The sequence below is a fragment of the Somniosus microcephalus genome, chromosome 13, assembly GCF_052327205.1.
Source record: "Somniosus microcephalus isolate GS21.2 chromosome 13, FLI_Smic_1.0, whole genome shotgun sequence".
NCBI lineage: Eukaryota > Metazoa > Chordata > Chondrichthyes > Squaliformes > Somniosidae > Somniosus > Somniosus microcephalus.
The window spans coordinates 43,529,308-43,601,396 of record NC_140999.1 but is presented as its reverse complement, the minus strand read 5'-3'; the positions used below and the strand labels follow the sequence as shown (position 1 = coordinate 43,601,396).

At 48.1% G+C, this 72,089-nt stretch overlaps 1 protein-coding gene across 1 annotated transcript; it reads left to right on the top strand.

Moving 5' to 3' along the window:
• The first annotated feature begins 25,401 nt into the window (after positions 1 to 25,401).
• On the top strand, positions 25,402 to 52,195 carry LOC147108280 (complexin-4-like). The gene is made up of 3 exons (XM_086004847.1): positions 25,402 to 25,676; positions 45,163 to 45,250; positions 48,522 to 52,195. Exons 1-3 carry the CDS (start codon positions 25,507 to 25,509, stop codon positions 48,738 to 48,740), a joined length of 477 nt encoding a protein of 158 aa, XP_085860973.1. The 5' UTR covers positions 25,402 to 25,506; the 3' UTR covers positions 48,741 to 52,195.
• The last annotated feature ends 19,894 nt before the right edge of the window (positions 52,196 to 72,089 follow it).

Genomic DNA, 72,089 nt, shown 5'->3' with positions numbered 1-72,089 from the left:
ACATGGCGTCGAAGCAGCACAGGTCCCTGCACAGTAAGCCATGAAGGTACCGAATATCCCGTAGTAGATCTCCGCGGATAGTTAAAGAGCCTTTCATGGGGGTCACATTAGTAGCCGTTGAAAGCAATGATCTAATGGAATGCAGGGCATCAGGCAGTACCATTTCCCACTGTGTATTCTTAAGGTTCCGGGATGTCAAAGCCAACATAACTGCCTTCCAGATCACCCCATTGTATCGTTCGCACTGTCCATTACCCTGGGGATTATACGGGGTAGTTCTACTAGTAGAAATTCCCCGACTCTGAAGGTATTCCTTCAACTGGGAAGACATAAAAGAACTTCCCTGATCCGAATGGATATACGCAGGCATCCCAAAGATGACAAAAAGTTGAGTCAGACATTTAATAACTGTAGCAGCTGATACATCTGCACAAGGAAAAGCAAAAGGGAACCTTGAAAACTCATCCACAACAGTAAATATATATCGGTTTTGAGTAGTTGAAGGAAGAGGCCCCTTAAAATCGACGCTCAAACGTTCAAAAGGAGAAGTAGCCTTTATAAGATGAGCTCGTTGAGGCTTAAAGAAATTCGGTTTACACCGAGCACAGATAGAACATGATGAAGTCATCCACTTGACGTCTTCAACTGAAAAAGGCAAGTTCTTACTGCGTACAAAGTGTATCATCCTCGTAACCCCAGGATGACATAAGGCATTGTGAAGATTAATAAGCGTATCTCCGTGAATCACAGAACAATAAGCCCTCGACAGTGCATCAGCAGCAACATTATCCTTCCCCGGACGATAAACTATGTCAAAATGGTAACATGCCAACTCAATCCTCCATCTCATTATTTTATCATTTTTGATCTTTCCAAAATGTTTAACATCAAACATAAAGGACACAGATTTTTGATCAGTTACCAACGTGAAATGTCGCCCCGATAAATAATGTCTCCATTTACGCAATGCTTCTACTATTGCGTATGCCTCTTTCTCTATTGAAGAATGTCCTTTTTCACTATTGTTCAAAGTACGTGAGAAAAAGGCCAAAGGTCTTCCATTTTGGTTCAGAGTAGCCCCAATTGCAAAATCCGAAGCATCCGTCTCGATCACAAAGGGAACCTGCTCATCAATAGAATGCACAACTGCTCCTAAAATATCCTTTTTAAAATTCTCAAAACATGTCCTGGCCTCCCATGATAGAGGATATGTCGTAACCCGAATAAGAGGCCGGATCTTCCGTGAAAAATTTGCAATCCAATTAGAATAATAAGAAAACAGTCCAACAACTTGTTGCAAAGCCTTAGAATTAGTAGGACAAGGTAAATCAATCAATGGTCGCAGACGTTCTGGATCTGGTTTAATCTTGTTTCCCGAGATAATATACCCCAATAGATTTACCTCAGTAGTCGAAAAGATACATTTCTCTTTGTTAAAAGTTAAACCAACTTTTTCCGCAGCTTGAAGGAATCTTTTTAAATTAGAATCATGCTCCACCCTTGATTTGCCACACACTGTGATGTCATCTAAGTATGAAAAGGTGTCAGAGAGGGAGTTATCACTTATAAAAGCATCCATTGCCCATTGAAAACAAGCAACACCATTAGTAACACCAAATGGTATTCGGCAAAACTGATACAGCTTTCCACCAGCCTCAAAGGCCGTATATGGTTGATCCTTCTTAACAATAGGAATCTGATGATAAGCACTCTTTAAATCAATAGTGCTAAAAACCTTATACTGAGATACTTTGTTGATAAGCTCATCAATCTTAGGCAAAGGGTACGCATCTAATTGAGTATACCTATTAATAGTTTGGGAATAGTCTATCACCATTCGTTTCTTGTGTCTCTCGTTAGTCGTGACAACTACCTGTGCTCGCCAAGGCGAACAACTAGGTTCAATGATTCCTTCCAATAAGAGACGTTGAACTTCAGAATTAATAAATTCTCCATCCTGACTACTATATCTTCTTGACTTGGTAGCAATTGGCTTACAATCCAACATCAAATTGGAAAAAAGTGATAATGGAGAAATAGATAAAGAGGTTAATCCACAAATAGATAAAGGTGGCTTAGTCCCTCCAAATGAAAGACTAAGAGACTCGTGTAACTGAAGCACATCATGTCCAATCAAAATATCCGCACAGAGATTAGGCAAAACAGATAGGCGTATATCAGTATACGTATTACCTAGAAGAATCATTTTCACAAAGCAACAACCAGCTATTTGTGAAGTAAGGGTCGGCTGAGCCATACACACCTGATACATAACAGACGAAATTTTCAAATGCTTCTCCTTCGCAAACTGAAGACTTATAAAACTCTCAGTACTGCCCTTATCTATAAGGGCCTTCACTTCCAACCCATTAACTTGAGCCGTAACTATAGCTTTGTTTAGGCCATGAGCAAATGCAGCAGAAATTGATGCAATAAACGCCCTATCTAAAGGCTGAATAGTCACAGAGGAGGTAGTGGAGGAGGGCCCTCCCACACCAGGAGAGGAGGAGGTAATTGAACCTGATGATTTGCACACGCGTGCATAATGACCTCTCTTGCCGCATTTACTACACACAGCCTCCCGAGCAGGACACTTCAGACGAGGGTGCCGGATATTCCCACAAAAATAACACTTCTGAATCCTAGAGGCAACAGTCGCCAAAGTAGAAACTGTTTCAGAATCTAGTAAACCACTCCCATTAAGTCCACATAATTCCTTTTCATCCGAAACTGCCGAAACCATAGTCGCAGGCCGATTAAAAAGAGCATAAGAATCCAAACTTCTCTGAGCCACATCCAATGTAGAAGCTTGCCCAAAAGCACTTTTAAGATCCAAAGTCTTATTTTCTAACAACCGCTGACGAATTGATCTAGACAGTAATCCATTAATAAAAGCATCCCGTACCGATTCTTCCTTATATTCTTCAGCCGTCACGGCCTTATAATTACAGTTAACACTAAGGCACCGAAGTGCTTGTAAATAAGTATCCAAAGATTCTCCCACCTGCTGCCTATGGGCAGATAGAAGGTGACGTGCAAATACCTCATTCTTTGGTTTAACAAAAATCTTTTCCAATGTAGAAATAGCCACTTCATAAGTTTTACAGTCCAAAATATATTTATATACATCCGGAGCAATGTAGTTGATCAGCATATTCAGCTTATTTAGAGACTCTTGATCCAACACGCCCTAAAAGTTTTTAAATGTACAATACCAATGTTTCCATTTATCATCCACTCCAGCAGAATTGGGGTCAGCCTTGAATCGTTCTGGTTGAAGATATCGCTCCATTCTAACATAAAGTTAATAAATTGAAATAAAGAATAGATTTGCCTTCCAAAGCTAGGCTTTATTAACTTTAAAATCTGCAGCACATCTTCCCACATCCAGTCCCAACCAAAGCTGGAAAAGAACTGAATTTAAGGTGGCCACAACACATCATGTGATCATCAACTACCAATGAGATTACAACATATATCCCAAGGCAGTTAACAAACAACCAATCACAATACTTTTACTAAACAAGGAATAATCACCACAACGGTCAAAAGATGGGGTCAAGGGGTATTTAAGGTGGGAGTGGGGGCCAGCACCTGTTCTTAACAAATTCCCTTTAGTTACAGTTCAGGAGTATTTTCATCACTGGCTCCCAGTATAAATTGTACATCATGGCTCAATGAGTCCAGTGATCAGAACGCTATAGGCGCGCCCTTGCACACTGCGACCCATCTCCACGTTAACTCACTAGAGGTCAATGCACAGGCAGTGGTATAACTCATGGCTGCTGGCTCCGCCTCACTCTTAACAGGGAGCAGTCTGAAACTGGTACTGTTGTAAATGTTGTCACTATGGATACCAGCTTTCACAGGGGCAGGTCCCACCAGTCCAGTGATGTGATACAAGATGTGGCTTGTGAAGGTGGGATCACAATAGACTCGGAGCAGTTTGTGTTGTATAAATTGGAGCTTGGCCATTCACATGTATCACAAGCTCCCTTGGATCAAGGCTGTGCGTTTGATCACATTTACAATCTTGTCCATTTTATGCTCCACTTATGCTGCCATCAGCAAACCAGGGCTCTCCCCTTTCCCACCGCAATCTGGTTTGCAAATAACGAGCTCTTCCAGCTCGTAGCTTCTGTACCTCTGCCGGAGTCCTGCTTCATCAGCTCACTCGCTCCTCTGACCTCAAGTTGAACTCCTTCATCTCCTCTATTGATGAAACTGTCTCCAAGTAGCTCGATTTATTTCCCCTCAATAGCTCTTAACCATCTCTAAATATATATGCCTCAACCAACATCACTAAAACAGATGATCTAGTCATCATCACATTGCCGTTTGTGGGACCTGGCTGTGCACAAAATTGGCTGCTGCGTTTCCTGCATTTCAAGCAGTACTTCATTGGCTGTAAAACGCTTTGGGACGTTCTGGGGCCGTTAAAGGCGCTATATAAATGCAAGTCTTTCATTTTAAAGTCCAAGTCCATCCAAGAGTTGGACGAGGCTCCCATATCTTCCAACACCTCTCTCCCACTCCTGGACAGGGCCCAGGATAAAGCTGTTCTCACCTCTAGTCTCTAACTTCTCTCCATCACAACCTTTCTTGTCGCAATTTTATGATTTGATGTGTCAGCTGTGGCTCAGTTGGTAGCACACTCACCTTCTGAGTCAGACGGTTGTGGGTTCAAGTCCCACTCCAGAGACTTGAGCACAAAAGTTTAGGCTGACAGAGGGAGTGCTGCACTGTCGGAGGTGCTGTCTTTCAGATGAGACATTAAACTGATGTCCCGTCTGCCCCCTCAGGTGGATGTAAAAGATCCTATGGCCCTATTTTGAAGAAGAGCAAGGGAGTTATCCCTGGTGTCCTGGCCAATATTTATCCTTCAATCAAAAAGAACAGATTATCTGGTCCTTGGAGAATTGGCTAAATACCTGATGGAAAAACATTTGCAGGGATACGGGGAAAGGGCGGGGGAGTGGGACTAGCGGAAGTGCTCCTGCAGAGAGCCAGCACAGGTTCGATGGGCCAAATGGCCTCCTTCTGTGCTGTAACCATTCTATAATTCTATGATCACATTGCTGTTTGTGGGATCTTGCTGTGTGCAAATTGGCTGCCACGTTTCCTACATTAAAACAGTGACTACACTTCAAAAATTACTTAATCAGCTGTAAAGCGCTTTAGGACATCCAGTCGTGAAAAGCGCTATATAAATGCAAGGCTTTCTTTCTTTCTTATTACGACTGTAGTTTGTGGTCCTCTGAACTTCCCTCTCTTGTTCCTTCTAAACTTCAGCTATCCCATCCTACACTCTCTTTCTCCTCCCTGCATCCTATCTTTGAAATTAAGATTCGTGACACCATGTCCTGACCTTGCAACTGATGAACACGCCTCCTCCCTCAGTCTTCAAATGAGAAACTTTTTTTCCCTCACCACCATGCCCCCGCCCCCCCATTACCTCACCCGAAGGTACTGACTCCCAGTTGGGGTGCAGCCACCAGCCGCCCTCCAGTAACTTGCCCAAGTGGCCATTCTTCACATATGAACCTTGACAATGAGTATCCAAAGGCTATACAACTTTAGGGTGCATTACAGCCGAGCCCAATCCGTTCCTTACTTGATAGTGTGGCAAAACCACCAATGATCTTCTGTACAAATGCATAACTGTCTTTAACCCAATGCTACAGCATCTGTGTTTGTTGGCTGAGTGTAAATAAGCTTTCTGCAAAAGCCCTGAAACGTGATGACGTCATCACGTTGGTCACGTGATGCCCCGAACGGTGGGAAACGTGATGACGTCATGACGTCAGAGAGTGGGAGGTTCTAAGCCCAGACCTCGTGTAACAAGCTGCTGAAAAGACCTGTTTGATGTTGCTCCTGCATGTTTTTGTTTTGTTTGCTTGTTTGATTAAATTCAGTTGAATTATTGAACTGACTCGACTTCAGTGCTTCAGTTAGGGATAGATCGATTCCTACACTGGTGACCCCGAAGCTTCGCGGACGAAGTTCGCGGAGGAAAGTTCGAGAACAAGATGGATGTGAACGCAGCGAGTTTGAAGCTCCCTCAATTTTGGGAACAACAGGCAGCCTCCTGGTTCGTGCAAGCGGAGGCTCAGTTCCAACTTCGGAACATCATGCTGGATCAGACCCGTTACCTTTACGTGGTCTCCGCACTGGACAGCTCGACGGCTTCCCGAATCATCAGCCTGCTGGAGAACCCGCCCGTGGATGACAAGTATGAAACGCTTAAGGCGCGCCGTATGCAAATATTCGGTCTCACGAAAGTGGAGCGCGCACGACGTTTGCTCGCACTCCCCGGGTTAGGCGACGCTAAGCCTTCCGAGTTGATGAGCCAAATGCTCACACTCCTCGGGTCTGAGCCACAGTGTTTTCTGTTTCGGGAACTGTTCCTGAGCCAGCTCCCTGAGCAGGTACAAGCAGCCCTCGCCAGGTCGGAGGCTACGGACGGCGTAGCGCTCACGGCCGAAGCCGACACCATTCACGCGGTGATGCAACAGTACTGTGCCACTTCGAAGCATCCTGCCTCGAGGAACCCCGCCTCGGCGCCTCCACAGACTGGCCTCTGTTACTACCACGCCCGGTTCGGACCGAAAGCCAGATACTGCCGACCCCCATGTAGTTTCATGCCACCGGCACCGAGAAAGCAGCAAAACCGTGCGCGAGAACGGAAGAACGACACCGAGGTCGGGTTCGTGTCCACAATGACGGTTGGTGATTCCGGGAATATCGGAGTCGCTCCGACAGGATTGTCCGACCTCCTCTGCGATTGACCTTTGCGATTAAAAACACTTCTGGGGGGGGGCGCATGTGGCAAAACCACCAATGATCTTCTGTACAAATGCATAACTGTCTTTAACCCAATGCTACAGCATCTGTGTTTGTTGGCTGAGTGTAAATAAGCTTTCTGCAAAAGCCCTGAAACAACATGATGACGTCATCACGTTGGTCACGTGATGCCCTGAATGGCGGGAAACGTGATGACGTCAGAGAGTGGGAGGTTCTAAGCCCAGACCTCGTGCAACAAGCTGCTGAAAAGACCTGTTTGCTGTTGCTCCTGCATGTTTTTGTTTTGTTCACTTGTTTGATTAAATTCAGTTGAATTATTGAACTGACTCGACTTCAGTGCTTCAGTTAGGGATAGATCGATTCCTACAATATCACACTTCCAGCAAGAGTTGCCAGAGACCAATCAGGAGGCAGATCCCTGTCTAATCTCCACCCCCTCGTAGCCCAATTGTAGCAACTCTACCACCGCAGCCAGGATCAAGTAATTCAGGTCAGGTATTGGCCCTGGGACTTTACTGTTCTGTGTGGCTAAGCTACTCACCAATTAAACTCTCTCGACCAGCTCCAATATGCTACGTTTAGCAACAAAATGTAACTCCTGCCAGATCGATTAATACAGATGAGAATCTTTACTCTTCTGCTGAACTGGTAAAGAAGATTATTTATGAACTTTAATGTTACAGAAATCTTGGCAAACCATTTACTGCACCTATGCATTAGCTCTTGTTTGCACCAGGGTAAAAGCCAGAGAGAGTTTACCTTATTCATTACATTATTCGTTTCCGCTTTGGGTGCAGTCGGGAAATTGCTCTGGTTCGGTTACGTTAAATTTCATTTGCTTAATCACAAAGGCAAAATCCTCCATAAACCAGCGCAATCGGGCAGCGTAATAGTAGGTAACTGTTTCTTTTTCTTTCTATTAGGACGTATTCCTTGATGTATTTAAGAGTGGTAACCTGGTGCAGTTTTATTAATACAGCTGAAAATGGGTTTATCACGAAAAATAAGCATTTTTAATAAGGTTGCCCCTTGGGTCACAGCGATCATAATATGATAGAATTCTTCATTAGGATGGAGAGTGAAGTAGTTGACTCGGAGACTAGGGTCCTGAATTTAAATAAAGGAAACTGTTAGATCCGTGTATCTTAATGTTGTGTCCTTCAATAATCAGGCAACAGACTGCAGGGAACGATTTAACAGGTGTTTACTGAATTAGGGTTACTCTAGAACTAACTGTACAGATCACTACTCAGGGTTTATATACAGGTGTGGTCACTGCCAGTACTACAGTATACAGGAGCTGTAAAAAGTAGTTCTCTCCCTTAATAAGGTATATATACATTACATACATTAGAATTCCTCCCCTTTTAGATTAACAGTACCATAATACTCATTTAACAATTAACATTTTTAATATACAATGTTATATGAAAATAGTCCATTCATATATTCAGTCTCTGGGGAGGCTTCCTGATTCTTTCTGGATAACGCCTATCCCGAGTGTCTCGCTCTTGGTGCGGAGGCGATTCTAGCACCCTGTCGTCAGTTGATTCATCAGCTTCCAATGCTATTGTTTCTGAGGTAGATGCGACCTGTACGTCGGGTTCCTCACCAGGTACGTATGGCCGAGACATGGGGTTGACTCGTTCCTGTGACTCTAGGATCTGGTCAGCATGGCGTCTCACAATGTTCTCCCCAACATCCACTGTGTACATTAGTGGCCCCTGCCACGTGCATATCGTTCCTGGTTGCCATTTCTCTGTTCGGTAGTCGCGGGCCAAGACTGGTTGCCCTACATTGAAGCTCCTTGTCGGCTTCTCATTGATGTGCTGGAATTGCTTACTCTCAACATCTCTTCGTACATTTGGTCTGAGCAAATCCAGACGAGATCTCAACCTTCGGTTAAAGAACATCATGGCCGGGGCCTGGTTGGTGACTGCATGTGTCGCATTTCTGTAGGCTAACAGGAAATTGTCCACCTTATGCTGCGGTGGAATGTCGTCATCGCACATGGCCTTTACTGCTTTTTTAAAGGTTTGTACGAACCTCTCAGCCAATCCATTTGTGGCTGGATGATACGGGGCGGATGTGTAATGCCTTACCCCATTCCTTTTCATAAATCTTCGAAACTCTTTGGACACAAACTGTGGTCCGTTATCAGAGCAAATCTGCTCTGGCAAGCCGTTCCTGGCAAAAATGGTCCGTAGGACTGCAATAGTTTTCTCCGTGGTGGTGGAGGACATTTTGATCACCTCAGGCCATTTCGAGTGCGCATCCATGGCTATTAAAAACATTGAGTCCATGAATGGACCAGCAAAATCAATATGCACCCGTTGCCATGGAGATGAGGGCCACTCCCATGGGTGTAGAGGGGCATGTGGTGGTGCATTTTGGACCTTCTGGCATCCTGAGCAGCTCTTTGTCAGGTCCTCGATTTGCTGATCGATCCCCGGCCACCACACATAAGCCCTAGCAAGGCTTTTCATTTTCACCCCTCCCAGATGACCTTCGTGAAGCTCATTGAGCACTCTTTGCCTTAACTTGGGTGGAATTACCACTCGGGATCCACACATCAAGGTCCCCTGGCACACTGACAGCTGTTCTCTACTGGATGAGAATGCTGGCAACAGTGAGTCGCCATGTGCTGGCCATCCCTTCACCGTCAAATCATATACCCGAGACAGTGTTGGGTCATTTCGGGTCTCCTTCTCTATACCAGCGTTAGTTACTGGCAAGCATTCAATTATAGTCGAATGAAATATTTCGACAGGATCCACTGCTGGTGCTTCCTCCGCAGTAGGCAGTGGCAGGCGTGATAGCCCATCAGCGTTTCCATGCTGTTTCGTGCCCTTATACTCGATTTCATATTGGTGCGCCCCTAGAAAAAGGGACCATCTTTGTAGCCGTTGCGCAGTCATCACCGGAACGCCCTTCTTTGGATTAAAGATGGAGACAAGTGGTTGGTGGTCAGTCAGCAAGGTGAACTTCTGCCCGTGCAGATAGTGATTGAACTTTTTTACTCCCCACACTAGGCTGAGGGCCTCCCTGTCAATCTGGGCGTAGTTACGCTCGGCTGAGGTTAGTGACCGAGACGCAAAGGCTACTGGCCTCTCCGAGCCGTCCGGGAATTTGTGCGACAGCACCGCTCCAATGCCATAGGGTGATGCATCACACGCCAACCGAATTGGTAGTGCTGGGTTGAAATGAGCCAACACCTCTTTTGATGTGATCAATGCTTTGCTCTTCTGGAAAGCTCGTTTACATTCGTCACTCCACTTCCATGGTACCCCCGTTTGCAGTAGGGTGTTCAGTGGGTGTAGTACGGTAGACAAATTCAGCAAGAACTTATGGTAGTAGTTTACCAGCCCGAGGAACGACCTCAGTTGTGACACATTTTCCGGTGCTGGAGCCTTGACGACTGCCTCAATCTTTTCAGGGGACTTATGTAACCCCTCTTTATCAATAACGTGGCCACAATATGAGATCTGCTTCTGGAAAAACTCGCATTTGTAGCGATTAGCTCGGAGCCCATATTCCTTCAATCTAGTGAGCACCTGCTCCAGGTTGGCGAGGTGTTCACTGTCATTTTCGTCCGTGACCAGGATGTCGTCCAAATAACACTGGGTCCCTGTAATCCCTTGCAGGACTTGTTCCATTGCCCTTTGCCAAATAGCCGGAGCTGATGCTACCCCGAACACCAGCCGGTTGTATTGGTAGAGACCTTTATGAGTGTTGATCGTGAGGTACTGTTTCGAGGCTTCTTCTACCTCCATTTGCAGGTACGCCTGGGCCAGATCAATCTTAGTGAAGCGTTTCCCTCCAGATAGCGAGGCGAAAATATCTTCAATCCGCAGAAGCGGATATTGTACAGTGTGAAGGACTGGGTTCACTGTCACCTTAAAGTCCCCACAGATGCGAACCTTCTTTGGTTCCCCAGGCGTATTACTCAATGACCTCTTCATTACAGGAATGATGGGTGTAGCCCACTCGCTCCAGTCCACTTTGGACAGTACTCCTGAACGTTCCAAACCTTCCAGCTCTGCTTCGACGGCTGGGCGGATCGCATAAGGTACCGGTCTGGCCTTAAAAATCTTTGGGCTTGCATTTTCCTCTATTTTGATCGTCGCTGTTATGCCTTTTAGTGTTCCGAGTCCCTGCTGGCACAATTCTTGTGCGTCAGTTAGCATTTTTGACAGTCGTCCAGGTGTGACATCGTCATCCTTTTTGGCATCTACAGTCAGTGCTTGTATGGAATGCCAATCTAGCTGTATCTTCCGGATCCATTCACGTCCTAGTAGTGGTGGTCCTCCAACTGGCAATACATATAGGTCCATTTTTGGTGTTTTCTTGCCGTTATATATAACGTTCACCCTTATTTTTCCTTTGGGGTACACTTTTTGCCCCGTGTATGTCTTCAAGACAATCTTTGTATCTCTCAAGGGTACATGTGAGAATAGCCACTTGTAGTCCCTTCGGTTTATGACTGTTAGGGCTGATCCTGTGTCCAATTCCATTTTCACTTGGACTCCTGCTATCTTGAGCGTGACCCAGATAGTCTGGTGATCCTCCGTTTTGATCACATTATGTAGTTTCAGACAACCCAGCTCCTTGCTTCCGGAGTCTGTATCACTTTTCTGTTCGTCTGAACTACTCTCCGTCACCTTATGTACCTTCTTGTACTTCTCCTGTGGAGATTTCTTGCTGCTGGTTTTCTTTCCCGACCTGCAGACTCTTGCTATGTGTCCTACTTTTCCACACTGTCTGCACACTTTGTCCTTGAACCAGCAATCATTATGGTCGTGTGTTGTTCTGCTGCAGCGATAGCACTTCACTGTTCCGTATGACATTTCATTTGTGCCATATTCTTGCGGTCTCCGTTGTATCTCTGCAGCACCCCGTGCTGCTGCTTCGTGTGATACTGCAATGCTGAAAGCCTTGTCCAGCGTAAGATCCTTTTCTGATAGAAGCCGTTTCTGGGTTCCTTCACTTTGAAGCCCACACACAAACTTGTCCCTTAAAGTATCTGCTAGTCCCATTCCAAACTGGCAGTGTTTCAATAGCTTGCGCAGTTCCGTTAAATACTCAGCATTACTTTCATCTTTATGCTGGTTCCTTTTGTGAAACTTAAATCTTTCTGCTATCAGCAGCGGTGTGGGGTTTAAGTGGTCCTGTAGGTTTGACACTATGTTTTCAAAATCCTTTTCTACTGGCTTCTCTGGGGTTACTAGGTTTCGTGGTAAGCCATACGTTTTTGCACCCATTGAATTCAACAATACCAGCGCTTTCTTGTCATCTGGCACTTCACTCGCCTTGCAGTATACTTCTATGCGTTCGACATATGTCGTCCAATCTTCGACTTCATTGTCGAACGCTGTGATACTGCCACTCTTCGGCATTTTTGGGTGTGGTTAGACTGGCTTAAAATGGCGTCTCCCGCGCTTTCCTTTCTTCCCCGCTGCGGCTTAAAATGGCGTCTCCCGCGCTGCTGCCAACGCCGCTCTCGGCGGTCCTCGTGGCAAATGGCGACGCCCTGTGGGTTTCGTGCGCTGCTCCTGCGCTGCTGCCAATGCCGCTTTCTGCGGTCCTCGTGGCAATGGCAGCGCCTCGCGTTTTCCTGCGCGCCTCTCTCCCCCGTTGACGCTGCTCGGCCCTTGAACACCGGCTGCGCTCTGCTCTCTCTCATCTCTCTCCCCGTTGACGCTGCTCGGTCCTGAACACCGGCTGCGCCCTGTGCGCTCTGCCCTCTCTCTCTTCCCCGTCGACACTGCTCGGCCTTTTTCTGTGCCGCTCGGTCGGGCTCTAGCCGCCGCTGTCTGGGAAGGGTCTGCGAAGTACCTGTTGCCAGCCCGTTTCGCTGGACCACCGTGACTGGAAAGCCAAGCCTGGCTCTCGACAGCCTCCCCTGCGATGCTCAAATCTCCGCTGGATGACTGGGCGGTTGCCCGTGGTCGACGCCCGTGCTTCTGGACTCGACCTCCTTCCACTGTTCTCCAGGAGCGAATCCCTGGGAGGTAATGCAGAGTTGCAGGTAGGTTCGAATCTGCGTCGTCGCCAATGTTAGATCCGTGTATCTTAATGTTGTGTCCTTCAATAATCAGACAACAGACTGCAGGGAACGATTCAACAGGTGTTTACTGAATGAGGGTTACTCTAGAACTAACTGTACAGATCACTACTCAGGGTTTATATACAGGTGTGGTCACTGCCGGTACTACAGTATACAGGAGCTGTAAAAAGTAGTTCTCTCCCTTAAGGTATACATTACATACATTACAGAAACTACGATGGTATGAGGCGCGAATTGGGTAGGATTGATTGGGGAATGTCACTCAAAGGGTTGACGGTGGATAGGCAATGGCAAACATTCAAAGACCGAATGGATGAACTACAGAAGTTGTTCATCCCAGTTCATCCCAGTTTGGGATAAGAATAAAACAAAAAAGGTGACTCAACCGTGGCTAACAAGGGAAATTAGGGATAGCATAAGATCCAAGGAGAGGGCATATAAATTGGCCAGAAAAAGCAGTAACCCTGAGGATTGGGAGCAGTTCAGGATTCAACAAAGGAGGACAAAGGGATTAATTAAGAAGGGGAAAATAGAACATGAAAGTAAGCTTGCAGGGAACATAAAAACTGACTGTAAGAGCTTTTATAGATATGTGAAGAGAAAAAGATTAGTGAAATCAAGTGTAGGTCCCTTGCAGTCAGAAGCAGAGGAAGTTATAATGGGGAACAAAGAAATGGCAGACCAATTAAATGCATATTTTGGTTCTGTCTTCACAAAGGAAGACACAAATAACCTCCCAGAGATGTTGGAGAACATAAGGTCTGATGAGAGGGAGGAACTGAAAGAAATCAATATTTGTAGGGAAATGGTGTTAGGGAAATTGACGGGATTGAAGGCCGACAAATCCCCAGGGCCTGATAATCTACATCCTAGGGTACTTAAGGAGGTGGCCCTAGAAATAGTAGATGCATTGCTGATCATCTTCCAAAATTCGCTGGAATCTAGAACTGTACCCATGGATTGGAGGGTAGCTAATGTTACCCCACTATTCAAAAAGGGTGGTAGAGAGAAAGCAGGGAATTACAGACCGGTAAGCCTGACATCGGTAGTGGGGAAAATGCTAGAGTCCATTATAAATGATGTAATAGCTGAGCACTTGGAAAACAGTGACAGGATCGGACAAAGTCAACATGGATTTACAAAAGGTAAATCATGCTTGACTAATCTACTGGAATTTTTTGAGGATGTAACTGGGAAAATAGATAAGGGAGAACCAGTGGATGTGGTGTATTTGGACTTTCAAAAGGCTTTCGATAAGGTCCCGCATAAGAGATTAGCGTGTAAAGTTAAGGCACATGGGATTGGGGGCAAGGTATTGACTTGGATAGAGAAATGGTTGGCGGACAGAAAGCAGAGAGTAGGAATTAATGGGTCTTTTTCCAAGTGGCAGGCAGTGACTAGTGGGGTACCACAGGGATCGGTCCTTGGACCCCAGCTATTCACAATATAATGATCTAGATAAGGGAACTAGATGTAATATCTCCAAGTTTGCAGACGACACAAAGCTGGGTGGGCGTGTGTGCTGCGAGGAGGATACCGAGAAACTCCAGGATGATTTGGACAGGTTGGGTGATTGGGCAGAAGCGTGGCAGATGCAATATAACATGGATAAATGTGAGGTTATCCACTTTGGTGGCAAAAACAGAAAGGCAGACTATTATCTGAATGGCAATAGATTGGGAGAAGGGGAAGTACAACGAGACCTGGGTGTCCTTGTGCACCAGTCGCTGAAGGTAAGCATGCAGGTGCAGCAGGCGGTGAAGAAGGCAAATGGTATGTTGGCCTTCATAGCGAAAGGGTTTGAGTACAGGAGTAAGGATGTCCTGCTGTTGTACAGGGCCTTGGTGAGACCACACCTTGAGTACTGTGTGCAGTTTTGGTCACCTTATCTGAGGAAGGATGTTCTTGCCATGGAAGGAGTTCAGCGAAGATTCACAAGGCTGATCCCTGGGATGGCAGGAATGACGTATGAGGAGAGATTGGGTCGATTGGGCTTATACTCGCTGGAGTTTAGAAGAATGAGAGGGGATCTCATCGAAACTTATAAAATTCTGACAGGTCTGGACAAACTAGATGCAGGTAGAATGTTCCTGATGGTCGGAGAGTCCAGAACCAGGGGTCATAGTCTAAGGATAAGGGGTAAGCCATTTAGGACAGAGATGAGGAAGAATTTCTTCATCCGGAGAGTGGTGAACCTGTGGAATTCTCTACCACAGAAGGCGGTTGAGGCCAAGTCTTTAAATATATTCAAGAAGGAGTTAGATATATTTCTTAGAGCTAAAGGGATCAAGGGATATGGGGAGAAAGCAGGGACAGGGTACTGAATTTGGATGATCAGCCATGATCTCATCGAATGGCGGAGCAGGCTCGAGGGGCCGAATGGCCTACTCCTGCTCCTATCTTCTATGTTTCTATGCTCCAGCTGTGAGTAACCGGATTTAAAATCACTGAAAATGACGTAAAAAAAACCTGTACTGAACCATTTCATAGTTTCATTGGTGTACACTAGTCAGTTTCTTAGTAAATTAAATATCTTTTGATATGAAAAAACTTTTAAACCTTGCCTGTGTGCCTAAGAAAATGAGCGCAATTTGAAGAGTCTCGCCGAACCAGCACAAGGAATCTCGCAATTTCAAACTGGGGGCGCGGCCAGTTTTATGGGCGGGCCCAGATTCAGGAAAATTTGAATCTTGAACCAACATTAAAAGATCGTGGAAAACACGAGCGTGAGTGGTTTTGGGTGTAACTCACCTACGTTTAAAATTCCCTGGTCTTCTGCGATAGTTCGGCTGATTCTGCCCAGATAGCGCTGGAATCTGGCCGCAAAACTAGCGGAAACTTCCCCCTAAAATGTTTAAAGTTTAAAGGCGGCGGGGGAGGGGGGGCCCACCATTGTCATAAAGCCCGCAGACCCTTTCTAGGCTCACCTGAAGAATGGGTGCTTGAGGGAGGCACCAGAGGGCGCTGTGGATCCTGAATCCCAGCGAGAGTCAGCAGCCTTCCGAAGAGGAGGGGGGGAAAAAGGATTCAAAAGTTATATTCCAGCTGGCGTGGAGCGGAACGGGTGCGAGGCGGGAGCCTTGAAGAGCTCAGACACTGCCAGCCACAAGTCAACACACCCTCGAATCAATAACTAGACAGCGCAGTTACACTGCAGCTTCTGCCTCACAGCGACCTAAATTATTGTCCCATCGCGCAGAAACTGCAGCATAACTGTGCCATAAATGGCCACACTTTGAAATGGTTGGCATTTCACATTCTGCACTATTTCCCTGATCTAACAGTCCCTCTCGCCCTGCCCTGCCCTGAGACTAAATAAAAATACTGTTTTATTTTCTTGATAGATGACTGGGATTAGGGCCCTATAACGGGAACAATAGCGGAAATTCCGTACACCTATCTTACCATCTAGTTCGATGTAAAACTAATATAGGCGGTCAAATAAGCCCTTCTTGTTCTTTCATCGAAAACAATCTTGTATTCTTTATGTACGAGGATTAGTGCAGCAAGAGCTTAGATTCCAATCAGCACTTGTATTCATCTCAGACATTGGAATGATGATTGAGTTTGTGTCTAATCCCTGTATTACTCCTCTCCTCGTACACTGTTTCCACCCAGGCCTGCTACTCCACCCCACAATTCCTGTAATTCCGGTAGACTCCAGCTAACGCACAGTCCGATCCAGGTGTACAATTCCCTTCTATTAACCTAACTTCCATTTGTTTTTTTGTACAGATCGAGGCATATTTTAACTCAGTGAAAATTCTAATATGTATTTGGTCGCAATTATTCAAGAATGTATATTTAAATTATGCGTTTAGAATAATACAATAGAATCATAGAAATTTACAGCACAGAAAGAGGCCATTCGGCCCATCATGCCTGTGCCGGCTCTTTGAAAGAGCAGGCATGCTTAGTCCCACATCCCCGACTCCTGTAAGTTACTCACCCTCAAGTACCCGTCCAACTCCCTCTTAAAATTATTTATTGAATCAGCTTCCACCACCTTTTCGGGTAGAGCGTTCCAGGTCCCAACAACTCCCTGTGTGGAAAAAAACTTCTCCTCATCTCCCCTCCAGACCTTTTGCCAATGATTTTAAGACTGTGACCTCTGGTTATTGACCCACTTAATGCAATAAACTGTCACAAGATGTGCAGTAGAGGATTTAGGAAAGGGGCGAGCAGTAGGCAAATTAGTAGAGAGACGAAACTGGGTTTTGGAGGATTTTGGGGCGAGGGAAGTACCAGGCCCTGGGTTTTTTGGAGAGAGGTGGAGAGCGGGAGGGGGGTTTAGGGCAAAGAGGGGAACCTGGATCTGGGGGTTTAGGAGGGAGGGATCGAGCATTAAGGCAGGCATTTAATAGAAAGACAGACCAAGTGAATATAAAGAACACAGTTGCAATGTCACTACAAATAGAAACAGAGGAAATCAACCCCTTTGCTTTAACTCATAAATTTAGCCCTCAGAGTGCTGTTAGGTTCAGGGAATCTTCTGTTTCCGTGAGCTAACCGGGTTTGTTAGTTTTCAGCTCACCCACTGTGACAGGGAAATAAACACTAATATTACAGTAATAAACCTACTCAAATACCAGGAATAGATTCATCACTAGAATATTAACCCTGGACTATTAAAATGCCTTTTATAAAAACAGTAAAATATTCAAGTACATTCCTTGTATTTGATTTTGTCCCCTTTTCTTTTATTTCCTTGCCCATTATTCAACTTTAATTTTGTTCATTTTCTAACTAATTTAATTTATTCTACATGTTCAAACTTACTTGTGAAGTTTAAAATCTGTTCCTTCGCTTTCTTTTTCTTCCACATTGGCAGCCCCAGAGCACCATGGAAACCCACCTGGGGCATTGAGAGGCCTAATATACCCTTGTGTTTTCAAAGCCTAAGCTCAGCTTCAGTGCCTATTTTATTCCACATTTGTTTTTTCTTGGAATCAATGAGGATAGCACGGATGTGGAGACTGGGAACAGGTGGAAACTGACAAAAGAATATAAGATAGTCACCAAGAAACCCAATAGGGAATTCCAAAGAAATCCAGAGAGTGGTGAGAATGTGGAACTTGCTACCATAGGGAGTGGTTGAGGCGAATAGTATAGATGCATTTAAGAGGAAGCTAAATTAGCATATAAGGGAGAAGGGAATAGAGGGCTATGCTGATAGAGTTAGATGAGGAAGGATGGGAGGAGGCTCAAGTGCAGAATAAATGCCAGTATGGGCTGGTTGGGCCGAATGGCCTGTTTCTGTACTGTATATTCTATGGAATTCTATGTGATAAAGTAAAAAAATATATTTACACAATAAGATGCAGTGATTGTAAATTCACCTAACGGTGAGGTTTGCTAGTTCTGCTGGAGAGGGTTTAAACTAGCTTGGCAGGGGGATGGGCACCAGCATATAGGAGTAGACAGGAGGAATAAGGTGCATAAAAGAGTGAGTGTGTTGGATAGTACTAGAGAAGAAAGTAGCATTAGAGGCGGAAGTAGTATATTAGATAGGAGCAGACTAAGAAAGACTATGAAAAATTCAAAAATGGGTTTAGAATCCAAGTACATAAACACACAAATTGTGGTGAATAAGGTTGCTGAGCTACAAGCACAATTAGCCGTGTGGCGATATGATGTTGTGGCAATAACAGAAACGTGGCTTAAAAGCGGTGAGGACTGGGCACTTAATATTCAAGGGTACAAGGTGTTCAGAAAAGATAGGGAAGGATAAAAGGGAGGTGGGGTGGCAGTGCTGATTAAGGATGACATTGTGGTATTGGAAAGGGAGGATGTTCTGCAGGGGACAAGGACAGAATCCGTTTGGTTAGAGTTGAGAAGCAAAAAGGGTATGATCACGCTACTGGGGGTATTCTACAGGCCTCCAAATAGCGAGAGGTAGGTAGAGGAGCAAATCTGCAGGGAAATCGCAGAGATATGCAAGAGCTATAGAGTGGTGATATTGGGGGACTTTAATTACCCAAACATCGATTGTGATAATGCTAAGGTAAAGGGAAAGGAGGGGGAGGAATTTCTGAAATGTGTTCAGGAAAATTTCCTTGACCAGTATGTTGTTGGCCCAACTAGAAAGGAGGCATTGCTGGATCTGATGCTGGGGAATGAGGTGGGCCAGGTCGACTAAGTGTCTGTGGGAGAACACTTGGGTGCGAGTGATCACGTATCATAAGGTTTAGATTAGCAATGGAGAGGAGCAAGGAACAATCTAGAGTGGAACTTCTAAACTGGAATAGGGCTAACTTCAATGGGATGCAAAAGGATCGAGCCAGGGTAAAATGGAACCAAAGACTGACAGGAAAAACTGTAACAGAACAATGGGTGATCTTTAAGGAGGAGATGTTCAAAGTACAGGCTAGGTACATTCCAACAAGAGGGAAGGGTAAGGGAACCAAAGCAAGAGCTCCTTGGATGACGAGGCAGATAGAGAAGATGAGGAAACAAAAAAAAGAGGGTGTATGGTGCATGTCAGGTGAATTCTTCAAGGGCGAATCAGACCAAATACAATAAGTTGAGAGGGGAAGTGAATTTGAAAATAAGATTGGCAAAGAGAGAATATGAGAGTAGAATGGCGGTTAACATAAAAGGGAACCCAAAAATCTTCTACCGGCATGTAAACAGTAAGCGGGTAGTAAGAGGCGGGGTGGAGCCTATTAGGGACAAAGATGGTGATATATGCTTAGAGGTGCAGGGCAAGGCTAGAATACTCAGAGTACTTTGTATTGGTGTTTACTAAGAAGGTGGGTGCTAACAAAATATCGGTAGAAGTGGAAAAGGAATGGAAGGGGTGAAAATTGATAGACAGGATGTACTAGAAAGGCTGGGTATGCTTAGAGTGGATAAGTCGCCTGGTCCAGATGGCTTGCATCCCAGGTTGTGAAGGGAATTGGGGGAGGAGATAGCGGAAGCGCTTGCCATAATTTTCCAATCTTCCCTAGATGCGGGGGAGGTGCCTGAGGATTGGAAAGTGGCAAATGTGACACCATTATTCAAGAAAGGGTGTACGGACAATCCTAGTAACTACAGGTCGGTCAGTTTAACATCAGTGGTGGGTAAAGTTTTAGAAACAATAATCAAGGAAAAAATTAACAGGCACTTGGAGAGATTTAAGCTAATTAAGGAGAGCCAACACGGATTTGTAAAAGGCAGATCATGTTTGACTAATCTAATTTAATTTTTTGATGAAGTAACAGGGAGGATTGATGAAGGGAATGCAATGGATGTTGTCTACATGGATTTTAGGAAGACGTTTGACAAAGTACCACATAGAAGGCTGGTTAACAAAATTGAGGCTCATGGAATAGGTGGGTCAGTGGCAGCTTGGATAAGGAATTAGCTTAAGGATAGAAAATAGCGAGTTGTGGTAAATGGCTATTTTTCAGACTGGAGGATGGTAGACAGTGGTGTTCCCCAAGGGTCAATGCTGGGGCCACTGCTTTTTTGATATATATAAATGACCTGGATATTGGAATACAGAGTAAAATGTCTAAATTTGCCAATGACACCAAACTTGGGGGGTGGCAAACAGTGAAGATGATACCAATCGACTGCAACAGGACATAGAAAGGCTAGCAGAATGGGCAGACAAATGGCAGAAAGAATTTAATACAGAGAAGTGTGAGTTGACGCATTTTGGCAGAAGGAACAGGGAGAGGCAATATACACTTAATGGTACAGTTCTAAAGAGTGCCGGGACAGAGAGTCCTGGGAGTTAATGTGCATAGGTCCCTGAAGGTGGCACAACATATTGAGAAAGTGGTTAACAAAGTATATGGGATCTTGGGCTTCATAAATAGAGGTATTGAGTACAAAAGTAGAGAAGTTATGCTAATCCTTTATAAAGCGCTGGTTAGGCCAAAACTGGAGTATTGCGTCCAGTTCTGGTCACCACATTTTAGGAAGGATGTGAAGGCCCTTGTGAGGGTGCAGAGGAGATTTACCAGAATGGTTCTGGGGATGGGGGATCTTAGCTACAAGGACTGGTTGGAGAAGCTGGATTTGTTTTCATTCGAGCAAAAGAGGTTGAGGGGTGATTTGATAGCGGTCTACAAGATTATGACTGGTTTGGATAGGCTAGATGGGGAAAGGCTGTTCCCACTAGTTGATGGTACAAGGACTAGGGGACACAGATTTAAGGTTTTGGGCAAGAGATAGAGGGGGGATGTGAGGAAAAACTTTTTTATGCAGCGAGTGGTGAGGACCTGGAATTCGTTGCCGACAGAAGTGGTGGAAGCGGAGACACTCAATGTTTTCAAGGGGAGACTGGATAGGCACTTGAGGGAAATAAACTTGCAGGGCTACGGGGATAGAGCGGGGGCATGGGACTGACTGGATTGCTCTACAGAGAGCCAGCAGGTACTCGATGGGCCGAATTGCCTCCTTCTGTGCCGTTATGACTCTATGACTCCCCAAAGCACTTTACAGCCAATGAAGAGCTTTTGAAATGTAATCACTGTTGTAATGTAGGAAACGCCGCAGTCAATTTGCACACAGCAAGATCCCACAAACAGCAATGACATAATGACCAGATCATCTGTTTTAGTTGAGGGATGAATTTTGGCCAGGACACCGGAGAGAACTCCGCTGCTCTTCTTTCAAACAGTGCCGTGGGATCCTTTACGTCCACCTGAGAGAGCAGATGGGGCCTCAGTTTAACGTCTCATCTGAAAGACAGCACCTCTGACAGTGCAGCACTCACTCAGTACTGCACTGGAGCATCAGTGTCGATTTTGTGATCTAGTCTACAGGGTGGGGCTTGAACCTGCAGCCTCCTGACGCAGAGGTGAGTGAGCTACCACTAAGCCACAGCTGACACCTATCCTTAATGAAAAGATACAAAGATATGTATCTTTGGATTTGATGAGGGGGGCATTAATAAATGAAATTCTGCCACATTTTATATTTTCAAAGTCATGAGACGCAGGTTCAGCTCAAAATCCACTGACCTCAATATGAAGAGAACCCAGAGCACATTACCTTCAAATCCTTTTAAATCACAACAGTCCATTAACACAGTGTGTAAAAGGAAGGATTATACTCAGGATAGTGAGACAGTGCACTTGTAAATGCAGCACCAGGTGTAACACTCAGCCATACAGATCAGAAAGGTCCTTGGGGTCGACCCCAGCCTGGGCTGAGTTAGCTGAGTTCAGTCAGGGAAGCAGTTTGGGAGCTACAATTGGTCTTAGCAGTCCTGGCCTGCTCATGATCACCGTCCAATGACCCCCGCCTGAAAGTTCGGGCTCAGTGAGGGCTTGAGCTGACATGGCCACGATCAATCTGCGGGCAGGCAGTGTGCACATCACAGCTTTTTGTAATCAGGTAACATCCTCATGGATTGAAAGTGGCAAATGTCACCCCATCTTTACAAATGGGCCAAGGAACGAGCATTCGTCCATTCTAGTACCTCACCAGAGTGACCATTTTTTATGCATGAACGTGAAAGAAAGAAAGACTTGCATTTCTATAGCACCTTTCATGACCTCAGGACGTCCCAAAGCGCTTTACAGCCAATAAAAATAAAAGCCTACTTTTGAAATGTAGTCACTGTTGTAATGTAGGAAATGCGGCAGCCAATTTGCGCACAGCAAGCTCCCACAAACAGGCATGTGATAATGACCAGATCACCTGTTTTTAGGTGTTGATTGAGAGATTAATATTGGCCAGGACACCAGGGAGAACGCCACTGCTCTTCTTTGAAATAGTGCCGTGGGATCTATTACGTCCACCTGAGAGAGCAGACGGGGCCTCGGTTTAACGTCTCATCTGAAAGACGGCACCTCAGACAGTGCAGCACTCCCTCAGTACTGCACTGGAATGTCAGCCTGGATTATGTGCTCAAGTCTCTGGAGTGGGACATGGATAGTAAGTGGTGGGAGGCAACTCAACCATGGAAGCACAACATCCGAGCCTGATCCAGTACTCGCCTAATGTTCAAATTGCTTCATATATACAGTAACAGTGCCCCTTGCCAGCAGAAGTCACTAAGGAGCGTCTTGAAGGAGGAGAAAGGGTTGGAGAGGCTTAGGGAAGGAATTCCGGAGCTTAGGGCCCAAACAGCTGAAGGCACGGCCGCCAACGGTGGGGTAAAGGAAGTGGGGGATGCACAAGAGGCCAGAGTTGGAAGAACGCAGAGTTCTCTGAGGGTTGTAGGGCTGGAGGAGGTTACAGAAAAAGGGACAGGCGAGGCCATGGAGTGATTTGATGATGAGAATTTAAAAATGGAGCCATTCAGGGACTGGGAGCCAATGTAGGTCAGTGAGAACAGGGGTGATGGATGAGCGGGATTTGGTATGGGTTAGGTTACAGGCAGCAGAGTTTTGGATGAGCTTAAGTTTATAGAGGGTGGAAGATGAGAGAGTATTGGAACAGTCGAGTAGATATAAAAGTAATGGAAAAGATGCAGCATGGGTTCACTAGGATGTTACTGGGGATGAGGGGTTACAGTTATAAAGAGACTTGAGATGGTAGGGCTTTTTTCACTGGAGCTGAGAAGGTTAAGTGGTGCTAGAGTATAGGAAGGAGGGAAAAGAACAGCCACTCCTGATCGGTATTTAGTGCACCTGTTAGAATGAACAACCATGTACAGAACAGGTACAAGGTGGGTTGTCCACACCCCTGGGGTCTACCTGCCTATCTACCGCCGCATTCACGGGTCACGGCAATCCTTTGCCAGATTTTCCATGCTCTCTCCCCCTCTACTATTCTGCTGTAACCATTTACACATCCTCTGGACCTGTCTTTTGTTTCTATACTTGTCCCATTATTACCTCCTTGCACCATCATCCCTTTTGTCATTTAGTTACTCCTGCCCTCCACCCTGTCATAGACCTTTCCTTTTGTTCTTTCCCTGCCCTCCTTTTCCCTGGCTCTTCACTTATCTAAAAGCTGCTCCTCTCTAACATTTTCCAGTTCTGACAAAGGGTCATCGACCTGAAACGTGAACGCTGTTTCTCTCTCCACAGAGGCTGCCTCACCTGCTAAGCGTTTCCAGCACTTTCTGTTTTTATTTCAGATTTCCAGCATCCGCAATATGTTGCTTTTGTTTCGGGTACGGTAGTGCAGTGTTACTGGATTAGTAATTCAGAACGCCTAAACTAATAATCCAGAGAACGTGAGCTCAAATCCCACCATGGCAGTTCAAGAATTTGAATTCAGTTTAAAAAAAATCATCGAACGTTACAGCACAGAAGGAGGAGGCCATTCGGCCCATCGAGCCTGTGCCAGCTCTTTGAAAGAGCGATCCAATAAATCTCACTCCCCTGCTCTTTCCCCATAGCCCTGCAAATTTTTCCTTTTCAAGTATATATCCAATTCCCTTTTGAAAGTTACTATTGAATCTGCTTCCACCGCCCCTTCAGGCAGCGCATTCCAGATCAGAACAACTCGCTGCGTAAATAAAAACTCCTAATTTCCCCTCTGGTTCTTTTGCCAATTATCTTGAATCTGTGTCCTCTGGTTTCTGACCCTTCTGCCACTGGAAACAGTTTTCTTTCTTACTTACTCTATCAAAACCCTTCATGGAATGTTTCAAATAAGCAGCATTGTCTTTGTTTAAATGTCGCAGATGTGAATGTGGCAACTCTTGCAAACATAAAAGCAAAGGGGTGGATTTTGTCAATGGAGACGCGTTGGGGGCGGGACTGCTGGTTGTCGGGTTTCAGTCCCGCCCCCAACGACATCTGGCCAACCCACACTATTTTCCCTTGATTGACATGGTTAAGCCTGCCCTGCGGGCGTACCGGCCAATTAAGGGAACGCCGGTGACACAGGACATCAGCGTATGATGTTTCATCTGTCAAAAAAATTTTGACAAATGAATTGTCAGCGTTTGGCAGCTTTGAGAAGCTGTCAAACACTGACAATCTCTGTTCTAAGGTGAGCCCTTGCACTGAAGGCTCACCAAAACCTCTTCCCTCAGCAGAAATCAGATGGCTGCTGCATCTGAAAATGCAGCAGCCATTCTGTCATCTCTGCTGTTGAGATGAGGAGCCTCCGGATCCCCAACAGTTGAAGCCTGCAGGAAGAAGCAAAGGTAAGGAAACTTTTCTAACACTTTACACTCACCTCACATACTTACCTCTCCACACTTGCACCCATCACTCACCTCCATAGCAGACATTTCGATCCCTCTCACCCCCGCAGACCCACTGTTCGTCTCGCTGACCCTGGCGAGGTTCGCAGCCGGTGGGAAGCCTGCACTTGCAGGGGTAAAATGGGGGTAAGCCTCAAAACTGCCTGTTAACGACCCACCTCCCGGGAAGATGGCACGGAGGCGGGTTGGGAGCAGGGTCGGTACCCGCTCCCAGTTTCTGTCATTTTCCGGGCAGTCCCGCCTCCATATCCGCCTCCCCAGGGCTGGGAAAATTCCCCCCAAAATCTCACCACTTGTGTGATACATTTTCCAAACACAGTTGATGGAGGTCCCTAAACCAGGGATAATGGGCCATCAGATCTGAGCGGAGAAGGAGCCCAATAGTTTACCGTGATATCTTATAATGATTTAAGCCGTTTAGCTCGATGTCTACCAATTACACCCAAGGCTTATCTGTCCTTCAGGCGCACTCTGCTCCAGCCAACAACAGCCTGCCTTCCCTCCCGTAATTAGACCCGTTTCTGCCAAAATGGCATTCTTACTCAAATCCATGATCAGTGAAAAAATTAAAAATCTGGGAATGGGAGGAGGAGGAGGAGGAGAAAAGGAGGAAAAGTCGGAGGAAGGAGACGGAAAGTCGACCCCAGGAATGACCAGGGAAGAGTTTGAGGAATACCAACGGCAGCTGTTGGAGGAAAAGTGAGTGCTACAACAGAGAGTAAAGGGATTGAAAGGGAAAGAGACTGTGGGAACTGGAAGGGCAGTTTTAAAGATAAACACGAGTTAGGATTAATTAAAAAAAAGTAAATAATACACAAACAAAGCAATATCAAAAATGAACACCGTGTATGCTTTAGTGAAATTCTAAACTTTACGCTAATTCACAAACTCTGAGGGGCAGTGGACGCATATTGTCATTAACTATTCAGAACAAGAGAAATGTAGTTTGGAAATACAGCACACAGCACTGTCTAAATCACTCCTTCGATTCTGTTAACGGGAAAGAAAGTTGTTTGCTTAGAATTTACAAACAGTGGCTTCTAGAATGAACTCTCCAAAAGCAGAATTTAACAGTTGTAACTGAGAAACCATTCAGTTGTAGACATCACAGCCCGAGCTCAGAGTGCACAGCAACTTAATATGAGCATTTTGGCCCATGCTCTTTGAAAAGCCTTGTCAAGCACTCACCCTTTTCATGTCTTGGCGCATCCATTCCAAGAAGTGAAATAATGCAACGTGGTAAATGCACTGGTGTGGTGCCGAGCCATACAGACAAGGATGGTCTCGGCTTCGAGCTCCAATCTGTGCACCGTGAGCAGATCTCAGCCGATCGGCCCCCATTTCATTTTCTCTTGTAATTGTTCCACTCCTTTCCCCCCCCCCCCTTTCCTTTTGTTTCTCTCTCACACCTGGCAGCTATCTTTTGCCCTGCCAGTACACTTTACACCCAATCCCAGCCTATTACCATCTCGTCTAGCTTCTAATCTCTTTTACTTCTTTTGTTTCTTTTATTCTTTTGTCCGATCGCAGCCCTGCCTCCGATCTAGTTTCTTTTCTTTCCAGTTTTGAAGAAGGGTCCAACCCGAAACGTCAACTCAAATTTCTCTCCACGGATGTTGCCTGACCTGCTGAGTTTTTCCAGCATTTTCTGTTGTTATTTCGGATTTCCAACATCTGCAGTATTTTGCTATCCTACCATTGACCTCAGTGTCCCTGAGCTAAGGAGGGGAGAGAATCAGCCAGGGTTCCCGCTTCTGATCACTGTCCATTGACCCTGGCTGGAAAGTTCACGTCTGTGGACGTCAGGCGAGACAGGATCAGGTTCAGCCATGATTGCCCCCCATGGTAGAATAGCCCGATGACACTCAATACTCGGTCACTTGGGTGAGGTACTGGAGGGTAATTGGCACCTTGTGTCAGAGCCTCCGAGGAGGGGGTGGGGAGGAGAAATCATTCAGGGTAATAACTGTGCTAGTGTAAGTGTAAATTAATTGGTACGAATCCTTGACTCCGCATAATTTCTACTAAAAATGCCCATTTTTGATAGTTCTAGCATTATATTCATTTTCTTATTATACTATCAAATGTGAAATCTTAAATTAGGCCCTGTATTTGTTTTTAAATGTCTTTCCATGTAACCCCACTCTGTATTTCAGCTTTACATTGAAAGCGTTGCGAGAAACCATTTCTTCTTTGTTTTCCCCCCTTTCTCGAATCTCTCTAATTTATCGATATTATTACTATGGCCAGTGAACTTTCTTCTATTATTCCCCCTAAGCTCCAGATACTCCGTCTACACAGTCTTCCTCCTCACTGTGTCTCCTACTCTAACTCATTATTTCCCAGGCCCTTGAAACTGCAGAACTCCTCACCTCCCTCTTCCCTCCTCCCCTTTTGCACCCTCGGCTGTCCTTCACCTGTGGTTGCTCAGTATAAGGAAACCCATTGTCTGGCAGCTGTAACAGAAGCCTGACAGCCCTGTTCACCTTAACAGTTACACAATTACAGTGTCTGAGCCTTTGTATATTTGAATTACCTGCAGTGACTGGCTGCTGTGAGGGGACACACTGCATTTGAGTCATGACATAGTTTATGTCAGGTCATACTGGCTCTCCCTCATTTTCAGTTAACAGAAATCTGTGCTTACAGTCCAGGGATAACTTTGCCTTGGGCAGACTATTTGACTATGGGAGGTGCCGCAGCCAAACCCGACCTTGTCTACACTCAACATCCACACACAGGCACCTGCCATCAGGTGTCACTGGATAGTTGTGGGTTCAAGTCCCACTCAGAGACCTGAGCACCAAATCTAGGCTGACACTCCAGTGCAGTACTGAGGGAGCGCTGCATTATAGGATGCAATGTTCCCTGTATTTATTTTTTGGGTGTGCGGCCTCTTTAAGGGGCTGAATGGCCCATTCAAACTTCCGCGCGCACGCAGCTTTTCCATTGAGAAACCTGCAAGTGGCCTGCGCGGGAACTTCAGACAGCCGCACAGCTAAACGGGAACTTCGGTAATAGGTGCCGTCTTTCGGATGAGACGCTGAACATCTCAGGTGGACGTAAAAGATTCCATAGCAATATTTCAAAGAAGAGCGGGGGAGTTATCCCTGGGGGTGTCCTGGCCAACATTTATCCCTCAACCAACATCACTGAAACAGATTGTCTGATCATTACCACATTGCTGTTTGTGGGTTCTTACTGTGCACAAATTGGCTGCCCCGTTTCCTATATTACAACAGCGAGAACACTGCAAAAGCACTTCAATGGCTGTGAAGCGCTTTGGGACGTCCTGAGGTCATGAAAAGCAGTGGGTTTTTCCATTCACACAGTCAGTGCCATTCTACATCAGCAAGTTTTTCTTTATATAGCGATCAGGAGTTGGAATCCTGAATCCTTATCCTCATCGGTTGTACTGCCTCCTCCACCATCGCAGCTGAGACCAGCCAACTCTGCACGGAGCAGAAATCAAACCTGGATCCTCCTGGCCCATGTGGGTGAGGTGGTGCTGAGCTCATAGAACCATAGACTGGTACTGTACAGAAGGAGGCCATTCGGCCCATCGACTGCGCTGGCTCTTTCGAAAAGCAATCCAGTTAGTCCCACTCCTCCGCTCTTTCCCCAGATCCTTGAATTTTTTCTCCTTCAAGTATTTATCCAATTCCTTTTTGAAGGCTACTATTGAATCTCAATACACCATCCTATCAGGCAGTGCATTCCAAATCCTAACCCCTCGCTGTGTAAAAAGGTTTCCCCTCATGTCGCCTCTGGTTCTTTTGCCAATCACCTTAAATCTGTGCCCTCTGGTTATTGACCCTTCAGCCATTGGAAACAGTTTCTCTTTAGTTACTCTAACAAATCTCCTCTTAGCCTTCTCTGCTCTAAGGAGAACAACCCCAACTTCTCCAGTCTATCCAAGTAACCTCATCCCTGGAACTATTCTAGCATCTGTTCAAAGTTTGTCTTTTATCCTCTTGCTTTGTCAGCTTAAACGTCCTGGCTCCAATTTGTTCTCCATCAGCCAAAAGGGTAGTGGCAGAGGCAAAGGGAGGCAGTCAAGATATTTGTTTTGGGTTAAGGTCACCACATTACAGGAAAGATGTGATTGCACTAGAGAGGGTACAGAGGAGATTTACAAGGATGTTGCCGGGAGTAGAGAATCTTAGCTATGAGGAAAGACTGGATAGGCTGGGTCTGTTTTCCTTGGAACAGAGGAGGCTGAGGGGAGACCTTATTGAGGTGTATAAAATTACAAGGGGCCGAGATAAAGTGGATAGAAAGGACCTATTTCCCTTAGCAGAAGGGTCAAAAACCAGGGGGCACAGATTTAAAGTAATTGGTGGAAGGTTTAGAGGGGATTTGAGGGGAAATTTCTTCACCCAGAGGGTTGTGGGGGTCTGGAACTCACTGCCTGAAAGGGTGGTAGAGGCAGAAACCCTAACCACATTTAAAAAGTACTTGGATGTGCACTTGGGATGCTGTAACCTGCAGGGCTAAGAGCTGGGAAGTAGGATTAGGCTGAATAGCTCTGTGTTGGCCGGCGCGGACACGATGGGCCGAAATGGCCTCCTTCCGTGCTGTAACTTTCTATGATTCTATGATTCTATAAGGAGTAGGGAGCAGGATCATAGCTAGCACTGAGGCCTGACTGGTCACTATTCCTATACCTTTACTGGAATGTGAGGCAACTGCGATGGGGGTAAGACTGGCAAATCATTCCCACAATGCAATGCAGTACAGATGACGTCCACGAAGCGTGCACTCTGCATTATGGGAAAATCATCCTGGTATGTAAGCTGGGTGAATGCTGCCTACAGATGGCATGCACACATGCTGGCAAGTACTTAGCTCAAGCATTGATAGAGTCTCTCTTGGCAATTTCACATTTCCATGGCCTATGTTGAGTTCTGCTGGACAGGAGGTGGCAGGGCCTATCCTGATCCGATGTGCCTGGGCCCTGGTGTGTGTGAGTGTGAGCAGTGGGATTTTCCATTCACACAGTCAGTGCCATTCTACATCGTGTGGAGATGCCGGTGTTGGACTGGGGTGGACAAATGTAAGAAGTCACACAACACCAGGTTATAGTCCAACAGTTTTATTTGAAATCACAAGCTTTCGGAGCGCTGCTCCTTCGTCAGGTGAAGTGAAGAGATGCATAAAGACACAGCTTATATAGTCAGAGAATAATGCCAGATGATTACAGGTAATCTTTCTAACTGCCATTTATCACACCTCGGCAGAGAGATAATCACAGCAATCAAAGGTGTGAATGGTGTCCAAACAGGTCAGTCAGGAAAACATTACATCAAAGAACAATGAGGTGGGGTCACAAGGGGTCAAATGTTGCAGATGCTGGGGTCTGTATGAAAAACAAAAAACAGACAAAAAAACATTTTTTTTGCTGGAAATCACAGCAGTTCCGGCCGCATCTGTGTAGAGAGAACAAGCCAACGACGACTCAAGTCTGGATGACCCTGCGTCAGGTGGGGTTACATGTAGTGTGACATGAACCCAAGATCCTGGTTGAGGCCGTCCTCATGAGTGCGGAACTTGGCTATCAGTTTCTGCTCTACGATTTTGCGTTGTCGTGTGTCTCGAAGGCCGCCTTGGAGAATGCTTACCCGAAGATCGGAGGCTGAATGTCCTTGACTGCTGAAGTGTTCCCCGACTGGAAGGGAACACTCCTGCCTGGCGATTGTTGCACGGTGTCCGTTCATCCGTTGTCGCAGTGTCTGCATGGTCTCGCCGATGTACCATGCTCCGGGGCAGCCTTTCCTGCAACGTATGAGGTAGACAACGTTGGCAGAGTCACATGAGTATATACCATGTACCTGGTGGGTGGTGTCCTCACGTGTGATGATGGTATCTGTGTTGATGATCTGGCATGTCTTGCAGAGGTTGCCGTGGCAGGGTTGTGTGGTGTCGTGGTCGCTGTTCTCCTGAAAGCTGGGTAATTTGCTGCGAACGATGGTCTGTTTGAGGTTAGGCGGCTGTTTGAAGGCGAGTAGTGGAGGCGTGGGGATGGCCTTAGCGAGGTGTTCGTCGTCATTGATGACATGTTGAAGGCTGCGAAGAACATGGCGTAGTTTCTCCACTCCGGGGAAGTACTGGACGACGAAGGGTACTCTATTGGTTTTGTCCCGTGTTTGTCTTCTGAGGAGGTCTATGCGATTTTTTGCTGTGGCCCGTCGGAACTGTCGATCGACAAGTCGAGCGTCATATCCCGTTCTTACGAGGGCGTCTTTCAGCGTCTGTAGGTGTCCATCGCGTTCCTCCTCGTCTGAGCAGATCCTGTGTATTCGCAGGGCTTGTCCGTAGAGGATGGCTTCTTTAACGTGGTTAGGGTGGAAGCTAGAGATTCTACATCAGCTACACTTCAGTCCAGTTCCTAACATGGAGGACGCTTCTGCTCCAAGATGCTCCCCCTAGTGGCCAGGACCAAGAACGGCTGAAATTGGCCCAGAGAAGGGCCAGACAAGGGCTCAGTCCCATTATAGAGGAGATGTTCTCTGCTGAACCATTATTGGCAAAACAGCAGCTACGGTGTTTTCACTAAATGTTTATCGAGGGTCTCGATCCCAGCCAGGGTTTCTCATCGAGGGTCACGCTCAGTTACGCTGCCGTACCGAATGTTGAGACACGGGTTTACACCTGTGATTCCCCCCACCCCCCGCCAACACTGAGTGTCTGATCCAGGCGTGCTGTTGTGGGCAGTTGCCAAGTGGAGGCCGAGTGCTTCTCCACAAGGAAAGGGGGAGAAAACGGAACCTGCAGGCCCTACAGTTTAATAGGGCCCTTTCACTTGCTCATAAGAACATAAGAACATAAGAAATAGGAGCAGGAGTAGGCCAATCGGCCCCTCGAGCCTGCTCCGCCATTCAATAAGATCATGGCTGATCTGATCCTAACTGCCAATCCACTATCACAGAACCATCTCCTGAATCTAACAGAATTAAACACACGAAATAGGAGCAGGATCAGGCTACACGGCCCCTGGGCCCGCTCCGCTACCCACAGGGCCATGACCGATCCGAACCTAGACTCATGTCCAAATTCCTGCCCGCTCCCCGTAACCCTTAATTCCCTTTACTTCTAGGAAACTGTCTATTTCTGTTTTAAATTTATGTAATGATGTAGCTTCTACAGCTTTTTGGGGCAGCATATTCCATGGACCTACCACCCTCTGAGTGAAGTAGTTCCCCCTCATCTCAGTTTTGAAAGAGCAGCCCCTTATTCTAAGACTATGCCCCCTAGTTCTAGTTTCACCCATCATCGGGAACATCCTCCCCGCATCCACCCGATCCAACTCCTTCACAATCTTATATGTTTCAATAAGATTGCCTCTCATTCTTCTGAACTCCAATGAGTAGAGTCCCAATCTACTCAACCTCTCCTCATATGTCCATCCCCTCATCCCCGGGATTAACCGAGTGAACCTTCTTTGTACTGACTCGAGAGCAAGTATGTCCTTTCTTAAGTATGGACACCAAAACTGTACGCAGTATTCCAGGTGCGGTCTCACCAATACCTTGTACAACTGAAGCAATACCTCCCTATTTTTATATTCTATCCCCCTAGCAATGAAAGCCAACATTCCATTGGCCTTCTTAATCACTTGCTGCACCTGCATACTAACCTTTTGAGTTTCGTGCACCAGGACCCCCAGATCCCTTTGTCCTTCAGTACTTTCCAGTTTCTTGCCATTAAGATAATAACTTGCTCTACGATTTTTCCTGCCAAAGTGCATAACCTCACACTTTCCAGTATTGTATTCCATCTGCCAAATCTCTGCCCACTTACTTAGCCTGTCTATGTCCCCTTGCAGGTTTTGTATGTCCTCCTCACTCACTACTTTCCCTCCCATCTTAGTATCATCTGCAAACTTTGATATGTTACACTCGGTCCCCTCCTCCAAATCGTTAATATAGATTGTAAAGAGTCGGGGACCCAGCACTGACCCCTGCAGAACACCACTAGTTACTGATTGCCAGTCTGAGAATGAACCATTTATCCCAACTCTCTGCCTTCTGTTAGATAGCCAATCCTCTATCCATGCCAGAATATTACTCCCAATCCCGTGATTTTTTATCTTAAGCAATAATCTTTTGTGTGGCACCTTGTCAAATGCCTTTTGGAAGTCTAAATACACTACGTCCACTGGTTCCCCTTTATCCACCCTATATGTTACTTCCTCAAAGAACTCCAGCAAATTTGTCAAACATGACGTCCCCTTCATAAAACCATGCTGACTTTGTCCTATTAAATTATGATGCTGGGATAGCTCCACCTCCTAATCCCACACACACATCTAGGCAGGCTGTGAATTGAGACCCAGAGGTTTATAGAGCAGCTTCTGCCAAGCTCGACAGGTGAAAGAAATGGGACTGAAATGGCCCTTTTCTGAGTACCACCCATACTAAGGGACACCTTAAACAGGAGCCAGCAACAGTATTGTGAAGATTCATTACTATATTCCATGTCGTTCATTTCTTCTTATATGCAAGCATCTCGACATTAAATCTTATTCAGGTAACGGCCTCAATGTCTCGGTGTTAAAATGCACCCCCCAGCGTGGTACTGAGCCACACAGGCCTGGAAGGGCCCAGTTTGATCGCCATCATTTGCCGTGGTAGCTCTCAGTCAAGGTGCAGGGCAGCAACAGGGATGTTACAATTGGGCTGAGTGGCTCAGGTAGGGAAGAATCAAGAAGGCTCCCACTCCTGATCGCGAGGCCGTGCACGTATGTAAACGTCAGAAGAGGGCAGGATTGGGCTTGGCTGTGTCGACACCGGCAGTCAAACAGCCTGCCGCCACTCACTGTCCAGGCAGCGAGGAATGGACAAGGTACCAGACAGGAGCCGGCATCTGTGGAACTCTTACCCTTTGAAGCGTCAGTGCCTTTGAGCGAGGAGGGGAGAAAGTTATAGGGGAAAACAGAATGAAGATGTCAGACTGGGATATTAGGGCTGTCATTAAATGATTAGGTAAATGAGTGAGCAGTTCCTTTCAGTTGGGTGCACGACTTGGGAAAATCCCATTAATTTGCAGCCCCTACTGCTTTCTCTCCCTAGTCCAACGTGATGCCATAGTGGTGGGAGGACTGAATAGCAGGAGCTACAGTGTTACCTTTAAAAGTAATGAATGCAGGTGGTACTGCTGCACTGTAAGTGTTACCATATACAACATAATATAATATAAGGTAACATAATATGATATAAAATAATAACAATATAACATAATTTAATATAATATAACATAACATTACATTATATAAAATAATATAACATAACATTACATTATATAAAATAATATAACACAACATAATATAATATAACTCCCCTGTATAAAGTTCGAGCCACTTCAATGAGAGAAACTATTACTAATTCCTGTATGGGATTCACCCACAACTTCAGTCCATTTTTGTTGTTGGAAAAAAACGCAACCTATATTCAAAGAAATACGGTAATTATAGTGCCAACAAACTGGGCTAAGTAACCTTCTATTTTACGAAGCAAGGTAACTAGTGCAATCCAGGATTTGAGGCTAAACTTTGACAGCAGCGGCTTAGGGTGAAAGAGCTTTAGCAGGATTTACCTGTGACATGGAGTGAGTAACCAGCCTGTGCACGAGCAGGGAGAGAGAGACAACAGATAAAGCAGAGCCCTTCACACAGATGAACCTTCAGTGTCAACAGGCAGTGCTGTAGTGCAGGGGTATCCAATCTTTTGCCTTTGTCGGCCACATAGGTGCATCCTGGGTCACAAAGAAATTTTAAAGTCAATAATTTGCATATCTCAAGTGACTGGTACTAGCAGTTATTGGTGTTCTGATTTACAATTTATCCACCTAAGGTGTCAGCGTTGGTTCAGTGGCAGCACTCTCACCTGAGTTAGGAGCTCATGAGTTCCTCATTCTCCAGAGCACACAAAAAAGGACTTGCATTTATATAGCGCCTTTCATGACCACTGGACGTCTCAAAGCGCTTTACAGCCAATGAAGTACTTTTGGAGTGTAGTCACTGTTGTAATGTGGGAAATGTGACAGCCAATTTGTGCACAGCAAGCTCCCTTAAACAGCAATGTGATAATGACCAGATAATCTGTTTTTTAGTGATGTTGATTGAGGGATAAATATTGGCCAGGACACCAGGGATAACTCCCCTGCTCTTCTTCAAATTAGTGCCATGGGATCTTTTACATCCATGCAAGAGAGCAAACGGGGCCTTGGTTTAACATCTCATCTGAAAGACAGCACCTCTGACAGTGCAGCACTCCCTCAGTACAGCACAGGAGTGTCAGCCTAGATTTATGTGCTACAAGTCCCTGGAGTAGAACTTGAACTCACAACCTTCTGACTCAGAAGGCAAATGTGCTACCCACTGAGCCACAACTGACACTAATCTAGGCTGCCACATCAATGAAGAAGTGCTGCTCTCTCGGAGATGCCATTTTTCAGATGAGTTGTTTAACTGAGGCCCTGTCTGCCTCTCAGGTGGACGGACCAATGGCACAATTCAAAGAGAAGGGACGTTCTCTTGTGTAAGGGTTTGGGGCTTCTTTAAACTGGTTTAAAGTAATTTTCCTGGTCTTGCAGCCTTTGCCTGCACATCAGACCAATTCCAATAAAACCAATTTTAAAACAGCGGTTTCGAATCGCTACCCCACCTTCCAATTCTGACTGCAGGGCTTATAATTATTGATATTAAAACAGACACGTAGTTTGGATGAGAGAAAAAAATCAAGTTTTATTAACTAAAAGAAACTATAATCAAAATATCAAACTATCCCACACGAACACAGTAAAATTGTAAAACTATATAACGGGGGGTTGCAGATGGCGAAAACGAGGGATACAATGGCTACAATGTTATTTAAACAATCTTAGCAATTCCCTTAAATCACCATCCCCCAAACTCCTTAACTAGGTTGCTTTGCTGAGGAGTCAGAACACCCTGCTCACCTGTGGTCCAGCGCAGTAAGAGAGAGAGAGCTAGCTTCTCAGCCGCTATCTTTATACCTGGTGCGGCCCCTGCCGTTCTGCCTTGCAAGGGCTGTGTGCAAAATTCCCCACCCAAAAGGGTCCAATACACAAGAGAAAGCTGTGATTGGCTAACTCAAAGTGGTTAGACTGGGTTAATGTGTCTTCCGGAGCTCCCTGGGCTGAAACAAAAGGGAGATACAACTGCTCTATTGTCCAGTGCTGGGTGATTTAAAACCCATTCAAACGTTAAACGTTTTCCATTCAAGATACAAAAGTCTCTTCTGCAGTTTAGATGTATCCACTCGATATACAAACAAATGCTAATAGCATTCAATTGCTTTGTAAACAAAGCATTGTCCTTTGTCTTCGGCCATGTGGTGACAGCCATTTTTATCCCTGGAAATTTAAAAGCACATCGCCCAGGGATTCTTTAATCAAAAAAATGAATCTTCAGAACTGTAAATTATTGCGAATTCTTACAGTCCGCCCTTGGATACTTCCAGCTTGCTTGTAGTATCCTCTTGAAGAAATGAGCAATGATTTCTGACCCCCCACAAACAACCATCCCCTGTATATTCCTAATATCTATCTGCCACTGATCCCCGTCCCGTCTATTCCCCTTTAATTCAAGAAAAAAACCATGGTACGGTTGGCATCTTACAGATACTTCAGTTTTCAATAAGGGGTCTCATACCCCTACACTCTTGTAAAATTATACAGTGTAAACCAAATTTACAATCACTTTTTTACATCATAAGTTATTACAAAATGTTGCAATCTTAGTTATACAATGTAATCAAAATGATCCCAAGCACGGAGAGGGTCCTACGCCTCTGCTCAACTTGGGGCTGTAACACAAAATACAAAAAATCATTAAACAACATGCTTAAATGAACCCCGATCATCACGTGCCGATGATGGGTCGCGAAATTCGAGTGGGCATTGCTCCTCCCACTCGGGCAGTAAATGTACCTTCCACCCCCCTTTGATCGTCTTAAACTTTAAAACAGGCAGAATGGATTTACCGACCAGCCTGCACCGCCAGCCCCAAACCGTTCCCTTGTCCCTTTGTGGAGGCGGGGTACCCCTCACTTTTAAATTACCTTGGCACAGACCGAGACCGGGGAGTATAGGATCTCATGACTCCCAGTCCCTCCCCCTCCCGACTTCCCTCGACTGGCTGCAGAAAATGATGGGTGCCTGTGTGGCGGCTCTCCCTGGCCCCACACTGATCCGGCCACCCACTCATCCTTCCCAGCCACACTTATCCTCTTTGCCCGTGGGCCCCCGGGTGAGTACCTCCCTCCCCCGACCGCACCCACGCGACTCTTGGGCCTCCCCCTCCTCTATACAATCATACCCGGGCCATCACCACCCACCCCCGGGGAACGTGGCCCTATCACAAGGTGCCCGCGCTTCCCCATCGTGACTCTTCAACAGCGAGGTCTCCCGCAAGTGAACTTCGGTCAGGATAGTGCTGGGTTGGGGGCCGTGCCCCATCCAGCTGGGGCCATCTCCTCCCCGTAGGAGGAGTAGGCAAGTTCCTCCGGACTCTGTCCGGTTTTTCCCGAAGACCGCTGCGGGGTCTCCTGGATTCGTCCAGTGGCGAGGTGATCCCCAACATTCCGTATCTTCATTCGATGTCCAGCTCGGGCTGGGCGAACATGGCTGCTTCATTTTCCAATCTCCTGCAAAAACTTAAAAGGACATGCAGCTAGGTCTCACTGACCTGCTGCCTTCGGTGGAGACATGGTCGGGTCCCTTGACCTCGGACCAAAATACAAACATTCGGCACACATGTAAACTTAAACTCTTTGCACTTTAACTTGAAACTAGTTAAATCAACAAAACTTAAAATACACCTTTGGTACACGCTATATTCACACACATAGCTATAATACAAATGCCGCCCGTCTCCGGACGGCCAGTTTAATCTCTGGCACTGTCACAGATTGCTGCTGGCTGCAGCGAAGCTGGACTGCCTCCTGTCTCTGGTCCCTCGCAGCTTATGGCTGTTGAGTGGGGACCCCTGTTCTCTGGCTTCTCCCTGGCTCAGGAGACCGCCCTACTCCACTGTAAAGTGGGTGACCATGCTTTCTTAGGCTGGGGCACCCGCTGAGACCTTCTGAGGGGTGTCTCTCTGGGGGAAACTTTGGCTGGCGAACCCTGAGCTTGGGTCACAGCCCCAGCTGGCTGGGAACCTTCTCCCCCATGTCCAAATAGCCCGCACTGTATAATGTACCTGGCAGCCTGCCGGTGCAAATCTCTCTCTGGGTTTGTCTGCTTTTCCCTGGAAACAAGTCACAGTGCCTGTCTTTACAGGCGGTGAACTTGAACTTGCATGGACAGCAAACTCATGTTCCCTCACCCAGGTGGCTTTAACTGGGGAATTTTGGACCTGCCTTTTTCCTGGGGCCAAAACTATCCCCTGTGTGCCTCCCTTGTCCCGGATTTCTGCTACTGGACCTGCTCTACAGGTGTCCCAGAACTCTCCTTTCCTGTTCCCTGGCTTAAACAGCTTACTCTGAATATGAATGGCTCCTCCCCCCACACAAGCCACAGTGCTTGCCTGTGAACTCGAACTTACTGTGGGCTGAGGATTCCTATTCTCAGGCTCACTCCTCACGGGTGGACTGTACCTCCGTTGTTGGAGAGGGTACACTGGTCCTCGTCCCCACCTGCCTAGCGGGACCTGCTGGTGTTCTTCTACCACCCCATTGTCCACCCCTCCTCGCTGCCAGAGCTCCTCAAGACTCGGAGCTGTGGGCTGCGGTCTTGGGGTCTCTAATTCCCAATCCAGCACCGTTCTGGGTGCTGCCTGTGGGATGGTTCTACTTGGGCTGCCAGTAAAGTCCGGCTGACCTGCCTTCAGGCTGATCATGCAAATCATTCCCTTTGATGCCTTTAAAGCCATGTTAAGGCTTTCTATCTCTGCCCTACAGGGGCCATGATCTGCTTCACCAAACCTGGCATTCTCTTCCCGCAGTCTCATCTCATTTTCCCTGGCCTCAGTGATTTGGTACTTTAGGAATTCTATCTCGTTTCTCACATGGCTCTCTCTCTCGCTAGCTTCTTGGGTGAGGTGTGCATTCTCCTCTTGTAGCCTCATCTCTCTGTCCCTCGCCTCTGTGACTTCCTGCACAAGGCGCTCTATAAATGCCTGGCATTTTGTGACCTCTAGTGTGAGGTGTGCATTTTCTTCCCGCACCCTCATACCACTAGCTCTGGCCTCATACACCTCTCTGAGGCGTTCTACCTCCGCCTGGCATTTTTCAAGCTGGGACTCCCAATTCTTGGCCTCTTTAAACTCCTCCTGCTCTCCCATCTCACCCTTCCTAGCCCAGCCACCTATACCCCGATAGGTCAGCTTACACACTGCCACTACCTTCCGCAGGGCTGCCCACAGACTGAAAGCAAGAAAGACAATAACTGATGCTTTCTCTAGATCCAGACCACTTATCATATCAAAAACGGCCTGCAGTCCTGCCCACGGTCGCCATTGTAAGGGTTTGGGGCTTCTTTAAACTGGTTTAAAGTAATTTTCCTGGTCTTGCAGCCTTTGCCTGCACATCAGACCAATTCCAATAAAACCAATTTTAAAACAGCGGTTTCGAATCGCTACCCCACCTTCCAGTTCTGACTGCAGGGCTTATAATTATTGATATTAAAACAGACACGTAGTTTGGATGAGAGAAAAAAATCAAGTTTTATTAACTAAAAGAAACTATAATCAAAATATCAAACTATCCCACACGAACACAGTAAAATTGTAAAACTATATAACGGGGGGTTGCAGATGGCGAAAACGAGGGATACAATGGCTACAATGTTATTTAAACAATCTTAGCAATTCCCTTAAATCACCATCCCCCAAACTCCTGCTAGGTTGCTTTGCTGAGGAGTCAGAACACCCTGCTCACCTGTGGTCCAGCGAAGTAAGAGAGAGAGAGCTAGCTTCTCAACCGTTATCTTTATACCTGGTGCGGCCCCTGCCGTTCTGCCTTGCAAGGGCTGTGTGCAAAATTCCCCACCCAAAAGGGTCCAATACACAAGAGAAAGCTGTGATTGGCTAACTCAAAGTGGTTAGACTGGGTTAATGTGCCTTCCGGAGCTCCCTGGGCTGAAACAAAAGGGAGATACAACTGCTCTATTGTCCAGTGCTGGGTGATTTAAAACCCATTCAAACGTTAAACGTTTTCCATTCAAGATACAAAAGTCTCTTCTGCAGTTTAGATGTATCCACTCGATATACAAACAAATGCTAATAGCATTCAATTGCTTTGTAAACAAAGCATTGTCCTTTGTCTTCGGCCATGTGGTGACAGCCATTTTTATCCCTGGAAATTTAAAAGCACATCACCCAGGGATTCTTTAATCAAAAAAATGAATCTTCAGAACTGTAAATTATTGCGAATTCTTACACTTGGTGTCCTGCCTCAACCAACAACACAGAAACTGATGATGTGGTTATCTATCTCACTTCTGTTTGTGGGATCTCGCTGTGTGCAAATTTGCTGCGGACATCCGCTGCCCGGACAGGCTTGGTGTCCTGGATCACGGTCATCTGCTCCATTCTACAATGGGAACAACAAATGGAGCCAGGAGTGGATGAACACCTCCCACCATCCGATGGCGCAGAAGCAGGAGAGCACCAATACCAACCTGCAGCTGGAACTCTTGGGCAGCAGGTTCAGCTGAACTAATCCTGCACACTCCACCCCACAATAACAGTCCTGGACAACATCCCTCCCAGTCCTTCCGCCCTGCAGTAAAGTACTTCTGACCACAGGCCACCATTGATATCCATGACCTCTGACATTGCCAGGTCAGCAGCTCCGACAGACACACTCTGCTGCCAAATGAATAATTCCAACCCCTATTACACTTTAATGGCGTACACAAATGTTATGAAACAAAATGATCGCCCAGGTGTTAGTCTATTGTACCTGCCATTGCTACAACAACAACAACTTGTATTTATATAGCGCCTTTAACATAGTAAAATGTCCCAAGGCTCTGCACAGGAATATTAAAAGACAAAAAATTTGGCACCAAAACACATAAGGAGAAATTAGGGCAGGTGACCAAAACTTGATCAAAGAGGTAGGTTTTAAGGAGTGTCTTAAAGGAGGAAAGAGCGGTAGTGAGGCAGAGAGGTTTAGGCAGGGAATTCCAGAGCTTAGGGCCTAGGCAACAGAAGGCACGGCCACCAATAGTTGAGCGATTATAATCAGGGCTGCTCAAGAGGGCAGAATTAGAGGCGTGCAGATACCTCGGGCGATTGTGGGGCTGAAGGAGATTACAGAGGTAGGGAGGGACGAGGCCATGGAGGAATTTGAAAACAAGGCTGAGAATTTTGAAATCGAGGCATTGCTTAACCGGGAGCCAATGTAGGTCAACGAGTACAGGGGAGATGGATGAATGGAACTTGGTGCGAGTTAGGACACGAGCAGCCGAGTTTTGGATGACCTCAAGTTTACGTAGGGTAGAATGTGGCCGACCAGCCAGGAGTGCATTAGAATAGTCATGTCTAGAGGTAACAAAGGCATGGATGAAGTTTTCAGCAGCGGATGAGCTGAGGCAGGGGCGGAGACGGACAATGTTACGGAGTTGGAAATAGGCGGTCTTAGTTATGCTGCGGATATGTGGTCGGAAGCTCATTTCAGGGTCAAATATGACACCAAGGTTGCGAACAGTGTGGTTCAGCCTCAGACAGATGTTAGGGAGAGGGATGGAGTCAGTGGCTAGGGACCAGAGTTTGTCACAGGGACCGAAAACAATGGCTTCGGTCTTCCCAATATTTAATTGGAGAAAGTTTCTGCTCATCCAGAACTGTATGTCGGACAAGCAGTCTAACAATTTAGAGACTGTGGAGGGGTCGAGAGAAGTGGTGGTCAGGTAGAGCTGGGTGTCGTCAGCGTACATGTGGAAACTGATGCTGTGTTTTCGGATGATGTCGCCAAGGGGCAACATGTAGATGAGAAATAGGAGAGGGCCAAGGATAGATCCTTGGGGGACACCAGAGGTAACAATGCGGGAGCGGGAGCGGGAAGAGAAGCCATTGCAGGTGATTCTCTGGCTACGATTAGATAGATAAGAATGGAACCAGGTGAGTGCAGTCCCACCCAGCTGGACGATGGTGGAGAGGCGTTGGAGGAGGATGGAGTGGTCAACCGTGGCAAAGGCTGCAGACAAGTCAAGAAGGACAAGGAGGGATAGTTTACCTTTGTCACAGTCGTTTTGGTACTGTGGCAAGGGCGGAAGCCTGATTGGAGGGATTCAAACATGGAACTGTGGGAAAGATGGGCACGGATTTGGGAGGCGACAACACGTTCAAGGACTTTGGAGAGGAAAGGGAGGTTGGAGATGGGGCAGCAGTTTGCAAAGACGGAGGGGTCAAGGGTTGTTTTTTTGAGGAGGGGGTGATGACGGCAGATTTGAGGGAGAGGGGAACATTACCTGAGGAGAGAGAACCGTTAACAATGTCAGCTAACATGGGAGCCAGGAAAGCAATTTGGGTGGTCAGCAGTTTGGTAGGAATAGGGTTGCTACTCAACAGTTCTTATGAGCTGCCCCCTTATTGCCTTCAATATGGGAGGTAGAAGGCTGCTGACGCTCAGAGAAGGGCCCTTGAGATGCTCAAAGTCAGCAACTTCTAGGAGCTCGGGCCTGAGAGTCCAGCTGCAGACTGCAGCCTCTTGGCTGCTGCCGGGCATTCTGGCCCTGCTGCCTTTCTGGGGCCTTTCGAATGAGACCCCATCTGCCCTCTCAGATGGACGTAAAAGATCCCACGGCAGTATTCAAAGAAGAGCAGGGGAGTACTCCCCGGTGTCCTGGCCAATATTTATCCTTCAACCAACATCACTAAAACAGATTATCTGGTCATTATCTCATTGCTGTTTGTGGGAGCTTGCTGTGCGCACATTAGCTGCCGTGTTTCCTACATTACAACTGTGACTACACTCCAAAAGTACTTCATTGGCTGTGAGTCGCTTTGGGACGTCCTGAGGTCGTGAGAAGCGCTATATAAATGCAAGTTCTTTCCTTTACCAGGGCGGGCATTGGTTGGTGGGGTGGCAAGGGAGCACATGTCCTCTCATCCTGAGAGGGGGCAGCATGTGCCACCCCCATTGTGCTACTACCCCCGACATGGGGCTGTGCGTAGCACTCCCACTGATCCGTGGGAGAGCAGATTGCAGGCGAATTGATCCCCCTGTCTGAGATGGTGGGGCCCAGGGCCAGCACGGTTCCCTATCTGGTCTGTTGTGTGTGGTGTCCCTGGGGATCTCTACAACTAACAGCAGAGGGCCTGGGACTGATCCCTGGGGATCTCGATAACTGTACAGTTGTCACCAATAGTTAGCCCCTGGGTCCTATTTCCCAATTAATTAGCAATCTAGGTTGCAACATCAGGATCGAAATTGAATCTCATTTTATGGCCGTGAAATTTACGGGGCCAATGACCAATACAGAATCGGACCATTTTTCAGGTATCCCTGGTAACCACAGGCGTTCGGCCCTTTAGATGTGCAAATGAGGGGCCTAATGCTTGTTTTAGGCCCCCTCTTGGAAATTGGCCATTGCAGAGTGGAGCAGGAACGGGCCTGCTCTGCCCCAAATTACATAAGAACATAAGAAGTAGGAGCAGGAGTAGGCCATACGGCCCCTCGGGCCTGCTCCGCCATTCAATAGGATCATGGCTGATCCAAATCTAGACTCACGTCCACTTCCCTGCCCTCTCCCCGTAACCCCTAATTCCCTTATCTGCTAGGAAACTGTCTATCTCCATTTTAAATGTATTTAATGTTGCAGCTTCCACAGCTCTCTGGGGTAGCAAATTCCATAGATTTACTACCCTCTGAGTGAAGAAGTTTCTCCTCATCTCAGTTTTGAAAGGGCAGCCCCTTATTCTTAGATTATGCCCCCTAGTTCTAGTCTCACCCATCAGTGGAAACATCCTCCCCGCATCCACCCGATCAAGCCCCCTTACAATCTTATATGTTTCGATAAGATCGCCTCTCATTCTTCTGAACTCCAATGAGTAGAGGCCCAATCTACTCAACCTTTCCTCATACGTCAACCCCCTCATCTCCGGAATCAACCGAGTGAACCTTCTCTGAACTGCCTCGAGAGCAAGTATATCTTTTCTTAAATATGGAAACCAAAACTGCACGCAGTATTCCAGGTGTGGCCTCACCAGTACCCTGTATAACTGCAGCAAGACTTCCCTGTTTTTATATTCCATCCCCCTTGCAATAAAAGCCAAGATTCCATTGGCCTTCCTGATCACCTGCTGCACCTGCATACTAACTTTTTGTGTTTCATGCACCAGGACCCCCAGAATTCTTCAGCCTCTGCTGCGGCCTGAGCAGCAGCAGCCGCCAGCAATAGGTTAGTTTGTTTAAAAATAGTGTTTTTGAAATGTTCCTGTGGAGCCAGGAGGAGCAGGAGTGCTCGCCGACTCCACAGTATCCTGATCACCCCCCTCCCTTCGTTGCTGCTCCACCCGCCCCCCCCCCCCAGGCACTATTCAATATAATATGTGATACTCTTAATTCATCGCCTCAGCTTGTTTCCACCATCTCATCATTCACATTAAAAAGCTCGACAGTAAAAAGTCACCTTCCTACTCATTGAAGGCATTGACACCTGCTGGGTACAGTTCCACAGGCACCCCCACCCTCCATTACCTCAGCCAAGTGGCCATTTTTCAGATGTGAACTGAGCCACACGAGGGGCGTGTCAGTAGACCATTTGACTTTGTTAGTCCGATCCACACAGTGCACTTTACCCTCTCAGGGACATTGTGGCCAATTGTAGCATCCCAATTGCTACTCATAGGAGCAGGAGTAGGCCATTCAGCCCCTTGAAACCTGTTCTGCCATTCAATTTGATCATGGCTGATCTGTACCGCAGAGATCTAAGACCTCTTAAATCAGTGACAAATTAACAGCAATTCTGTTAACTTATAAGAGCCGACTGAGCTGGAATTGAACTCAGGTTTCAAGAGGTGAAAGGGCAATGACTGACCCACTGCACCACCCAGACGCATATTTCTGACAATAAGCAGAATCGTACCCTATCTGAATCTTTTTCATTGAATTTGATTTGCAGATTAAACAGAACCAAAGCCAGGGCAGGGAAGGAAGAACCAAATCAAGCCTTGGACTCTGTGTCTTAAAATATCATTTCCTTCCCATTCCAGAATTGAACGAGACAACACATTCACCCAGAAAAAAGCGGAAAGGGCAACAGTTCGATTGCACATGAGGGAGAAATACCGGCTAGCACAGGTAAGGTATAGGAAATGAACCTAGTGTCACAGATAATGTATAGGAAATGTGCCGACTGTCACAGGTACAGTACAGGCAATCTATCAATTGTCACAGGTACAGCTCAGGAAATGTACTGACTGTCACAGGCAGAGTACAGGTAATATTCCAGCTATCACAGGCATAGTACAGGAAAAGTACCAAATGAAACAGGTACGGTGCAGGCAAGTAATAGATGCAGTACCGACAATGTACTGACTGTCACAGGCACAGTACAGAAAAAACATCGACTGAAGCAGGTACAGGGACATGTGCCAACTGTTGAGGAAGTTGGGAAGCGGTAGAAACTCCTGCTCCCCTTCTGGCTCAGTAGGTAAATGCAGTGCCCAATGTGGCAAGGAGCCATCTGGGCCAGTAGGTCCAAACTCTGATACCTGGTCAGTGCGGCGTTAGACAAGACAGCAGTAGGGCTGCTACAATTAGCCTCCATGCTCCTTGGCTAGGGCCAGGAGAAACCAGCCAGGCTTCCTGCTGACAATCACTGTCTAGTTAACCCTGCTGGAGAGTACAGTTGTGGGTGTTAGGGGAGGACAGGATAGGGCTCAGCTCTGACGCCCAACGTTCACGCCCAGGCGTCCCTGGAGACGGCGCACGCGGTGTCCACCGGCCTTCCGCGACCGGTGGGCACCAGAGGGACTGGAGTGCATCATCACAACCGGAAATAGAATTTTAATTTAATTTGTTAAGTTTCCCTTAAACTCTTTTGTTTATTTACAGTCTTTATTGGTTGTGCCCCTTTAAAAAGGGGGCGCCTGCTTGACTTTTAATAGGCAATTGCCTGTAACAAGAAGAGTCAGCTCTGGCACCCTCCCCAGTCCAACAGGCTGCCGACACTCATTGGGTGAGGTAGCGGAGGGTGGCCAGTATCTGGAACCTGTATCACAGCGAGGTTCAGGAGAGGTGGGGAGACAATTGGAAACAAAACATATCGACCAGCGGGAAGGTTTTTGTAATAACAACAGAAAATACTGGAAACACTCAGCAGGTCAGGCAGCATCCGTGGAGAGAGTAACAGAGTTAACATTTCAGGTCTGGGACCCTTCATCAGAACTGGAAAAGGCTGGAGATGTAACATATTAAGCAGGTGCAGAGGCTGGGAAGGTGGGGGAGGGGAGGAAGGAACATTCTGTGCTAGGGTAGGAGGCTGGAGAGATAAAAGGGTCGATTTCCTGGAGCCGTCAGGCGGGGTTTCAGGTGTGTGGGGGGGGGGAAATCCCGAATTTGGGGGTCCCGACACCATCCCGCCCAAAATCCCGCCCCACGCAAGTTTCAGGGGTGGCAGGTACCCGTCCCGCACTGGGACCCGCTGAAACCAGGCGGGAAGGGATTAGTGCCAATTAACTGCCTGTTAACAGCTAGTTAACAGGCAGTTTTTAGCCTATACCCTATTTTGAGGGGTTTCGTGTGGGATTCCCAACGGCTCCAAACCACACCAGGTTAGAGCATGCGGGCCGTCGGGTTGAAGGAGTTGGAGGGATCGCGATGTCGGTGCTCAGGTGAGTGATGGGTGCATGAGTGCAAAGGTAAGTGTGTTTGGTGTGTCTAAAGTGTGTAAAGAACTTTTACTTACCTGTACTTACCTTAATAGCCTTTCTTCCTGTAGCCGTCGGGAGCCCATCACTCAGCCGGCACTGAAAGCTGAACGGCTGCGATCTGTGAAAAATGACAGCCTTCAGCTTTGAGTGCTGCTGAGAGTTCTAACTGAGTCTGTGCAGAAGGACTCATGTTAGAACTCAGACTGCCAGTATTTCGCAGCTTCAAACAACTTTGAAACACTGATATTTCATCTGTCAAGAACTCTTGACAGATGAAATTTCAGTCTGTGACGTCACCTGTTGCCGGGTGGCCCTTAATTGGCCTGCTGAGCCCTCTCGGCGGGCTCAACAAGGTCAATCAAGGGAAAATCGCGCGGATTGGCCGGACGTCGAAGTAGGCGGGTCTAAAACCCGAAAGTTGTAGTCCCGCCTTCTTCCCGACAGCTTCAGGAAAATCGACCCCAAAATGTTGCAAATGGGGATGGCAAAATCATAAACAGCCTGAAAAATGGGGGCAGGGGTTATAGTCTGAAATTGTTGAACTCAATGTTGAGTCCTGCCTCTGCACCTGCTTAAAATCTGTTACTTAAAATCTCTAGCCTTTTCCAGTTCTGATGAAGGGTCCCAGACCTGAAACATTGGCCCAGAAATTAGGTTCGGGGGCTTGCCGCGCGTGCAAGCCCCCGATGTGCACTTACCCGGCGCGCCGACAGCTGAAGCCTGGGACTGCTTGGAATTCCTGTCACTGGCCCGGTTCAGCTGTCGGCGCGCTGTGCTTGCCTGATCCAGCGGCGTAGTTAGTTCGATGTGCCGGCTGGGATCAGGTGAGCACTGGGCAGCCAATCAGGGGAGGGAAAACTTCATTCATGAGTTTGATAGTAAGAACTGTCAAACTCATGAAAACTACGGGTGCCCAAAACACTACTTAAACTTTAAATAAAATTTTAAAAAACATCCCACTAATTAAATGAACTATAAATAACTTTAAAAAACTATTTTAAACAATTAATCAAATTTTTGAAAAAAATAATTTTTTAAGAAATCGGGTCTAAAAATAAATTTACCTTACTGTAAAGTCCTTAAAAACAATAAAGCTGTGGAAAAAATGTTATAATTTTAAATAATAGACCACTTACCTTAAAGAATCAAGTCCTTACGTCTCCTTTTTACATTTCTAAAAAGTTCAGGCCCTTACACACGGGCAAACCTGTCAAAAAGAAGGAAGTTCAACGCGTGCGCGCAGGACGTTGGACCTCTGAACCCCTTGGAGGAAATGCCGGTTTCCCGCGCATGCGCTGTGCATGCTGAAATCCGGCACTTCCAACGGGCCCACGCGTGAGTACCCCGTCCGTACTCACGCATTGGGACCAGAATTACTGGCCCGTTATGTTTCTCTCTCCACGGATGCTGCCTGGCCTGCTGAGTGTTTCCAGCATTTCTGTTGTTATTTCAGATTTCCAGCATCCACAGTATTTTGCTATTGTATTGAGGAAGGATTTTGTCTTGAGTTCCTGGCAAAGAACCCCCCCACATCGAGAGCCTATATCAAGAATACAGGCGCATGCTTGGTTCACAGGCACATGACTTTCCACCCATTAATCTTCCAATCTTAAGTGAGTCGTGGAGGAGGGCTGGGGTGCAGCAAGGGACGTTATGGGTTAACATAAGGCTTTTTTTCTTCTTCCTGCGCTATTCAGAATGACAAGGATGACAGTCATATCCAACTGGCAGGGGGCGATGTGGATCTACCCGAGGACTTGGCGAAGATGGTGCAGGCGGACGAAGATGAGGAAGAAGCCAACGATTCATTTCTGGGGACCATTCAAAACATGGACTTTGACACCATCAAGACCAAAGCCCAGGAAACAATCACTGAGATAAAACAGACGGCCGAGGAAAAATGTTCCGTGATGTGACGTTGGTTAAATCTGTGAAGTACTGAAGCTCAGTTGGATGAGATTTCCCCATTATTATGATTGGTGTTACGAGGCCAATTCTCAGGCACTGGAACCAATAGGGAAACAGGTTAACACCCTCTGCACGTTTTAGTTGCTTATCCTCCAGAATTCCATGCTATATGTTTGGGGAGGGATCTCAAAGTCAATCTGCCTCTAACCTCCCTGGACGTAGATAAGTAGAGTGGGTCCAAATGGAAAGGCATCAGGCAAGCAGGGACTCTGCCTGTGTGCATTGCTTATTAGTTTGGTTTGGAGACCCTTAAGCATAGTGATGGGTTTCTGTGCATGATCAAAACAAAACTCTTCATTCATCTCCTCAAACTGCCCTAACCCCCAGTGTTATACGGTTCAAAGCACTCTCTCCGTACATAGCTCGGGTTTGGAAGGCTAGAATTGTACAGGGTGTTTTTTCGCGGTTCCCTAGACGCAGTGTGAAAATTTTGCACACCCACCGTGGATTCCCAGCCACAACACTGATGATGATTGGTTAGCTAGGTTTTTACTGGAGAGCTGGTTGTCAGATCATCCAGTATCACACCCAAGTGGCCATTCTTCCTGTAGCAGCCTGTACAGTGATTGTCGACCATGGGGGGGTGGGGCCAACACAGCCGAGCCTGATCCTGTTCCCAGCCAATCTTCACACACTTTCCGCCGTTGCAGTGGGGGGAGGGAGGCGTCTCTGGATTGTGATTAGGAGCGGGTACCCGGGCTGATTTTTTACCTCTCTTTAGCCCATGGGTGCTGCAACCAATTGTAGCACAGCTAATTGCTGCCCCTAACAACACAGACATGAGGTGGAACCTACTCACTTGTCTGGTTCAGTCCTGCAGCAGGTGGTGCTTTGACCACATGACCTCCACTCTGCAACCTCACTGTGTTGAAATGGCGACTCATCACACCATCTCCTATTCTAACTCATTCTACCACAGGACCTCAAAACAGTGGAATGCCTCACTTCCCCTAGTCTTCCCTTCCTTCTACAAGTCACAGCTTTTTAAACCCCTAGCTTAGTGCCACCTAATCACTGCTTTCAAAGTCATGGGTCTGGACAGAGTAGATAGAGACACTGTTCCCTTTGGCAGAAGGGTTGAGAACCAGAGGACGCAGATTTAAGTTGATTGGCAAAAGAACCAAAGGCGACGTAAGAAAAAACTTTTTTACTCAGCGAGTGGTTAGGATCTGGAATGCACTGCCTGAATGGATGGTGGAGGCAGATTCAATCACAGCTTTCAAAAGAGAGTTGGATAAGTACCTGAAGGAGCAGGGCTACGGGGAAAGGGCGGGGAGTGGGACTAGCTGAAGTGCTCTCGCAGAGAGCTGGCACGGGCTCGACAGGCCGAATGGCCTCCTTCCATGCTGTAACCATTCTATGATTCTATGATATACCTCACGTTCTCAACCATGGCCGTGTCCTGCACTCGGGGCCTTCGCCTGGGTTTCTCATTAAAGCTTGCACACACCAGGGCTTTGAGTCTGTCCTTCTCCATCTCATCGAAACAATACAGCAATACACAATAAAAAGGATTAAAAATGAGAAAGGAGCAGGTTTGTTTTGAAAAGGAAATCTTGTGTTCTATTACTCATGTCTTTTTACTAAAATATTAAGCCCTCAGTACATGAATCCAATTTACTGGTTCTTTTTCCATTAATAAAACATCGAATCCTATGCCTCCAAAAGAGGAAAGAACCACAGAGATCCTCCCTTGTTCATTAAAGGGAGAATCTTTACATGGGTATGGGGGAGTCCAGTGCATAGACACCGCTCTTCCACCTCTAGGACCTGGGTTCAATTTCAGCCCAGACAGTAAAAGTCTCCTGTCAGCTGGCTGTATGGGTCCTACTTGGAATGAGTTTGAGCTCCCTCAGTCCAGCATGGGGCCGCTTTAGAAAACTGTGTTATGCGGTGGGCTCAGAGCAGCGGGAGCAGGGCAGTGAGAGTGGGGTTGGGACAATGGAGTCAGGGCAGTGGGAGCGAATCCAGGGCAACAGAGTCGGAGCAGCGGGGTCGGGGCAGTAGGAACAGGGTAGGGTGCTGAAATCTCTCACTGACCCTGCATTGTTAGCAAGCCCGCCTGGAATGCAATCCGGTTCTGGGTGTGTGAAATTCTCCAGCACCATCATCCCTGCCCTTGCTCAGCACAAAAGTCATGAGGAAAGAAAATGAAGATACTGGCCAAGTGTCTGGCAAAGTGATCAATGAACAGAGTTTTCACTGTTAAACCTCACACACTGAACTCAGGTGAATATCCAGTTTGTGATTCAGGAAAATGATTACACTGAAAACTATTTAAGATCTGTAGTTTGTGGTATAAAAGCTTTGTACCTGATTACCTCCATTCAGCAACTTTGTACATTTGATTTTTGGTTTCACTTTGAATGGTTCTCTACTTTCTATTGTGAATATAGAATAAATAAACAATGTTAGTTCAGCCCTGAATTTTGTTTTTATGTATTTTTATTTATACTCATCAACTTGATACAGTCACTGTCAGCATCAATCATTCCAACAGTACTGGATAGATGCAGAGTAAAGCTCCCTCTACACTGTGCCATCAAATACTCCCAGGTCAGGTACAACATGGGTTAGGTACAAAGGGAAGCTCCTGCTACACATTCCCTGAGAAGTTCATCCATTACCACTTCAAACCCAAATGACCCGCATAGTAGGACAGGAGCCCCTGTTTCTCACCCTCTCACATCTCTTCTTATCAGGCTGACTAATTATCTTTGCGAACATTAAACACTCCCCCACCGCCCGCGCCCCTCCAACCATGAAGCATGTCAGCCCACAGTGTCACCATTTAGTTTGCAGTCACCTTGAGGTGATGGTGTTCCTAGTCACTGGCTCTCATTTTGCAGGCTGCCTACAGGACTTTGATGGTTATGATAGTCCTCTTTACTGTGTCAGGCAGCCTGGCTTGTCTGGAGGGCGTTTAGAGACCTGTGAAAGCTTCTGGTGAAATGAGACTGCATTAAATAAAAGCCATTTAACTTTTACAGTAGTTTGGATAAGTTTACTTGTTGGCAAAAAATCATTCCATGTGTGACATGTAAAACGATTGACCACATCAATCTCTGCATTCTTGGCTTTCCCATTGACTGGATTTCAATCAATGAAAACTCAATTCTATTTACCTAACCCTATGCTGATGTGGTGAGGTGAAGAGGGGTGGGTGGAGGCTCATGTGGAGCATAAACACTGGCATGGACTAGTTGGGCTGAATGGCCTGTTTCTGTACTGTAAATTCTATGTAAGTTGCTCCCACTTCCAAAAAGGACATTGGGAGCCTGGATCTCAAATATTGAAGCAAGGAAGTAAAAGATTAGTGAAGAAAGAGTTAATAGATGATGGCTTAGATAGAAAAAAGATTAAGGTAAAAAAGGACAGATGGGATAACAAAGATAACAGGATGAGGACAATTGACATGTTTACATTTTAATTTTTATGTAAAATTGTGTTTATTTTGATAGTTAATTATTAATAAATCTATTCCTGGTGTTTGAGGAGATTTATTACTGTAATATTAATGTTTGGTTCAGTGTCACAGTATGTAAACTGAAAATAAGTAAACTGGTCCAGCCCAGCAGTCTAAGGGTTAATCTGGTTGTTTTATTAGATACTAGCTGGAGTGCCCGGCGGTGCCAAGGGTTCTTTGAGGGCATGTTGTTGCTGGAAGAGAGAGAGAGAGAGAGACTGGGGGGAGAAGAGAGAGACTGGGGGGGAGAGAGTGACTGGGGGGAAGGGGGGAGAGAGCGACTGGGGGGAAGAGAGAGAGAGAGCGACTGGGGGGGGAGAGAGCGACTGGGGGGAAGAGAGAGAGAGAGACTGGGGGGAGAGAGAAGAGGGAAAGAGAGAGGGGGAGGGAGAGAGAGAGAGAGAGACTGGGGGGAGAAGAGAGAGATGGGGGAAGAGAGAGAGAGAGACTGTTGGGTTTAGTTCGGGATTAGCCTGGAGCAAGAGGGGGGGAAGGAGCACCTCAGGCCTGGCCCGATGGACCCCTGCAAAGGAAGGAAGGAAGGAAGAAGGCGAGCTCTCCCTCCCTCTCCCACCCCCTCACTCTTTCCCTCCCTCACCCTCTCTCCCTCCCCCTGTCTCTCCCTGCTTTACTCTCTCTCCCTCCCTCCCCTCTCCTCTCCCTCCCTGCCCCTCTCCTCTCCCTCCCTGCCCCTCTCCTCACCCTCCCTCCCCCTCTCCTCACCCTCTCCTCCCCCTCCCTCCCCCTCTCCTCTCCCTCCCTCCCCCTCCCCCTCCCTCCCCCTCTCCTCTCCCTCCCTCCCCTCTCCCTCCCTCCCCCTCTCCTCTCCCTCCCTCCCCCTCTCCCTCCCTCCCCCTCGCCTCTCCCTCCCCCTCTCCTCTCCCTCCCCCTCCTCCTCTCCTCTCCCTCCCCCTCCCCCGTCCTCTCCCTCCCCCTGTCCTCTCCCTCCCCCTGTCTCTCCCTGATTTCCTCTCTCTCCCTCCCTCCCCCTCTCTCTCTCCCTCCCTCCCCCTCTCTCTCTCCCTTTCCTCCGAGCCCGGAAGCGGTGAGCCGAAGCCCCCGTGTGCGGATCAGCGCCTCAGGGCCGGCCGGTGCGCGGCCGAGCGCGTGAGGCCCGGCTCGACTCTCAGGTCCCGCTCCGGCCGCCGCCGACATTCATGCGCTCGCTGTCTCCCGCCCCGCCAGCCTTTACCAAGATGGCGGCGATGTCTACGCTCGGCTCAGTGTTGCCGCGCCAGCCTTTACCAAGATGGCGGCGATCGCGGGCCGCTGGTTTGGAATCGGGCCCAGCGGGACAGGCGGTGCCTAGCTCAGGTGTGGCTGGCGAGGAGAGGCCGAGGTTTCGAGGCCTGAGGCCTGCAGGCAGCTCATCCACCGCCGAGGGGGGGAAAGCCCGAGTCCCCTTTGCAAAAGGATTTTTTTTTCTTTTAAAACCAACTTTTTTTTTGCTGGAAATCTATATTTCAAAATAAACACACAGAAAGTGGGAAAAATAAATCAATAGTTAGGAATCAAGATGGCGGCCACTCACCTCAGAAGGATTAGGCCCGCCCACACACGCAATGAAACGCCCCCCGTGACGCACCGATTGGTCAACCATCACGTCACTCAACGCTATCCCCTGTATGATTGGTGAACCATCACGTCACTCAACGCTATCCCCTGTACAATTGGTCAACCATCACGTCACTCAATGCTAATGAGTGGAATTTTGCCATTTTTTGAAACTTTTTTGTATACTGTCCGAACAATTTTTGTCTGACCAAAAAGTAAATATGCCTATGAGACTTCCCTAATGATAAGCTTTCTTTTGATATAACATGCGTGTAGGTACGCTCTATAACTTTTGATTGTATAGCCGGACAGACAGACAGACAGACAGAAAAACAGACAAACTCTTTTATATATATATATAGATAGATACAATTATATTTATCTTCTAACAAATATTAAAAACTGAATTTTATGTCACTTTGTAACTGCGGCTTTTGAGAGTCAGAATTAGAAGCACTAAAAACAAATTCTCTTGTAATCCTGTTAGATTTTACATTTTGGATCAGAAATATTTGAATGAAATATAACAAGATCACATGAAAAATATTAGGGATCTTGGATAGAATTACAGGGCTAGAATTTAAATTGAGGCTGGGGATCTGGTGATGTCAAAAAACACAAGAGCATAGTTTAAGTTATGGCTTTATAAACTTATAAAAGACTTGTGCCGCATGTGTGTGCACGTGTCTATGAGTGTGTCTGTGTGTACATGTGTGTGCGCGAGTTTGTCTGTGCGTGTGTCTGTGTGAGTGTATGCGCATGTCTGTGGGTTGTGTGTCTGTGTGTCCTTCACAGTCCAGATCTCACACACCAACCATCGCACTTTGTTACAGATTACAAATGCAGTCATAAAAAAAGGAAAGCCAGTCATTTTAGACTTTTTTTTCTGATCTTGAGGCAGAGCCAAGGATTTACAAAAAACTACCAATCTATAGGAAAACAATCAACCCTCTTCTAATTGACCCTCTGATGAGGGATTTCCCTTTAATTAACCTCAGGACCTATTTACAGCAATAGGACATAGTTCGGAGCCTGTTCCCAGCATGAGTTTGCACCCTCTGGAGAGGAAGGGAAGAGGTTGGAAGGGAAGACACCTCATGTGACCTAAAATGTTGTGACATTGCTCCACATGACCCGCAGTCTGATACCACAGACTGTTATATAACGATCTGTTATTCCTGTCTGGTACATGTCATTAAATAAGAGCAGATACTGATGACACACTAGCAGGTGTCCCATGGTGATGCTCATAGATAATGCAATATGGGAGTGTACACTATGCAATGCACAATGTATTATTCCGCTGCTAAGGTGGAGCTATGTCCTTTTAAGGACACAGGTCTAAATGCTGTAAGTAGGTCCTGAGTCCAAACAATGAGTTTCAATGTAATATTTGACTATGGAGAGCCTCACAGTTGACCCTGATCCGGCCTCCCACCAGATGTCCACATGCGCACTTTTAATGGTAGGGTCATTATATAGCGACCAGGAGCTGGGTTTTAGTCCCACCTAGACCATGGACACTCAGGCCACACATTCACAGATAAACACACATACACTCAGATTCACACACATACATTCGCATACAAACACCCACACACCCACACATACTCTGTCTCACATACACACACATTTATACACATACACTCACATATTCGCACACGTACTTGCACACACATACTCTGTCATATACAAACATACAGGACCCGATTTTGTGGATTGTGTGGGAAATGGTCGGATTCCCCGAATGTGGAGTTCTGACCCACAGAAAAATGGGTCAGCCAGCTGCACGCAATTTTCCCTCAAGTGGCCAATTAATTTCCAGTGTGTGGGCAGCCTTGCTAATTGTCCATTTCTGGTCAGAAAGCCCCTCAGTATGATGTCATCATTCGTGGTGCTTTTAAAGTGTCCAGCAAACTTCTCCACCTCTGCAGGCTTCTCAACCACTCCTGGACAATGGCAGAGGAGCCTGCACCAGCTGCTGCCAGCGGCAGAGGCCTAGCTGCTGTCAAGTTCAATGGGACGTCACTGCAGACCTTGGTGGATGGGGTAAGGGCCCACAGGGAGGTCCTCTACCCTCGCTCAGGGAGGAAGAGGCCTCGCATAGAGACCAGGGCTGCGTGGATGGAGGTGGCAGCAGAGGTAAACTCTCTGGGAGTCACCCGCAGAACCTGGATGCAGTGCAGGAATCGCTTCCATGACCTTCACTGCACAGGGAAAGTAAGTACTAAGTTTCCATCACCCTCAACCTGATCCCCATTGCCTTTCCCCAACAGCACTCAGCTTCAGCAATCTCTTCCTCCACATCCCACTTCACAGTCACATCCATGCACCCTTACCCATTCCCTCTCTCTCTATGCTCACATTCACATAACTATTCCACCATCCAGCCCTCACACTGCCTCTCACTCTGATGCTTAGAACACAACTGACAACACACAGGGAGGGCCCTTGGTCTTGCAGCCTCACAACATCTTTGTCTCCTTCTAAGCATCTATGCTATGCAATCTCTACACTCACTCCTGCACTCTCACTCAAACTCCACTTGTCTCTCTCATTGCAGGAAAAGAGAGCTCACAATAGGAGAGAGCGTGCGATGACTGGAGGAGGACCACCCTCATTCGCCCACCTGACCCGCTGGGAGGATGCGGCGATCAAGATTGCTGGGGCTGACGTGCCTGTGGATGCTGGGGCAGGAGAGACAGGAGCAAGCCCGCAAGCTGGTGACAGAATAGTTCCCCATCTCTCTCATTGACATAGCATTAGTTGCTGATATGATTCTGAAGCCTTGGTTGGTTGGACTTATGAGCATATGCCAAATCCAATGTGCAAGTAGCCTTGCCATCACATCTCTAACTCTTTCCTTTACTCCCCCACAGGACCATCCGGTGCCCCCGTTGCCACTGTAGAGGAGGAAGAGGCTTTGCAGCCAGACTCCTCAGAGGAAGCTCCAGCCTCTGAGGGCGCAGCGGCAGCAGAAATAAGCGCACCCAGCACCAGCACAGACACTCACACCTCGGTGGGACCTTCGGGATATAGAGTAGAGTTGTCACCTGGTGTATCACAGCTCACAAGTGAGCATCAGCAGATTGTGGAGACAGGGACAGCAGTGGAGAGTCCTCGTCGGAGGGCGCAGGGCTCTGCCAGCTCAGCTCAGCTGCATGTCGACCCTATGCCTCTGGGTCCATCCGCAAGAGATGAGGTGATGGATCTCCATGCACAGATGCAGGAGTCTCTGGGAGGTTTTGTCTCCAAGGTAGCTGCGAGTGTGGAGTGAATGGAGGAGTCCATGGCGAGCATGAGCAGAGCCTTATTGGAGTCATTGGCGAATCAAAGCATCACCACGGAAAGGATGGCTACCTCCGTGGCAATGCTGGCTGCAGCCAAAGAGAGGAGGGCTGCAGCCGAGGAGAGGAGGGCTGCAGCCGAGGAGAGGAGGGCTGCGGCATTGGAGGAGCTTAGTCGCCAGGGTGTCGAAAACATGGTGAGTGCTCTGAATAGAATGGCATCTCTTGAGGAGCAATGGCCATCTATTGAGCACCGAAACCAGACCTTCATGGAAGTCCCTCTGAGCAGGATTTCCAGTGCTGAGACGGGTCCCCATGGCCCCCCTGATGTGCAGCAAGGTGCTCTCCAGCCACTTGCAGGTGCTGAGGGGGAGCTGACCCATGAGAGGGAGGTTGTTGGCACACCTCAAGGAAGTGGGGGCTCCTCTCCACACGCTCACACTTCCATGCCACTTCAGAGCCCTCGGTCAGAGGCCCACCGGAGTCCACACCCCAGTGAGATAGGAGTCTCAAGCCCTGCACAGCCGCAGGAGCAGCAGACTGCTGGCGAGCCCTCACAGGCTCGCCTCCCCAGAGGACGCCCACCAAAGGTGTCGAGATAGGCGTAGCAGGAAAGTGAGCAAGGGGCCTCTACATCTGCTGAAGCCACAGGGGTAGCACTATGTAGGAGCACGCGTAAGAGAAAAATAAAGCACCACTAATCACAAGGGTAGTCACTTGGGTGAAAAGTCTTGTAAATAGTTTTAATGCCATCATTTTACTGTACATAAAAAATCTGGTGGCAGCTGCTGCAGTTATGGCGTCTGTCATTTGGCGAATGGGGATATCACATAGAGGCCTTAGGATAACTTGCAGATGTCAGGAAGCTGGTCAAATAGGTAGGAATGTGTAGGCATAGGCCACTGTCCATGGTCAGTTAAGAAGCAGTGAGGCTGCAGTGTTTGATGTACCAGGCTACGCAAATCTGCCCAGGATGAGTGCGTTCCTTGCATTCCGCCCAGCAATGTTCTCGCGCACTGGTGCCGCTGGTTGGCAGGCCTCTGCAGGATGCTCGTTTCCATCCTCCTCCTCCTCCTCAGCATCATCCTCATCCGAGGCGGCTCTGTGAGGAGCCTCTTGGTTCTGCGGAATCAGCAAGCCACGATGCTGTGCCATGTTGTGAAGCACACAGCATACCACGACGATTTTGGAGACCCTGGCTGATGAGTACTGTAGGGCTCCACCTGATCTATCGAGACATCTGAAGCGCATCTTCAGCAATCCGATGGTTTGCTCGATAATGCATCTGGTGGTAATGTGGCTGGAGTTGTAGCGCTCCTCAGCTTCGCTGGCTGGTCTCCTCAACGGCGTCATTAGCCAAGAGCGCAGGGGATATCCCTTGTCTCCAAGTAGCCATCCTTGAAGTTCATTTGATGGACTGAATAGCGGAGGCACAGTAGACTGGCGCAGCATGAAGGAGCCATGGCAGCTGCCAGGGAACCTGGCACAATCATGCAAAATCACCTTCTTGTGGTCACACACCAGCTGAACGTTAAGGGAGTGGAAGCCCTTGCGGTTGACAAAAACTCCTGGATTGCGGTGGGGAGCCCTAAGGGCCACATGTGTGCAGTCAATGATGTCCTGCACCCTTGGAAAGTCTGCCAGCTGAGCTAATCCATGCGCTCGCACCGTCACATTCGCGCGATCCCTGGTGAAATGGATGTGATTGTGCGCGAGGGCAAAGAGGGCATCGGTTACCTGTTTGATGTAAGTGTGTGCGGCCACCTGGGAGATGCCGCTGATGTCTGCTGCTGATCCCTGGAAGGAGCCTGAGGCATAAAAGTTGAGTGCGGTGGTGACTTTGATGGCCACTGGTAAGTAGTGTGGACCTGGTGCTCTGGGCTCCAGGTCTTGCTGCAGTATTGCGCAGATGTCAGTCACAACCTCTCGCGAAAGTCAGAGCCGCCTCTGGCCCTGCTGCTCAGTCATGTTGAGGTAGCTGACCCTGTGTCTGTACACCCTGTTTGGGGGGTATCTCCTGCGCCGACGGCCTTCCATGCACTGACCCCTTCGGGCCTGAGCTGCCTCAGGTGGCTGAGCCGCAGCCTGCCGCTCCTGCTGGTGCTGCTGTTGTTGCTGGTGATGCTGTTGCTGGAGTTGCTCCAGCCTCCTCTGCTGTTGGAGATCCTCTAATGCCAGGAAGGGAAGGTACAAAAGGCCTCCCATGCTTCTGGCAGATGCCTCCGTTGAGGAGGCGCTGAGTTAGGGTGGTGAGAGGGGCTTCCCAGGAGCTCACACTGGAGAAGTGTGTGAGGCTCCAACCTTCCACAGCTGTGCCTAAACCTTCAAAAAGTTCCCCCAAGCCTTCAGCAACAAGGTCCTGCAGCCTGCCAATGCTGCCTGTTTAAATCTCTTCAGTCCTCATTGACCTGCAGCTGAAAGCAAGCAAGCCAACTCTTCTCACGCCAGGTCTGATCAGCGGGGTTCCCACCAGGTGTGTTTTACGTGGGGAAAGCCACAAAATCGCAACGGCCCCTGAAAATAGGTTTAAACATGTTAATAATTGGTGATTAGTGTTCCAACGGCCAGTCCCTCCAGCGGCGGGCGGGACTGATTCAGGTCGCAGAGAAACGGCGGTCCGAAAGTCGGACGGGGCGGGGAATCAGGCGGGGGGGGTAGTCGCAACCCCCTTTTTCGGCGATTTTCGGCCCCCGCCCGCCCAAAAACCCGCCCAATGGCTGGCAGAAAATCGGGGCCACACTCTCTGTCACTCACAGACACACACTCACGCAGCCACACACTGACAGAGACTCATACACTCACACAGACACAACTCTCTGTCACTCACACACAATCACACAGACTCACACTCGCACAGACACACACTCACACAGAGACACACGCTCTGTCACTCACACAGTCACACAGTCACATACTCACACACTCACACAGACACACATTCACACGGACACACACTCTCTCTCACTCACACAGACACACTCTCACACAGACACACACTCTCTCTCACTCACACAGACACACACTCACACAGACACACACTCTCTCTCACTCACACAGACACACACTCACACAGACACACACTCTCTGCCACTCACACAGACACACACTCACACAGACACACACTCTCTGTCAATCACACAGACACACACCCTCTGTCACTCACACAGACACACACTCACACAGACACACACTCCCTGTCACTCACACAGACACACACCCTCTGTCACTCACACAGACACACACTCACACAGACACACACTCCCTGTCACTCACACAGACACACACCCTCTGTCACTCACACAGACACACACTCACACAGACACACACTCACACAGATACACACTCTCTGCCACTCACAAAGACACACACTCACACAGACACACACTCTCTCTCACTCACACAGACACACACTCACACAGACACACACTCACACAGACACACACTCCCTGTCACTCACACAGACACACACCCTCTGTCACTCACACAGACACACACTCACACAGACACACACTCACACAGATACACACTCTCTGCCACTCACAAAGACACACACTCACACAGACACACACTCTCTCTCACTCACACAGACACACACTCACACAGACACACACTCTCTGTCACTCACACAGACACACACTCACACAGATATACACTCTCTGTCACTCACACAGACACACACTCACACAGATACACACTCTCTGCCACTCACACAGACACACACTCACACAGACACACACTCTCTGTCACTCACACAGACACACACTCACACAGATACACACTCTCTGCCACTCACAAAGACGCACACTCACACAGACACACACTCTCTGTCAATCACACAGACACACACCCTCTGTCACTCACACAGACACACACTCACACAGACACACACTCCCTGTCACTCACAAAGACACACACTCACACAGACACACACTCTCTGTCAATCACACAGACACACACCCTCTGTCACTCACACAGACACACACTCACACAGACACACACTCCCTGTCACTCACACAGACACACACTCTCTCTCACTCACACAGACAAACATTCACACAGACACACAGGCCCCGATTTTTGGCTTGTGTGGGAAATGGTCGGGTTTCCCCGAATGTGGTGTTTCTGACACACATAAAAAGTGTCAGCCAGCTCCACGCAATTTTCCCTCAATTGGCCAATTAATTCCCAGCATGTGGGAAGCCTTGCTAATTGTCCAATTCGAGTCAGAAATCCCCACAGTATGATGTCATCATTCGTGGTGCTTTCAAGGTCCATAGCAAGCACTGCATCCTCTGAAGCCTTCCAAACGAACCATACAGGATGGCAGAGGAGCCTGCAGCAGCTGTGGCCAGTGCCAGACCCCAAGCTGCCTTCAAATTCGATGAGGCTTCACTGCAGGCATTATTGGATGGGGTTAGGGCCCACAGGGAGGTCCTGTTCCCTAGGTCAGGGAGGAAGAGGCCTCCCACTGAGACCAATGCTGCATGGATGCAGGTGTCAGCAGATGCCAACTCGCTGGGAGTCACCAGAAGAGTTTTTATAGTTATATAAAAAGAAAAAGGGTGGCTAAAGTAAATGTTGGTCCCTTAGAGGATGAGACCGGGAAATTAATGGTGGGAAATATGGAGATGGCAAAAACACTGAATGAATATTTTGTATCAGTCTTTACAGTAGAGGACACTAAGAATATCCCAACACTGGACAAACAGGGGGCTATGGGGGGGGAGGAGCTAAACACGATCAAAATCACTAAGGAAGTGGTACTCGCTAAAATAATGGGACTCAAGGCGGATAAATCACCTGGACCGGCTGGCTTACATCCTAGGGTCTTCACAGAATCACAGAATCACAGAAACCCCACAGTGCAGATAGAGGCCATTTCGGCCCATCGAGCCTGCACCGACACATATCCCACCCGATCCCCGTAACCCCTACACCAACACATATCCCACCCTATCCCTGTAGCCCCACGTATTTAATCCCCCTAACACTAAGGGTCAATTTATCATAGCCAATCAACCTAACCCGCACATCTTTGGACTGTGGGAGGAAACCGGAGCACCCGGAAAAAACCCACGCAAACACGGGGAGAATGTGCAAACTCCACACAGACAGTCACCTGAGGCCAGATTCGAACCCGGGTCCCTGGCGCTGTGAGGCAACAGTGCTAACCACTATGCCACCGTGCTGTTTTATTTTTTATGGGAATATACTCATACTGCCCTATATTTATTTGTACAATAACATAATCCTGATGTGTAACCCCTTGTGATCAGATATTCATGTCTTTCACATGTGTACTTCTTCAATCTGTATGAAGGTGGACCAAGCAAACACTTGGGCTGGAATTTTTACCGTGGAGTCGGGTTGGGTGCGTGCGGGCTGCGTAGCGGGTCGGGAATGCGATATTCTGCTCACCGCATTCTTCAGGGAGACTTAACTTAATGACCCTACTTAAAGCAGTCATGCGCATTTCCTGACCCAATTAAATGGAGCGGGTCTGATGATGTCATCGATGATGCATTTCCAGTGGCAATATTGAAACCAGCCTTGCACTCAACTCATTTGAAGGTTGCTAGAGGAGTGTGTAAGGTGAAATAGAAGGGGCTGAGTACTGTTCCAAACTATCAATGATGGATACTCAAAGGCAGAGGGCTGCACCCCGCTTTTCTGATGCATCCCTGCATACTCTGGTGGAGGCAGTGAGAGCACGCAGGGAGGTCCTGTTCCCTGCAGATAGGTGCAAGAGACCTCCCAAAGACACCGAAAGGGCCTGGCTGGAGATAGCAGAGGAGGTCAGCAGCAGGGATGTGGTGAGGAGGAGCTGGATCCAGTGCAGGAAACGATTCAATGATCTGATGAGATCAGGAAAGGTGAGTGCAATGCCACACTCACTCTCATCCTGATGTACCTGTCACCACATCCTCATCACTCTGCCTTCCCAAGCCTGCTCCTGCACATCATTCCTCACACCAACGTACCTTGCATATCCACCCAACCCTCTTTGTCTATGTACTTACTCACATCCCCATCTGACTAACCACCTCTGACACTAACCCTCATCTTAATGCAATCATAGCAAGTAAACCCACAGAAAGAGGCCATTTGGCATTGTTACCCCACTCCCTCATAGTCACCCTCTACAGATGTAACCCATCCATTCCTTAAACTCTCACTCAATGTTCTCTTCTTTTCCTCCTTGCAGGAGAAAAGAGCCCAGAACACGCCCAGAGAACCGGAGGTGACCCTCCAGTATTCACCCAACTGACACCAACAGTGGAGGGGGCCTTGGAGATATTGGAGTTGCAGTGCTGCTGGCAGTGGGAGATGGAGAGAGGGGGACATCCCAGCAACCTGGTGACAGAATTACATCTCATGCAGCCACATGGCATACAGCAGTCATTCATATGGGGACTGATGTCATCAGCCACTAAATGGTCATCATGTACAAAATGGTAATGTTACCCATTTTTATAACACATCTAATTCATCTCTTTACTCTCCCACAGATCCAGCAAGTGCCCCCCACCCCCACCACTGTCCAGTCGGAGGAGGAAGATGACTCCTCAGAGAAAGCTCCAGCCTCTGAGGGCACACCGTCAGCAGATCCAAGCGCACTCAGCACCAACGCAGATACGCACACCTCGGTGGGTCCTGTGCAAGGTAAAGTAATGTTGTCACCTGGTGTCTCACACTTCACAAGTGAGCAAGAGTAGGTGGTGTTGACAGGAACAGCAGTGGAGACTCCTCGCCGGAGGGTGCAGGATGCTCCAAGCTCTGCTGAGCTGCATGCAGACACTGAGCTTCGGGGGCCATCGAGAAAGAGGGTGATCTTGGAGGGGCAGCAACAATTGCATGAGGCACTGGCATCTTTTGTAGCTGCAATGTCTGCAAATGTGCAGAGAATGGAGGAGTCCATCTCCAACATGAGCACCACCACATCACTTGTGATGGCGACGATGTGCTGTTCCATGGAAAGAATGGCCACCTGCATGAAGCTGCTAATGCGCCAGTCCACATGAGCTCATGTTAGCTGTGGACAACAGATGGCAGACCCTCATAGACCTATTCTCTAGGAGGGATATAAACGCAGACTTGGACGTTCATCGCCCAACTGCTGTGCAGCAAGGTGCTCTCCAGCTCCTTGCGAGCAGGGAAGTGTGGATGGCCCATGAGAGGGATGATGGTGAGAGGGGACATGGAAGTGGGGGCTCTTCTCAAAGTACTCTCACTTCTCCCCGTTGCCTTCTCCTCAGTCAGAGCCCCACATGCTTCCTTGGATCTCGATGGCCGAGTCTGCCCCTGCATAGTTGCAGGAGGAGCAGTCTTTGGCGGGGCCATCACAATCTCCAAAACCCAGAGGACGTCTGCAAAAGTGTCTAAGCAGTCGCAGCAGGGAAGTGAGCAGCCTGCCTCTATCTCTGCTGGAGCCACAGGGGTTGCACCTCGTAGAAGCACTCGGAAAAGCAAAGACATAAAAATAGACACACAAAGGTATGCACATGGGTGTATGAAAAAATGTTAGTGCTAAGTTTCAGTTCTTTTGAATACACAGATAAATGTATTTCTTTGCACCACTTTCCGATCTTGTCCATTTTTGCCAGCTACCTTGTGGCTTTGTCACTTGGAGTGAATGGTGAGACATTACTTAACCTCGAGCATCGGGGGTTTGGGTGAGAGGTGTAGTGTCTGAGGATCAATAATACTCAGACTGCAGGAGAACAATAAAACAGGTATTTACTGAACAGAGAGTAATTCAAGACTGAAATACAGAAGCCTGCTGTGGCTTTATATATGGGGTGGTCACTGCCGGTACTGCAGTATAGAATCAGTTCTTCTCTTAAAGGCACATAAACAACAATTCCTCCCCTTTTAGATAAACAGTACATAACATTCATTTAACAACTAAATAATAACTAATTACAATTACAATTTTCTCTGTACTATACTTGAGGGAAGTGGCGGTAGGGATTGTGGATGCATTGGTAATAATTTTCCAAAACTCCCTGGACTCGGCAAAGGTCCCGGCAGACTGGAAAGCTGCTAATGTAACACCCTTATTTAAAAAGGGCAGTAGACAGAAGGCTGGAAACTATAGACCGGTTAGCCTAACATCTGTGGTAGGTAAAATTTTGGAGTCCATTATTAAGGAGATATTAACAGGACATTTAGATAATCATAATTTAATAGGACAAAGTCAGCATGGTTTTATGAAGGGGAAGTCATGTTTGACAAATTTGCTGGAGTTCTTTGAGGAAGTAACATATAGGGTGGATAAAGGGGAACCAGTGGATGTAGTGTATTTAGACTTCCAAAAGGCATTTGACAAGGTGCCACACAAAAGATTATTGCTTAAGATAAAAAATTACGGGATTGGGGGTAATATTCTGGCATGGATAGAGGATTGGCTATCTAACAGAAGGCAGAGAGTTGGGATAAATGGTTCATTCTCAGACTGGCAATCAGTAACTAGTGGTGTTCCGCAGGGGTCGGTGCTGGGTCCCCAACTCTTTACAATCTATATTAACGATTTGGAGGAGGGGACCGAGTGTAACATATCAAAGTTTGCAGATGATACTAAGATGGGGGGAAAGTGGTGAGTGAGGAGGACATAAAAAACCTGCAAGGGGACATAGACAGGCTAAGTAAGTGGGCAGAGATTTGGCAGATGGAATACAATACTGGAAAGTGTGAGGTTATGCACTTTGGCAGGAAAAATCGTAGAGCAAGTTATTATCTTAATGACAAGAAACTGGAAAGTACTGAAGTGCAAAGGGATCTGGGGGTCCTGGTGCACGAAACTCAAAAGGTTAGTATGCAGGTGCAGCAAGTGATTAAGAAGGCCAATGGAATGTTGGCTTTCATTGCTAGGGGGATAGAATATAAAAATAGGGAGGTATTGCTTCAGTTGTACAAGGTATTGGTGAGACCGCACCTGGAATACTGCATACAGTTTTGGTGTCCATACTTAAGAAAAGACATACTTGCTCTCGAGTCTGTACAAAGAAGGTTCACTCGGTTAATCCCGGGGATGAGGGGATGGACATATGAGGAGAGGTTGAGCAGATTGGGACTCTACTCATTGGAGTTCAGAAGAATGAGAGGTGATCTTATTGAAACATATAAGATTGTGAAGGGGTTGGATCGGGTGGGTGCGGGGAGAATGTTCCCGATGATGGGTGAAACTAGAACTAGGGGGCATAGTCTTAGAATAAGGGGCTGCTCTTTCAAAACTGAGAGGAGGAGGAACTACTTCACTCAGAGGGTGGTAGGTCCATGGAATATGCTGCCCCAAAAAGCTGTAGAAGCTACATCATTACATAAATTTAAAACAGAAATAGACAGTTTCCTAGAAGTAAAGGGAATTAAGGGTTACGGGGAGTGGGCAGGAATTTGGACATGAGTCTAGGTTCGGATCGGTCATGGCCCTGTGGGTAGTGGAGCGGGCCCAGGGGCCGTGTAGCCTGATCCTGCTCCTATTTCGTGTGTCTAATTCTGTTAGATTCAGGAGATGGTTCTGTGATAGTAGATTGGCGGTTAGGATCAGATCAGCCATGATCTTATTGAATGGCGGAGCAGGCTGGGGAGGCCGATTGGCCTACTCCTGCTCCTATTTCTTATGTTCTTATGTTCTTAAGAACCTTGGCATTACATCTCTAACTCCTTCCTTTACTCCCCCACAGTACCATCCAGAGCCCCCATCCTCACTGTGGAGGAGGAAGAGGCTGTGCAGCCAGACTCCTCAGAGGAAGCTCCAACCTCTGAGGGCACAGCGTCAGAAATAAGTGCACCGAGCACCAGCGCAGACACTCACACCTCGGGGGGACCTTCGGGACATAGAGTAGTTTTGTCACCTGGTGTTTCACAGCTCACAAGTGAGCCTCAGCAGATTCTCGAGACAGGGACAGCAGTGGAGAGTCCTCGTCGGAGGGCGCAGGACTCTGCCAGCTCAGCTCAACTGCGCTGCATGTCGACCTTTTGCCTCTGGGTCCATCCGCAAGAGAAGAGGTGATGGATCTCCATGCACAGATTCAGGAGTCTCTGGCAGGTTTTGTCTCCAGGGTTGCTGCGAGTGTGGAGCGAATGGAGGAGTCCATAGCGACCATGAGCAGTGCCTTTGTGGAGTCATTGGCACATGAACGCATCACCATGGAAAGGTTGGCAACCTCCATGGAGGAGATAACTCGCCAGGGTACGGAAAACATGGTGCGTGCTCATAAGAGAATGACATCTCTTGAGGAGCGTTGGCCATCTGTTGAACAGAGAAACCAGATCTTCATGGAAGTCCTTCTGAGTAGGACTGCCAGTGCAGAAACGGGTCCCCATGGCCCCCTAAAGCACAGCAAGGTGCTCTCAAGCCACTTCCAAGCGCTGGCCCCTTCTGGCCTGTGCAGCTTCAGGTGAATGAGCAGCAGCCTGGTGCTCCTGGTGCTCATCCTGCCGTTCCTGTTTCTGCTGCTGCCGCCTCTGCTGCTGGAGATCCTGTAATGGCAAGAAGGGAAGGAAAAAAAGGCGTCCCATGTTTCTCGCAGATTGTGGTAAACCACTGTTGTTCACTTCACTGTTGTTCACTGTTGTTCACTTCACTGTTGTTCACTCTTGCCCATTGTTGTACCTGTCTGTGCATGCCTCAGCTGGCTCCGCCCCTGGCTCCACCCATATGCCCTGGTATAAAGGCGGCTGTTCTGCAGTTCCCCAGGCATTCAGGACCGGTCGACCACTAGAGGCATGCCTTCGTTCTTTAGCTAATAAAAGCCTGTTTGTTACTCTCTTAACTTCCAGTCTTTCTCAGTAATTGATAGCGCATCAATTTTATTAGCTAAACTTTTTTTTCGATGGAGCAAGTCCTCAAACCAGCACGCCTGGAACTAGACCCTCAAGAGGCGGATTCATCTACCAAGTTCGCACACTGGCTGCGATGCTTTGAATTTTTCCTAGAAGCCTCCGTCGAAACTGTTCAAAACAATGGCGACAAACTAAGGGTTCTGACCTCCAAGGTGAACCACCAAGCTTATTCGCTCATCCAAGATGCGACTACCTACAAGGGTGCTCTCGACCTCCTTAAAGAACAGTACGCACGCCCGGTAAATGAGGTTTACGCCAGACACCTCCTGGGGTCCCGCAAACAGCAACCCGGGGAATCGATGGAGGTATACCTACGGGCGCTGAAGGTGCTCGGCCGGGCCTGCAAATGTAAAGAGGTGTCGGCCGCGGTGTACACGGAGGAACTTGTCCAGGACGCCTTCGTCGCGGGCCTCAGGTCCAACTACACCCGGCAGAGACTGTTGGAGCAGGGCGAACTCGACCTGAAGAAGGCCACGGCCCTCGCACTCTCGCTAGACGTGGCCCACCGGAATATGGACGCCTACTCCCCTGACCGCGCGGCCGCATCGTGGATGGCGCGGGCGCCGCCATCCTTGGACACGGTAGGACCGCCACCCTGCGCCGCGCCACCCCCATCACATCCCGCCAACGGCCCAACTTCTGCAGCGATGTCCCGGGGCCCGAAGTGTTACTTCTGTGGCCAAGCCAAACACCCCAGAGCGCGCTGCCCGGCGAAAAACGCTACTTGCTCTGGTTGTGGGAAGAAAGGGCACTACGCCAGCGTCTGCAAGGCTAAACCTACCCCAAACTCCAGCAGTGCCGCGTGTGGGCCGAGCGGGCCGCCATCTTGGATGCTGCCATCTTGGACGCCATCTTGTACGCCTCCAGCCGCGTGTGGATCATGGGCGCCGCCATCTTGGACGCCATCTTGGACGCCTTCAACCATGGGTGATCCGTTCCGGCCGCCATTTTTGCAACGGGCCCCCGACTCACCCACCGCCTCACCTGATGACTGCAGCGACACGCCTGACCCTACGCTGGCCTCCGTTACACTGGACCAATCTAGACCTCACCAACTAGCCAGGTCCATGATGGACATTAAGGTAAACGGCCGCGCCACGACCTGCCTTTTCGACTGCGGGAGCACAGAGAGCTTTATCCACCCCGACACGGTGCGGCGTTACTCTCTCCCGGTCCTGCCAGCGAGCCACCGGGTCTCTATGGCCTCCAAGTCCCATTCAGCGGACGTCGGCGGCTACTGCGTGGTGACCCTTTCGGTGAGGGGCACAGAGTACAGAAACTTTAAACTGCTTGTCCTGCCCCATCTCTGCGCTGCCGTTCTACTGGGGTTGGATTTTCAGTGCCACCTTAAGAGTGTCACGATGGCGTACGGTGGACCCCTTCCCCCACTCACAGTCTGCAACCAGCAGTTTTCAAATTGCCCGCCGCGCACCTTTTGCAGCCTCTCCACGCTTAAAGTCACCCCCCCCGTTGTTCGCCAACCTCGCCCACGACTGTAAGCCCATCGCCACCAAAAGCAGGCGATACAGCGCTGGTGACAGAGTTTTTATTAAATCTGAGGTGGAGCGGCTCCTGAAGGAGGGGATTATTGAAGCTAGCACCAGCCCCTGACGAGCCCAGGTTGTGGTCGTCAAGACCGGCGAGAAGCAGCGCCTGGTCATTGACTACAGCCAAACAATTAATCGATATACCCAACTGGACGCATACCCACTCCCCCGCATATCTGATATGGTCAATCAGATCGCACAATACCGCGTATTCTCCACCATTGACCTTAAGTCAGCATATCACCAACTCCCTATCCGCTATGAGGACCGCCAGTATACTGCCTTCGAGGCAAACGGCCACCTCTACCACTTCCTTCGGGTTCCCTTCGGCGTCACCAACGGGGTCTCCGTTTTCCAAAGGGAGATGGACCGGATGGTCGACCAGAATGCGTTGCAGGCCACTTTTCCCTACCTGTACAATGTGACCATCTGCGGCCATGACCTGCAGGACCATGACGCCAACCTCGACAAATTCCTCCACACTGCCCAACTCCTAAACCTTACGTATAACAAGGAGAAGTGCATATTCCGCACAACCCGCCTCGCTATCCTTGGCTGTGTTGTGGAACACGGAGTCATCGGCCCCGGCCCCGACCGGATGCGTCCCCTTATGGACCTTCCCCTGCCCCACTGCCTCAAGGCCCTGAAGCGATGCCTGGGGTTTTTCTCCTACTACGCCCAGTGGGTCCCTAATTATGCGGACAAAGCCCGTCCACTTATCAAGTCCACCTCTTTTCCCCTAGCGGCAGAGGCCGGCTTAGCCTTCCACCGTATCAAAGAGGACATTGCTAAAGCCACCATGCACGCGGTGGACGAGTCCATCCCTTTCCAGGTGGAGAGCGATGCGTCCGACTTTGCCCTGGCCGCTACCCTTAACCAGGCGGGAAGGCCCGTGGCCTTCTTTTCACGAACCCTCCAAGGCTCCGAAATCAGACACTCCTCTGTCGAAAAGGAGGCCCAGGCCATTGTGGAAGCTGTGCGACATTGGAGGCATTACCTGGCCGGAAAACGATTCACCCTACTCACTGACCAGCGTTCAGTTGCTTTTATGTTTAATAACAAGCAGAGGGGCAAAATCAAAAATGACAAGATTTTGAGGTGGAGAATTGAACTTTCCACGTACAATTACGATATCTTGTACCGGCCCGGGAAATTCAATGAGCCCCCGGATGCTCTATCACGTGGCACCTGCGCCAACGCACAGGTTGATAGACTGCGGGCCCTCCACAATGACCTCTGCCACCCGGGAGTCACCAGGTTCTCCCATTTCATCAAGGCCCGCAACCTGCCTTGCTCCATTGAGGAGGTCAGGACCATGACCAAGAACTGCCAAGTCTGCGCTGAGTGCAAACCGCACTTTTATAGACCAGACAGGGCTCACCTGATAAAAGCCACTTGCCCCCTCGAGCGCCTGAGCGTTGATTTTAAAGGGCCTCTCCCCTCCTCCGACCGCAATGTGTACTTCCTCAACATTATTGATGAGTACTCCCGTTTCCCGTTCGCCATCCCCTGCCCGGACATGACCAGTGCCACGGTCATTAAATGTCTGAACGACCTCTTCACCCTGTTCGGTTTCCCCAGCTATATCCATAGTGACCGGGGCTCATCGTTTATGAGCGACGAACTCCGCCAGTACCTGCTCGCTAGGGGTATTGCCACAAGCAGGACCATCAGTTACAACCCCCGGGGGAACGGACAGGTGGAAAGAGAGAATGCGACAGTTTGGAAGGCCGCCCTGCTAGCCTTAAAGTCTAGGGGCCTTCCGACCTCCCGCTGGCAGGATGTGCTCCCCGATGCGCTCCACTCTATTCGGTCACTGCTCTGCACTGCCACTAACTCCACCCCTCATGAGAAAATGTTTGTCTTCCCAAGGAAGTCCACATCGGGGACATCGCTACCGCCATGGCTGACGTCCCCAGGGCCGGTCCTACTGAGAAGACACGTGAGGACCCATAAAACGGACCCCCTGGTCGAGAGGGTCGACCTCCTCCACGCCAATCCCCAGTATGCTTACATTGCGTACCCGGACGGGCGGGAGGACACAGTCTCCATACGAGACCTCGCACCCTCGGGGGCCCCTGAAACCAACATCACAGCTACCCACAATGTACCGGCGGCAACGGACCCATACCTAACCCCTGTAGATGGCACGCCGTGGCCCCGTGACCCGCCATTGATTACCAACCAACTCAACACCCAGGAGGACGACACGCCAGTGCTCTGGCCCACGCGGGACTCGGCGTCGGAAGCTGCACCACCTCAGCCGTTGCCACGACGATCATGACGGCATACAAGACCCCCAGAAAGACTTAATTATACGAACTTTTAATACACTTCACCCCGTCGGACTCATTTTTTAAGCAAGGGGTGAATGTGGTAAACCACTGTTGTTCACTTCACTGTTGTTCACTGTTGTTCACTTCACTGTTGTTCACTGTTGTTCACTTCACTGTTGTTCACTCTTGCCCATTGTTGTACCTGTCTGTGCATGCCTCAGCTGGCTCCGCCCCTGGCTCCACCCATATGCCCTGGTATAAAGACGGCTGCTCTGCAGTTCCCCAGGCATTCAGGACCGGTCGACCACTAGAGGCATGCCTT

What these genes read in the sequence shown, in the direction of transcription:
- LOC147108280 (XM_086004847.1), top strand. Translation starts at nt 25,507, where the DNA reads ATGGCATTCTTACTCAAATCCATGATCAGTGAAAAAATTAAAAATCTG. An exon ending in CGGCAGCTGTTGGAGGAAAA is followed by an intron (nt 25,677 to 45,162) that starts GTGAGTGCTACA and finishes TTCCCATTCCAG; the next exon opens with AATTGAACGAGACAACACAT. An exon ending in AGAAATACCGGCTAGCACAG is followed by an intron (nt 45,251 to 48,521) that starts GTAAGGTATAGG and finishes TGCGCTATTCAG; the next exon opens with AATGACAAGGATGACAGTCA.